At 36.7% G+C, this 72,089-nt stretch overlaps 3 protein-coding genes across 7 annotated transcripts; all 3 read right to left on the reverse strand.

Annotated features, from left to right (window-relative positions):
* Positions 1 to 7,460: 7,460 nt before the first annotated feature.
* LOC149822180 (putative casein kinase II subunit beta-4) lies at positions 7,461 to 27,053 on the reverse strand. 5 transcript variants are annotated; one of them, XM_089981498.1, is made up of 6 exons: positions 26,937 to 27,053; positions 26,307 to 26,707; positions 13,250 to 13,468; positions 8,739 to 8,848; positions 8,485 to 8,650; positions 7,461 to 7,874 (listed from the first exon to the last, which is right to left on the reverse strand). In XM_089981498.1, exons 2-6 carry the CDS (start codon positions 26,578 to 26,580, stop codon positions 7,744 to 7,746), a joined length of 900 nt encoding a protein of 299 aa, XP_089837624.1. In that variant the 5' UTR covers positions 26,581 to 26,707; positions 26,937 to 27,053; the 3' UTR covers positions 7,461 to 7,743. The 5 variants fall into 5 exon arrangements, with proteins under 5 accessions (XP_089837624.1, XP_089837623.1, XP_089837620.1 ...); XM_089981497.1 differs by having other exon boundaries at positions 8,739 to 8,851; positions 26,937 to 27,051; XM_089981494.1 differs by lacking the exon at positions 26,937 to 27,053 and having other exon boundaries at positions 8,739 to 8,851; positions 26,307 to 26,827.
* Positions 27,054 to 39,078: 12,025 nt separating this feature from the next.
* LOC149822181 (pentatricopeptide repeat-containing protein At2g02980, chloroplastic-like) lies at positions 39,079 to 54,221 on the reverse strand. The gene is made up of 4 exons (XM_089980226.1): positions 52,518 to 54,221; positions 41,179 to 41,527; positions 39,472 to 39,631; positions 39,079 to 39,172 (listed from the first exon to the last, which is right to left on the reverse strand). The coding sequence occupies exons 1-4, from the start codon at positions 54,219 to 54,221 to the stop codon at positions 39,079 to 39,081; spliced, it is 2,307 nt and encodes a 768-aa protein (XP_089836352.1).
* A 12,935-nt stretch (positions 54,222 to 67,156) lies between these two features.
* Positions 67,157 to 68,467, reverse strand: LOC149822182 (uncharacterized). The gene has a single exon (XM_089980972.1). The coding sequence runs from the start codon at positions 67,847 to 67,849 to the stop codon at positions 67,226 to 67,228; it is 624 nt and encodes a 207-aa protein (XP_089837098.1). The 5' UTR covers positions 67,850 to 68,467; the 3' UTR covers positions 67,157 to 67,225.
* Positions 68,468 to 72,089: the final 3,622 nt, after the last annotated feature.

The following is a 72,089-nucleotide window of genomic DNA, read 5'->3' on the forward strand; positions in this document are numbered from 1 at the left end:
CCCACTCCAAGCATCCATTCGGTCTCCTCCGCCGGCCGGCCTATGGAGAACCCGTTTCTGGTATATTTCTCTTTCTTTCATGTTTTGTTTTAAAGAGTTTCATGTTTTACATGCAGTTTCTCAAGAAACGTGCTTCTCACATGTAAGTGGCACTTGTGATAACTTTGAGATAAACAACTTAATGCATCCTAATAACACTAGGATGAATTCACTATTACCCGGTGATATTTGACTTAGTTAGGTGACTCAAATCGAGATATCACATTAAGAACTCAACAAGTAGCTAGGCCACCTCATTGTTGGGTCAAATACTTTATAAGTGTTCGGCCCTGGATCGGCTTCGCAAGCCTAAGCAAGCACATGCCTTGGGGGTAGGAGTCTTGCCCATGGAGTTTCACGCACCTAGGCACACAACCATAAATTTGACAGGTTAACCCAGCAGGGTTAGGTAACTGACCAGCTGTAGTTTCTTGGCATAGAATATTAAAAAAAAACAATGAGGTGGTCTAGCTACTTGTCAAGTTCTTAATACGATATCTCGATTTGAGTCACCTAACTAAGTCAAATATCACCCGGTTTTAACCCGCTTCCTAAATATGAAAAACTTGATTCTCTTTAGTAGGAAACCTGATTCTTCTTTGTTTCTCAAATCGATTCCTTTTATTTTTTAAATGTTTTCTCTCGCTTCTTTTCGCTTCCTATTTGCTTTTTCTCTATTTCTTATGTTTTTCGTATTAAAATTTATAACTTTATATAACAAGCTTGCATGTTGTATTCATGTCATTCATTATTTACTTTTGTGTCAGCTTCATGTTGCTGTTTGTGTGTGCGTGTTTTCATTTTTTATGCACTTGCATAATTACTAACAATCGCTTTTGCTTCATGCATTGTTTCTCATATCCATTTCATTTTGTGGTAGCTATGGATCCAATTATTTGGCTTCTCCCTTTATTAAAAAGGGTGAATACTTTATAAGTATTGACCTGAACCATAGTTATCGGAGGCTTCTTACTACGTGGGGAAGCTCGTTTCTCCGAAAGCAAGAAACTCCTTGCTTCCCCGAAAAGAAGAGAAAGCATTGAGAAACTCGCTTCTAAAATATGAAAAACTTGATTTGCTTTAGTTGGAAACCCAATTCCCTTTCATTTCTCAAATCATTTCTCTTTTGGTTGTCATTTTTCACTTGTTTTCCCCTTACTTTCTACTTTTTTCATATTAAAAAATTATAAACTTTTTTTTTTACAATAAGTTTGCATGTTGGTTCTATATTGTTTTACATTTGTGTTTACATCAATTCTTATTTGCTTCCACCATGCTTCATATTAATTTTTATTTGTTTTTTTTTATTTTATTTTTCATGCACTTACATAATTACTTCATAACTGCACTCTGCTTCATACTGCTTTCTAACGCTCGCTTCCGCTTCACATCGTTTCTTGTTTCTGTTTTGTTTCCTGGTAACTATGCCCCCAACACTGAACCTCTTAGACTTGTGCACAAGAATCACCTTCCTGGATTCAGGATTCAGCTTGTTCTAATTTGCAATATATATATATATATATATATATATATATATATATATATATATATATATATATATATATATATATATATATATATATTGCAAATTAAAAACATCCCATAAGTAGTAGTACCTTGGTTTATGAGCATGTATCTTCTAGTCTTCTTGTCATCTGCAGTGATAAGATAAAGACCTAGAACATCATTATTGCAAGTATTAAATTTCATGATTTGAGACTCCATAGGATTGGACCCCACAAAACCCGTCTTAATGAGGTCTGGACAAATGGATCTTATTCATATTGAGATGCTTTGGGATATCCCACAGATAGGACATGATTAGGAGTGTTACGGGATCGGGTATGACCTGATTCTAACACGTACCGGAACCTATAGAGTCAGGGTTTGGTTACAAAGAAAGGTGTCTGACTAACTTTCTGAAGTGGTCTGATTATTAAATGGGTCGGGTCAATTTTATACCAAACCCAGGTCCAACTCGAGTTTCGATTAAGATCTGTAAATTTTCAATATAAAATCTTTAAAAATATTATTTTTGTCAGGTATGGACCTGGTCTGGTTTATGTAATTCTTATAGGAACCAGGTATGATTTTCTTATGAAAGTTCCAGTCAGACTCGAATCCAGATACGATATCCGCATCACCTAGTCAGATCCGAGTTTGAAACCGAGGATCCGACCCCTTGACATCCCTAGACATGATTGAAACTCTTTGGAGTCAAGTCACTTTAAGGACGTTGGTGAAATGCCAAGAAAATGTGGCATGCTGATCTAAAAGCACCATAAATCATAGCTGATGACAAAGCATCCAGTCATAGGGTAGGTGAGGCGGCCAACATCTTATAGCAACTCATGGCTGAGCCTATCTTTATTTGCCCATGTGGGCCAAGCTTAGGGGGTCCAACCATTTATGGCCCAACTTAGACCAATTGGTGTGCCAAATTCAAGACTGGGTGAAACTTTCCATGGTGTTAAACTATCGTTGCAACTGCCTGCAGAAAGGCAGGGTGGTCGTGGGGCTCCACCCAGGGTTTTCCTCGCTTGTCTGGTAGAAGCAGTTAGTGCGTCACCTTGTGTTGGGACGTTGCAGGTTCAAAACTCAATGGTATAGTTGTATAATTGGTCGGGGTCTGCCTAACCCCAGCGTGCCTTTCAAAAAAAAAAAAAAAAATCAATCATAGCCATGTCGATTATCGAGTAGATTTGGACTATGAGAGCTTACAATTTTTATATTTTCTTCTTGTAAAGAAAATGCAGTGAGACGTTGAAGCACCTGATTAGTTAATTAAAAAAAGACCATAGCTTGTAAACGTGTTTTGACGACCTTAATGAGTTAAATACTACTAGCATTCACATAACTAGTTTAAAGTTTTACATATATGGTTAATATTGGCTACTAATGGAGGTAAATAAGTAGAAATCATTATTTTCTTGTAAAATTTCTATTTTTTTAGATCAAATGTTATGGATGTGATCTACATGGTTTGTTTATTAGGAAACTTGTTTTGAATCATCTGATTATGATAAGTAATTAGGTTTTTAAAAGGGGGTCAAAAAATCAGCGGCCCACAATGTGCCAAAATTGCATAACTCAAAAGATCACATTTTTATATCAGAAAAGCATGATCCAAGGCAAACAAACCATTCTAGCTCATTAGTTTCATACCTTCGTTAATAGCCAATATTTACCCTTATATTAGTAATGGTAAGATGCTCCAAAAGCTGTTAGTGGACGTTGTTGTTTAGGTTCAAAACCCAAGACCATGTTGTGTAACCGGTGGGGATCTGCCTTTCAAAAACAAAACAAGATGCTCCAAGAGCACTTGTGCCCATTTACAAGAGATCAGAGTTTTCACAGTTTTTTTTTTCTTATCAAACCCTATAGATATGATCTAAATGCACTTGTTAAGTAACAAGTGTTGAATCATGTCATTGTACTATATATATATATATATATATATATATATATATATATATATATATATATATATATATATATATATATATATATATATATATATATATATATACACACACACACGTTTTTTAAGATCTTTGAAAACCAATGATCCATAATATGTTAAAATTTCATAGCTTAAAAAGTCATATTTTCACACCCGAAAAACATGGTCTAAAGCATTATTTTTATCAAATAAGCTATGTTGGATGCATCTATGAGGTCTAATTGAGAAGATGCAACCTATACACATGGTTTCTTGTAGGTGGATTTAGGTGAACATAGTATTGCTCTCTCTCTATATATATATATATGTGTACGAAACTAATGAGCTAGAAATCATAGGTGCAAGTGTTTTATTGACTCAGTCTAACTACATAGATGTGTTCAACATGGTTTGTTTGCTAAGGATCAAGCCTTGGATCATACCTTTTTGATGTAAAAATGTAATATTTTGAATTATGAAAATTTGACACACTGTGGACCGATGATTTTTGGACCCCTTTAAAAACCTAATTACTTGTCATAATCACATGATTCAAAATACGTTTCCTACTAAACAAATCATGTGGATCACATCTGTAACATTTGATCTACAAAAAGTTAAAATTTTTTGAAGAAAAGAGTGATTTCTACTCTTTAGTTTTGTACCTTTATTAGTAGCCAATATTAACCCATATATATATATATATATATATATATATATATATATATATATATATATATATATATATATATATATATATATATATATATATATATATATATATAATCATTGCAACATGAGGTGTAAATACTTTATGTTTTAGATTTTTGTTGTTTTTCGTAAAACTAACCTTACATACATGTTTTGCTTAGTTGGAATCAGCTCTTAAAACATTCACTTGTGACTTGTAGGCGTGTTTTTAGAGGGTCTCAAAACTCAATAACCTACGTTGTGGGATACTTTTTTCATGAACTCATGAATGATTTATTTTCACGCAAATTTTTTACAAGAAAAAAGAAAAGTAAAAAAAATTATGTTATATATGGTCTTGATGTAAGGTTGTGAACATAAGAGGACCATTGGGAAGTCACACTAATGGTCACTCTCTCCCAAAGGGTACAGCTGGTTTACATGTAACAATTAGATAATAAAACTAATTAAACTAAGTTAACAGATAATAATCTACTCTAATACCCAGTTACATGTAACCATCAAGAGATGTGTCTCTTGGGTTGAAGGGATTTCTCCCAAGAATGTATCTCAATATTCAACCCCTGACTAATATTGAAACTCAAATTAAATTTCATTTTGAGTTCAGCTTAAATCTAGGTTAAATCCCATTAAAAATCAAAACCTTAATTCAGAATAAATTTTCAACTTGAAAGTTATTCTGATTCCTAGTTAATGCTCAAATTATAATTTAATTTTTATCTTAAATTTTAAATAATATTTTAGCCTTAAATTTATTGTTATTTCTCGTAAAATATAAAAAATTATAGGTTTTACAATAATTATCATGCTCTCCGTTGTCTAGAGAATCACTGCTACCACTAATTGGTTGTTTGGAGGTACAAACTAAACTATAAGGCATCATATTTATCTTTTCATTTGCTTGCATGGATGCATCATTCATGCATTTTCAAATTTTAAGATTAACCATAAAAATAACATCTACATTTCAATCATAGATTCCACTGTCCAACAAATTGTACCTCATTATCTATGAATCCATAGCTAAATCATTAACTATCTTTGAAGACTGAATGCTATTTGCATGACTGTATTAAACATCGATAACAATGTTTTGTTGATATACTTGCACATTCTCTGCATGTATCCTCTGATCATCATGTACAACATTAATTATTTGTATAAGTCGAACATTGCATGCACATATAACTATTATATCCTTAATTGTTTGAGACAACTGCATGCACTCTGTGTTTATGCTACGAACATCCATATTGTCAATTGTTTTAGAGAGTTGGATGTTCACCGCATGTACATTAAATTGCTTGTGATAAATGCATATTCTTCACATGAATCTCATCATCTTTTGAAGCACTGCTTCTTCGATGGTTATTTTGTTCAATTGCTTCTTGAAAATCACTTTCAACTACTTGTCTAATTTTGTCATATAGTAAGATGAAAACAATTAAGTAAACTATCATTATTATATAACATAGAATTTACATCGTCATCATTCAGAACGAGTATCAATCTTTTATGTCTTTCTATATCTTCAAAATCATTATACTGAAAGCTCAGATACTCTTCAACATATCCAGTTTTACTAGACATTAAGGTCATAAATTTCTTAAAGCTATTATTTTTTTACACTATTATAGATTTCAAATAAGGGCCATCAATATAGTACACTTTAACCATTTCTAAGGTTATCATTGACTGCCTAAATCAACCACATGACATATCATGCATCAAAGGAAAATAAAATGCAACAAAAGTTCATTAAGATAACCTTTATACATTCAAGCCTATACCAACCATGGTTATTGTCTAACAATGAAAACCAGTCAATTAAACCTAACCTCATTGTCTCAATTGAATGTTTATAGACAATCAACACTAACCTCATTACTCAAAAACAAATTAACCATAAACGTACAATCTTATATGAAATATTAAATAAAACACAAGCAAACAACCATAAATCATTCATGACAACAAAATATAAATAATAAGGCCAATAAATAAATGTATATATATATAACTTAAAACCTTAAGAATGCAAACTAATATATGAAACTCATTTTTTGTCTTAAGTTTTGAGGGCCAAAAGACGAAAAAGGTTGACCAAAAATTGTCGCAACATCATTGAAATACTGAAAGATAAACTGCCTAGGAATCACCGCAAGAAGAGAGAAAAATGGTTTGGGTTCTAAACAGGTATATAAAACAAAACAAAAAACCTCCAAAATAAAATAATTTTATGTGAATAAGAAAGCATGTGAAGATAAAAACATTTGCAAGTTAAAATTATGACATTCACATATTAAAATAGATTGGCATTGCATTAACAAAAAGTTTGCAAAAAGTATTTGTTAAAGCCAAGTTTGCAAAAAGTATTTGTTAAAGCCATGACATACATTTGCGATCATCCTGACTTTATGCAATTTTTAGTTAATGCAGAAAGGTCAGAATTACTGCAAATATGCAAACCTACTGAGCTCGAATCAGAAAATATGTGAAAGTAAAGACATTCACAATATACATTTGTGAAAATCAGACATACATATGAAGGCATCCTAACTTTGTAAGTTTTTAGTTAAAGAAGGTTCATATGATTGCTTAAAGGTTAAGACGTCCACAATTGTATGGCACAAATCTACACAGCTTCAACTTTTAAATTTTAAAAAATTTGCACCAAGCTTTCAAATATCAAAAGATTCACACATTTCATATGCAAATTTCCTATGTTAAGCTCATATTCACAATTTTTTTATACAAATGTTGTCAAGTCTGCAAATCTAATAGTTATTGAGGTGTTACAACCATAGAACGACATACACATCTATCATGCAAACATCAATAAGTTGGCTTGTGCGAAAGCTAAAATTGTCCTAAAAAGTAAAAAAAACAGCAATTTTGGAGATGAAAAGATGTTTAGAAATTAGTAGGGATTTATGAAAACACACCATTTTGAAGGACAATACAATCATTTTCCGTTTATAATATTTTAGCATATAAATAGCTTGATTTATTCTACGCATGAAGAAATAGCACGTGGCCCATCAAATGCCAATTCCATCCACTTGGAATTGTACCAAATATAGATAAATGAGACCTAAGAATTCACCATAACCCATCAGATTCAATTCCTCATAATATAAAAGGAAAAAGGCCAACATAAATAAATAAATAGTCCCACACAAGGAGAACCAACATAACCTACAAAAGCTACCAAAACACGAAAGGAAGAAAAAGAAAAGAGCCTGAGCCATCAACACACTAGAATAGATTTTCATCAAACACTGAACTTTTAAAAACAGCTTACAGCTTAAATAGGCTCTCTGAATACAACTTAAAAATAAACAAAAGCCTGACAGGTCAATTGCTTTTAGACATTTTGATAGGAATATATATAGAGAAGGAACAGGAGGCTGGACTTGCATTCTTTCCACTTTTTTGTAAAGTTGTCTAGCAGAACCTTTTCTAACAAGGGAAGCAACTTTCTCATTGTTTCTCCATGAAAAGTTCGCTGTTGCCACGAAACTTGGCAGAATGTGGATAGTGCACCACCATCATGGCTTGTGGATCTTGAAACCAAATATTCTTGGAACATAGCTCTGTGATGCCTTCTGTGGCTTGAGATTTCCATATGTCATCAGAAAAAGATGCGGGAAAGTTGTTCCGAAATAAGCTCCATCTATGTCTGGATTTGGTTAAGAAAATTTCACTAATAAAAAGGAATGCTAGGATAAACAGATAAGACAGTTCTGAGAATATGTTGAAAAGTACAAAAGTTTCTCCCCCTTTGCTATCTTAGCCAAGTACGATTCAAGAAGCAGAGGGACGAGAGATCAAGGATTGCAAAACCAAATGACTAGAGGTTTAACAGATAATAAAGACAATGAGAATAAACACAACTGCAGAAGCTTCTCCCCCTTGGCCATCTTAGCCAAGGGTGCTTCAAGGAGCAGAAGTAGAAAAGGTCGAGCAGAAGTAGAAAAGATCAAGGATTGCAGTAGGCAAAACATTCATAAAAAGAAGTGTTTCCTCCTTTACACTGGATAAAGACATGAAGCCCTACAAATGAATGAGCGGAAGCGTGGAAGCTATACCTGCTTTCAGTAGGAAATTCCAACAATGTTATATAGGATCCATAATATGGGATATGAATATGGCCTTTGTGCATTATGCATTTTCTAATAAGTGGATTTTTCTGCATGATGTATGTGTTCATAAATGTGGGGGCAAACACAAGCAAGTGGGCTGATGGACCCTTGGAAAAAGGCACTAGAAAGAGAACAAAAAAAGGATACTTCCCTGGTATTTGGACCTGGGGTAATATATATCCTCGCATTTTGGGCAATAGATCTTCACTGTGCTTGATCGAGGAATGTCTGATTGACCAAAAGGAAGACAGGCTTGGCCACAACAGTAAACTCTTGGGCATCTTCCAAAATCACAGTTCTTGTATTTTTCCAGCTGTTGAGGATTTCCCATTTCAAAAGAAAAGTTAAATAAATTTAACATTGTAGCTAGTTTATTAAAACAAAAAAAATGGGAGACTCACCATGGCAGACATTCCTTTGCTAGTCAAAATATATCGGACATGGATCAGACCATAAAGCATCTCCGCTGCTGATTCCACCAACTCATTTTGTTCTTCGGTAAAAATATCCCCTGCTTCGTAAGCACCAAAGTTGTTAGTCATTCCCATTGTCCTTGTCTACAATAGTTTACACAGAAAAAAATAGTTACCGCTCTTAATTCTTGGGTTTAGGATTCCTCTATAAATTACGTGACATATTGTTGATTGGAACCATTCCAAATCAAGATTTCATTCTAGGTCGTGTTGAAAAATACTGCAGATGGGGGACCAGAACTAGGGATGCACAACAAGCCGAGAGGCTCGACCCGCTTAAGCTCGGCTCAAACTCGTTTGAAAAAATAAATGAGCCAAGCTTGAACAAGGGTTCAGGCTCGGTATACGTAAATGAGCCAAGCTTGAACAAGTAGTCCAGCTCGGTAAGCCCGATTAAGCTTGGCTCACATAGTTATATAAAAAAAAGTAGATTTTAGATATGTATATATTTTTTTTCATAATGTGGTCACAAAGAAAGGTCTTACCTCAATGGATAAGTCATTAGTCATATTTGGAAGAGGCATGGGTTCAAATCAAGGTTGCCAGGCTAGGAGGCGAAAATGGGAAACGATACAGCAAGCGAAAGCGAGAAGTGATGCATTTTAAAATGTATAGGAAGTGGGAAGCGAGGAATAAAAAAACAATATAAGAATTGAATGGCAATAGAAATGGAACGCAAATAAAAACTAAAATAAAAGTGACTATTCTTAAATTTCATGATTTTTTAGTGTAAGAATTGAATTTTTAACAAAATCTAAAAATAATGATTACCAATTTAGAGAAAGCACATGAAAGTGAGAGAGAAGAGAGAGGAAACTTATAAAAAACATGAAAAGTAGAGTGAAAAAACATAGAAGAAGAATAGATGAAGCATGTGAAAAGCATATGAGAAGCGTGGGAGAATCGAGATTCCCATCAAGTTTAAGAAGAGAGTTTCCGAGAAGCGGGCTTCCCACCTATCTAAGAAGTTTCCAGTAACTCTGGTTCAAATCCCATTGCTTCCCACTCTTTTAAAGAAGGATTTTACACAAATTTTAAAAATTAAAATAGGTTTTTATATTAAAGGTGTTCAGCTCAAGCCGATCCTGGGCAAAGGTTGTTCAAGCTCGGCTCGAGCTTGAACAACCATATTTTAATCTCGAGCCGATCCAGCGCAAGCTCGGTTGGAACCCGGCTTGTGTGCATCCCTAACCAGAACTGTTACATTAGAATCATGATTTTCAAGTAATCTTAATTTTTTGCTATGTCAAATGGGTGCGGGTGCGGGTGCGACACGGGTGCGGCGCAATTTTAAAAATTTTGGACACGGGGACTCGGCTATATATATATATATATATATATATATATAATAATAATAATAATAATAATAATAATATATCCTGTGTGCATATATGTGGATATTGTCCTCTAAAGTTTGGCACCAGCATGAGTGTTTTTATAAACTTTGCAAATTATACTTTTGCCCTTGCAAAAAGGAAGGACCCGAAATTTTTTTTTCTGGGGCTTATGTTTGAGACTCATGCTATATATATTTTTTAAAAAAATATATAAAAAGCATTTTTTTGTTTTTTACCCTAAAATGGACATTTTTGGACTCAGTCAACTTTGACCAAGTCCAAAACAAGGACGGACTCGACTCGTTGACCGAGTCCGACTCGGCGTTGATCGAGTCTGGGCCGTGTCTGAAGCCGCACCCGTGTCGGGGCGTGTCGACTCGGGTGCGGCGCCTCCCTAGCCGAGTCCGTGTGACATAGATTTTTTGCTATTCCAAGGAGGAATTTATGTTTCGAGTACATAATTCAATCTAGGCAATGTGATGGCCTGAGATCCATGTTTGAAGTTATGGCTTAAAGATATGTTTGAAATGACCTTTTGTGTCATTTAGGTGCTTAAAGAGGAGAATTGGAAGTTTGAAGGAGTTGCCATTAGGCTGGTTTACTCTAGAGCATTGGTTTGACCATGCTTCACAGTCATGCTCAAACCAATGCTCTAGAGTAAACTAGCCTAATGGTAACTCCTTCAAGCTCCCAATTCTCCTCTTTAAACACCTAAATGACACAAAAGGCCATCTCAAACATCTCTTTAAGCCATAACTTCAAACATAGATCTCAGGACATCACATAAACCATTCCACAGCTAAATGACACATAAACCAGCCAATGGAACACAAACTAGACTTGGGATAAGGTACATCTACTTGGATCATAACTTTAAACCTAGATCTCATGATGCCAGAAAATACAAGTGCCCTTACATGAGCTACAGGGGGTGTTAAATAATCCCCATAGAGATAAAAACTTGAAACTGTTGTTCTACTGTTTATGATAACTGCATTCCTATCTCTTCCTGACTCGCAGAGCTAAATTTTTGGTGAACTTAAACTGACAAACCAAACCTCATACTATACTATATCTTGCCAGCTGTCACTCGGGCATGGGGTTACATTTGTTACCATGACATGTAGCTGAAGTAAACAAAAACTAGAGTCCATTGCCAACTCTAACCACATCGTTGAAGCACATATTCATCAACCAAGCAGCCCCAAATAAAAGAAAGCTAAAAAACAATTTGATTCTTTACTTGCAATGGAAATGTACAAGAAATTCTACCAAAACTGCATCACCCTATTATTTCTTGTCTATAAATTATGGCTGTCGCTACTTAGGACCAGCATGATGCCACTTTAAACAGAGGATGGACTTCGACCATCGGACCAACCTTTTTTTTTCACTGATGCCAATTGCCACACTAAAAGATTGGACTATCAAAAAGCATAAAAAGGTTCAACAGAACCGCTCCATATTGAACTCGGAAGCTCCATTTTTCGGAAAAAATAAGATCAAGTAGTACAATTTGTAGACTAAGAGAAAAGAAAAATCAAAAGAACAATACAAAAACGAAAACATTCTGAAGGAATTCAAACTTTACATTTAAGGACAATGGTCAGAATACTTGAGAGAATAATCCCCAAAGTAGCTTTGTCATAATAGGAAAAAAACAAAGCAAAAACCAAACTCAAAGAGACATAAGAATAATAAATAGGGTTTTTTCCAAATCCATCCCTGCCTTATAGGCTAATCCCACATTCATCCTTCCCTTATACCTAATCCCAAAAGAGTCCCTCACCTTTCAAACCGTTAGGAAAAAGTCACCCTTCTGTTAAAAACCATGATGGTAACTCTAGTTAACAGTCTACCATGGTCAAATGGACTTCTCAAATTACTAAAAAGTCATTTTTGAGCCTGTGTTTTACATGATACCCTTCTTTTTCATGAGACCATATGGGCCTCTACCTGTCTCCATTGCACATTGTCTGTTCTTCTTCCTGCACCATATTTTGGCATTGACGAGGGCTTCTAACGAGTGTACGAGGTTCTGTAGATTTGTTCCCTAACAATGGAGGTTTTGTTCAGGAACAGCTTTAGTCCTATGCAGTGAGGTGCCTGCGTGTCCAGGCTTCTCTTTCAATATGGGGAAGTTCTCACTCAATCCAACTGTGTGAAAGGGGCTTTTCGACATATGCGACGTTATCTTCGGGTCGTGCAAGGTTATTTCCAGCCTTTTGATTTTATCTGGGGTTCTTCATGGAGGATCTTGAATCTTGATGGGGCTTCGATTTTTTTTATTTGGGTAGGTTAGATGGGTCTGGTAAATTGGGGAGGCCCCATTCACGATGGGAAGCTCTTGATTCAAGGCTGGTTTGCAGAACAAGATCTTGATGTGGTGGTAACAATAATGGAAATTGCAGCAAGAACAAACGAGGATAGCTAATAGGGTTAGGTTCAAGGCAAGGAATATTAGGATGACAGGACCAAGTTAAAGCAGACAATGGATATTAGGGTGATAGGATGGTAGTTCGGTCTTGTAGCAGCTGATCTGAATAGGGTAGCCAAGATATGATGGCTTCACATTTACCAACGATTATGCACCCATGAAGGTCACCCTGCTATATATTGAAAGGGTTCATGCCATACAATACAACAAGCCTCGGTCAAAAACATACCACCACTACGTTTGTCCATTGTTCAGTAAATAGGTAAAAATGGTGATTTGCCCAAAACATGTAATGGTCATAAAAGTGAGATTTAGTTGTCTCATTTTCTGAAGTTTACAATCAAGAAGGCATATTTATTTTTTTAAAACCAAAAATCTATTTTTTAATGTGTTTTCCAAAATAGTCCTTACCATATTATATTTTTCCTAAATCATCCCTCTTTTATGGGCAAAGGCATCATTTCATTGGGCCTAAACAGTTTCCTGTCACTTACTTTGATGGGAGTTGACCTCAAGGATCAATCTGGCATAGTTCTGCAAAAGGCAGGGATTATTCTGAGATTAGGGATAGGGTAGGGATTAATATGAGATTAGCCTATAAGGCAAGGATGGATTTGGAAAAAACCCTAATAAATAACCTGCCTAACAGCAATAACAAAGCTTACCATGAGAGGACTCCACATCCAAGATTAGATCAAGGGCATAATCATAATAAGGAACTTGGCTGCTTAATCCACAAAGGTTGAAATCATCCTGGATGTACTCATCATCAACTTCACAAAAGAACTCATTGCCTCGAAGACTACAGAACCATGAGATCCAAGATGTATCATCCCCATCTGAGCCACTAACATCAGACTCTTCACTATCTGTTTCTGACTCTTCTGCAAACAAGAGGAAAAGATACCAGAACCATATCATTCAAGACTGTCCAACATTCAAATGCCAGAGAGAGAGAGAGAGGGAGAGATAACCGACATGCAAGATTATTCACATCATAAGAAAACCCAGGAGCACCATAGAAAGCAATATGGCAATTAAATGTGCATTTAACTATTTAATGATTTTTTTTCATTGTGCACATTTTGGAAGAGAGCATAGAATTTGACTATGGACAGGATGGAAGGCCAGAATCACTGCATGAAATATTCCGTGCAACACAAAAGCACAAAATTAAGTCAGACCAGGTCGTACATCATTGTTATTTCCATACCACAATAAACATCTCCATGCCTGAGATTTTGCAGACAAACACTTTGTTTTCATGGCCTGAGAATATTAAATGGAATTTCCTTCTTTTCAAAGTTCACTTGTGTAGTTGGCCAAATAACGTAAATAAGCACTTCACTGGAACTCAAGGAACATTAACCATGCTGTCTGGTTTGGATCTTATGGACATAAGTGGCATAATAGTGGCATGTTTGACCTGGTGGCAGTTAGAATAGCGTTGCACAACAAATCAAGCTGTTTGCATAAAACTCAGGCTCAAGCTCAGTTCCTTTGTTAAATAACCTGAGTTTGAGCCTCATTTAGTAAAAGAAAAGTTCTTTTTTTAATTAATAGACAGTCTTCATAATTCAAGGTTATATGAATTATGTGATGCATCAAAAAAGGTTGCACTTTAATGCGCAGTATGTTGCCCTTTGCTGTCAAAGGTGGCGGATTCATGTCCCACCTCTCTTAAGTCAAAACTTTAAGGTCCTTAATTCGGCTCAAGCCAAGCTTGTGTGAAGAACCAAATAGCCTTCAATCACGAACTAAAGTATTCTCAAATATCAAGTGAACAACACACAAGTGTTCTCTAAGGAACACACTCACAAATCCAACAAAGGAGTACGCACAAGAAGGTTCATAATATAAAGAATAATATTTTATTGAACATCATAAGTATGCAAAAGACATACTTTTACAAGAGGGATAGACCCCTTTTATATAAACAAGGAGAGAAGAGGGGTTAAGAGAGTGAGAGAGAAGGACCTCCCCAATGGCTAGATTTCTATAGGTTGGGTCCTAGTCAACTTAGGTTGACTAAGTCAAAAAGAAAGAAAGAAAAATAAATACAACAACAACAACAACAACTACGCCTTCATCCCAAAACAATTGGGGTCAGCGATATGAACCAAAAAAGAAATTCATTTTGGGTCTTCCACATGAATCCTTTTCCTCCAATCATTTCTATCCAACGCCATGTCCTCGGTGAGGTTCAAAGCATTCATATCCTTTCCTATCATCTCCATCCAAGTCTTCCTAGGCCTACCCCGACCTCTTTTAACTAATATATTTTCCCATTTCTCCAACCTTCTAACTGGAGCATCATTAGGCCTTCGCCGAATATGTCCAAACCACCGTAAACGATTCTCTCGCATCTTATTTTCAATGGGTGCAACACCTACCTTCTTACGTATCTCTTCGTTCTGAATCTTATCTTTTATTGTATTTCCACACATCCATCTAAGCATCCGCATCTCAGCTACACTCATTTTTTGAATATGATGTCTCTTGGCAGCCCAACATTCCGTACCATATAGTAAAGCGGGTCTAATAGTCGTCCTATAAAACTTTCCCTTCAACCGCAATGGCATTCTACGATCGCACAACACTCCAGTAGCACTTTTCCATTTCATCCACCCAACCTTTATCCTATGATTTACATCTCCATCAATTTCTCCATACTTTTGAATGATGGATCCCAAATATTTGAAATAATCATTCACCGGTATATCTTGCTCACCAAGCTTCACTACACTCCCATCACTACTTCGTTGCTTACTAAACCGACATTCCATATATTCAGTCTTACTCTTACTCAACTTAAAACCTCTAGCTTCTAATGTCTGTCTCCATAATTCTAACTTAGCATTAACCCCAGCTCTAGACTCATCAATCAAAACAATATCATCAGCAAACAACATACACCACGGTACATTTTCTTGAATTGATCTCGTAAGCTCATCCATCACTATCGCAAATAGGAAAGGGCTTAAAGCAGATCCTTGATGTAACCCAACCGTTATCGGAAAATTGGTTGTCACCCCTCCACAAGTGCGGACATTGGTTACTACTCCTTCATACATATCTTTAATTATACTAATGTACTTGAGAGAAACACCTTTCTTCATCATTGTCCACCAGAGAACGTCCCTAGGTACTCTATCGTATGCCTTCTCTAAATCAATAAAAACCATATGCAAATCTTTGTTCCTCTCTCTATATCTTTCAATAAGTTGTCTAAGAAGATGTATAGCTTCCATAGTTGATCTTCCAGGCATAAAACCAAATTGATTCTCCGATATCATGACAACCTTCCTCAACCTAGACTCAATCACCCTCTCCCAAAGTTTCATAGTATGACTCATGAGTTTTATACCACGATATAAAAATATATATAAATATAAAAATATACATATATGTGTACATAAATACATATATGTATACTATATTGTATATATATACAATTTAACACCTCCCCTCAAACATACGGTAGAATGACCGAAAGTTTGCCTAGAATGAAGTGAAACTTAGAAACAGAGAGAGGTTTAGTGAAAAAATCTGTCAACTGGTACTCTGATGTGACATAAGGCAGAGCAATGATCCCTTGAAGCTATTTCTCTTGTACATAATGGCAATCCATCTCGAAGTGCTTTGTTCTTTTGTGAAAAATGTGGTTGTTGACAATTTAGATAGCACTCTTATTGTCGCAGCACATCTTTGAAGCTCATAGAATTTGGATTTTCATATCAGCCAACAATTTTCTCAGTCAAACCACCTCCAATGTGGTTGTGGTGATAGTTCGGTACTCAACTTCAGTTGAGGAAAGAGAGATCTTCTGTTGCTTTTTGCACCTCCATGAGATTAACGATTCATCGAAGAAAACACATAAACTCGTGGTTGAGTGGCTATTGTTGGGATCACCTCCTCGATTTGCATTAATATATGCAAGTAAATCCAATGCAGATGTAGAAGACATCAAAATGTCTCTAAAGATAGAATTCTTAAGATATCTAATAATACACAAAACAACTCTCATGTGAATAAATGTGGGAGCATGTTGAAACTAACTAGCTGTATGTACATCGTGTGCTATATCAGGTCTAATAATTGACAAGTAAGAAAGGGCCCCAATAAGGAGTTAGGTCATCCAGAGGCTCCCCATCATCAATTTTCATATTGACATTTGTCACTTTTGGATTGTCAACCTTCTTGTCATCCGTGATTTCAGACCTAACAATATCAAAAGCAAATTTAGATTAAGATAATAAATACCCTTTAGGGGAATAAGCAACCTCTATACCTAGAAAGTATTGTAAAAAATCTAAGTCAATCATTTCTAAATTAGTTTTAAGAATCTTTTTAATATTTTAAACTCCCTGTTTATTGCCTCCAGTGATTATCATATCATCAACATAGATGAGCAAAATGACAATACAGGTATCAGAATTTTTAACAAACAAAGCGATGTTAGTCAAACATGATTTAAAGTCAATTTCAAGCATAACTTTACTAAATCTATCATGCCAAGCTTTGGGTGTTTGTTTTAACCCATATAGTGCCTTTTGTATGCGAAAAGTCTTCTTTTGAGAAATGCTCATACCAGGGGTACCTCCAATGTAAACTTCTTCCATAAGATTTTCATTTAAAAATGCATTTTTAACATCCATTTGAAATATATACCAGTTTTTAATTGAAGCAACTGCAATAAGGGTTCTAACTGTGGTCATGCGTGCAACAGGTGCAAAGGTTTCTTCATAATCTATGGCATATTCTTGCGAATATTCTTTGCCAACTAGCCTAACTTTATATCTCTCAAGGCTCCCATCACTCTTGATTTTTATCTTTTATACCCACCTTCAACCTATGAGTTTTTTTTCCCTATGGAAGATTTGAACAAACCAAGTTTGAGCCTTTTCCAAAGCTTCTAGTTTTACCCTCATAACTTTAACCCATACAAAGTGCTCTTTGGCCTGAGCATAAGATAAGGGGATGTACATATGAATGAATTAGAGCCATGCATGCTTGGTATTTTGAAGAAAAAGAGTCATACGATGCAAATTTTGATGGGGTTTTTGATAATCTAGATGATTTCCTAATTTGCATTTCATTTTCACTAAAGTTAGAAAAAATTTCAAGTGCACATGAAGGATTTTGATTTCCCTGTCTAGAATATTGTATACAAGTTTGATCATCATGAGGCAATTTATCAAGAGATTCAATAACGTTCTCAAAATCATACTCACAATCACAATCATTAATATCTTGTTTTGAAACAAAATCAAACAAAAACAAATACTCAATTACTTCCTTAGGTTTATCCTTATCAAAGAAAATTTTCTTTTCCAAAAAAGTGACATTTCTTGAGATATATAAATTTTCATTCTTAGAATCATAGCACTCATATCCCTTTTTGTTATCGGCGTAGCCAAAGAAGGCACAAGGGATAGCTTTAGGAGAAAATTTGTCATTCTTGTTGGTTAAAATAAAACATTTGCAACAAAGAACTCGTAATCTGGAATAATCAAAGGTGAGTTTAAAAAGTTTTTCAATAGGTGAAATATTTTGTAAAGAAGAAGGTGACATTTTGTTTATAAGATAAACAATAGTCAAGACAACTTGCCCAGAAAACCTTAGGCACATGGCTTGCAATAAGCAAAGTTTTTGAAGTTTCAACAATGTACCTATGTTTTCTTTTAGCTAAGTCATTTTGTTGTGGTATGTGTGGACAAGATCTTTGATGTGTGATACCATATGAGTTGAGATAATTTTAAATTCATTTAACAAAATTTCTCTGTCTGAATCAGTATGAAATATGAAAATTTTATTTTCAAACCTATTTTTAATCAACTTATGAAAGTTTTGAAAGTGAGAAAAAACTTTAGATTTATGCTTAAGAAAGTAAATCCAAGTATATCTAGTAAAGTCATCGACAAAAATAACGTAATATGCATATCCACCTTTAGACAAAATAGGTGTTGAACACCAAACATCTGAATGAACCAACTCAAGAGGTCTAGATAAAGTAAAAGTTCTATCATTCAAAGGTAATCTTTTCATTTTTCCAAGAACACGGTTTTCACAAGTAAAATAATTAATATTACAAAAAAATTCCAAACTTAGAAAATATTGGATTTTAGATACATTTGGATGTCCTATTCTTCTATGCCACAAATTTAAATCCATTTTTTGAACATTACAACAAAAAGTATCTTTCAGTATCTAAAAAATATCCATATAATAGAGATCTCCTATGGCCTTCCCTAATCAATTTTCCTATCTGATGATCTTGCACCAAACATCCATTTGAAAAGGAGATATTACAACAATAATCAGATATTTGAAAGACGAACAAAACGTTTAAATTTAATTTATGAATGTATCTAATTTTTGAAATAAGAAACCTTTTGGAGTTTGAAAGATCTTTTTTAAAATTTCCCATTCCTTCAATTTCTAAAAACTTTTGACACACTTGAGTTACTATAACATTCGGATAAAATACCTTTATTTGGGGTCATGTGAAAAGATACACTGGAATCAAGTAGTTAAATTTTTTTACCTTGTTTGGAGTAAGATGATACCACGACTCAAGTTGAAGAAGACGATCCTCTAAAAAGAGGTTGGAGAAAATCAACTAATTGAGATAAGGATTTAGCTATTTCCATGGATGAGTCTTGAGAGTTGTCAACCAAAGTCGTCTCCTTATTCTCTTGAGGCGTTTCAACTGTAGTCGCCTTCTTTTTCATGTAGTTCTTGCCCTCCTTCTTAGCTTAGGGCACATAGGTTTAATATGCCCCGGTTCATGACACCAATGACAAATGACTTTTCTTTTATCATATTTATTTCCTTGTCTCCTAAAGTGATGGATTTTTTTGTACGAGATTAGGATCCCAACCTTGAGATGGCCAAAACAGAATCATCTTCATTATTGGAGATACGTTTCTTTAGACGATTTTATTCTATACTTAATTCCTCAATGGTATCTACAATAAAAGAAACTTTTCCCAGAGTTACCGGAAATGTCTATGGACTAGGGGAAGCGCGCTTCCCCAAGACGCACTTTGGAAGCGGGAAACGCGTGGGGGAAGCGCACGTTCAATTTAGGAAGTGTGTCCCCCTTTAAAGGGGTATGTGTTTCCCTTTAAAGGGGGACGCGCCCCCCATTCCCCTTTAAAGGGGGACGCGTTTCGGACGCTTAACACATGAAAGACGAGTTTGCCCTTTTAAAAAAAATAACACGTGTAAAACAAAAAATTTAAAGGAAACATTTTCTTAATAAGGGCAAAATGGACATTGTACAAAACCCGTGAAAACACAAAACCGAAAGGGGCTTAGGGTTTTGTTTTTCACCTATCATTTGACTCCTCTCTCTCTCTCTCTCTCTCTCTCTCTCTCTCTCTCTCTCTCTCGAGTTTTCGGCCACCGACTTCCGAGTTCCGACGACCTCCTCCACCGACGTCCAACAATGAATCTGTTCAGGTACACTCTCCTCTCACTCTCTCTCTATCTTGATTCTCTCCATCTCTTCTCTCACGCTCTCTCGCACGACTACAACCCCTTTACACAAGCCAAGCATGGCGACTCTCAGAGGTGAGAAAGTTCAAAGTTTTATTTTTTTTCTTTTGTTTTTTTAAGGCAAGATGGGGTTAGGCAGACCCTAACCATCTCCTAAGCCCCACGAGGCAGAGGGATTCCAGCTTTCAACTTGGCACAGGACCTGCTTACCACATGGGATACCACCTCGGTGGTAAGCCCTTAGAGTTTTATGCTGCCAGGGTAGTGACTGCAAAACCGCTGCGTCACATGCCATTTTTGTGAAATTTTCTATTAAGAATAGAATACAAGGGGACATGACATGGGATTAAGTTGGAGTATCCCTGTGACATGTTGTAGCAGCAGGTACTGCAGATGGGTATCACGCCATCAGCACATAATCAGGTTCTTGTTGTATTATGAAAATCGTGCTATGTTACATCTCCATCATTCTAATATAGCATGGAAAGAACAAGCACATTGAAATTGTCTGTATTTAATTCTTGAAGAGTGAAAGGTGTGCATCAGTAAATGAATAGTATGGCTAAATTACATGGTGTTAGCATGGTAAAGTAAACATTTGTTCATGGTAATATCCTTAGTCAGGATTCCTGCATATTTCATGTCATATGTGGAATAGCCATCTTTAATCAACCTTTTGCTTCTTAATTTTCCTCAAATTGACATATTCATGTAGAGTATTGGTGTAATTATGTATTAGGAACAAGGGTTAATGCAGTATTTTTTATCATTCTAGTAGGTTTTAAGTCATTTTGATGAGTGCCTGATCAGATTGAATGGATCACTTTTATTATTCTTTCACTCTTGGATATATATGGATTATTGTTTTCAATTTCAAAGTCAATGAAAAACAAGTTCTGCCTCCACAAGCTGTCTTATGGTTTCACTATGGTGTCTGATCTTGCAGACTTCCATTCTCTCCTTGATCTCTTGAAGTGACTTTGCTTTATGTGAATTCTGAACTTAGATGTTGATCAAGTGTATACCGAGCATGATAAAAGAAACAAAAGAGATACTTATAAGTATAATATATAAAAAATATATTATAGGAAAATTCTTGAATTCATATTATAAAAATATATAAGTTATAATATAAAAACATATTATACAAAATGTATACCAAGCATGATTGAGCTTATCATCCCTATTAAGCATGAATTCTTTGATATACCGAGCCTGGGCACACCCAGGCTCGGCTCATTTACTCTATCAGAAGAGTGGGGCACCTAGTATGCTGCAACTAGTTGTTTAAAATTTTAAATAAATATCATTATTGCTAGAAACAGTCGGCCAATATGAATTTTGTCTTTCTTCGTTGTTATGTTGTCTTTCTTTAACATTTTTTCATAAATGCAAACTTTTGAAAGAACTTCCTTTTTTTCTTTTTTCTTTTAATTTTGTCAGCTTTATCATAGTATATTATAGAATCATAGATCTTTCACCTTCTTGAATGATGTTTATTTTTTTGTTTTAGTAATTGGTAAATTATGAGAATAATGATTTGTTTTCTTCACTCTCCATCCTTTGCTGTTAATAATAGCTTTTTTAAAGTGTTTTAGACTGATTCTTGTACTTTTATGATGCAGGTATATTTGTCTATTCTTTGCTTCACTAATAACCATCACAAACTATGATAACGACAATTATGATGATTCTTTTTGCAATTTAGAGCATTAATTGTCTAGTGTTGTTGGGAATGACAAAGCAAGAAAGGGCAAGGGGTCTTCTGATTGTCCATATCAGTTTGAGGACAGAAAAAGATTTTTTTTTTGATGAAGAAGAATATGACTTGGATGACTACTATGATGAAGATGACCTAGATGACGAACCACCTAGCATGCATAAAACAACAGTGTTATGACGCCATGTATTGAAACAAATGAAGAGTGGGCAAGGAAAGCAAGGTGGAACTCAGGTTTTTATGTGCAGGCACTGCAAAAATATTTATCATGGGTCATATACTCGAGTTTTTGCACATCTCATGGGAGCTCCAAAGGGACAAAGTGTTGGGATTGCCTTTTATCCTGTAGTTGCAAAAAATGCAGAATTGGCAAGAAAAATTAAGAGACAAGTTCGACGAGTAGAAGTTTCATCAAGTGCATTTGAGTTGAAGAGATCAAGAATTGATAAACCGAAGCATATTAGTATGACTACATCATCTAGTGGAAGTCAAAACACAGTTGATATTCACGATACCTTTAAAAAGGTAGAAAGATACAATGTAGATCATAAAATTATCAGGATTTTTTGTGCAAATGGTATACCTTTCAATGTGCTTCGATCACCGTATTGGGAAGAAATGATATCTGCAGTTAGTAAAGTGCTTGGATATAAACCCCCATCATATGAAAAAGCTCAAACAACGTTGCTTGACAGTAAGAAAGAGTGTGTTTACAAGGAGTTAAGTGAATTTCGAGAAAAGTTTGAGGAGTTTGGAGTTTTCATTGTCTCAGACGGTTGGACAAATATAAAGAACAAACACTTGATAAATATACTTGCATCAAATTGTTTTGGCTCAATGTTCTTATATGCGAGCGACTTTTCTAATGTGCAACAGTCAGCTGCAAATATTGCCGAGTTTTTAAAGACGGGATTTAAACTTGTGGAGCCTTCTAATGTAGTGCAAGTGATTACAGACAATGCAACAAATTGCAAGTTAGCTGGTGAAGAATTGAAACAAGCGCATAAGTATATTTTTTTGTCACCTTGTGTTGTGCACACACTTAATTTGATCTTCAAGGATTTGACACATGAGTTTCATTGGTTGGGAGAGTCATATTTGCAAAGTAAAGAAATTGTGAAGTATATCACCAATCATTCGAAAGCATTAGCGATTTTTAGAAGTAATAAAAAATTAGAGCTAATAAAGATTACAAAAACAAGGTTTGCTTCACATTATACTACTTTGAAGTGCTTGCTTGATGTGAGGGAGAGCTTGAGGCTTACAGTCATATCAGATAGATGGAACGAGTGGAAGCAATCATACACTGATGAGACTATGAAAAAAAGAATTGTTACAACATAAAATTTGTTCTTGACGAAAAATATTGAGATTTTGTTCGTTTAGCATTATTGATTACAAAACCCATCTATAAGATGATTAAATTTTGTGATCAGGAAGGCCCTATAATTGGTTAAGTGTATGAAGGCATGGACAACATGTTGGGAGAAATCAAAGACAATCTAGAAGGACAACCAGATTTGTATGAAAAGATTCATAAGATTGTCTCAAATGGATGGGATAGAATGAATGTGCCTCTCCATAGTCTAGCCCACATACTTACTCCAAAATATTATGAGTCAGAGTATCTCAAGATCCCAGCACCAAGAGGGGTCAAACGAGTTTCTCCCGATAAAAATTTTATTTTATCTATTTAATAAAGTTTAAAGTTTAATGATTTAATTATTTTATTATTTCATTTGCATTTTCTTGTTATATTTAAATAAATTTTTTTGCAGAAAAGGATAATGATATCTTAGATGGTGCAATGCTCACGCTTAAAGTCATATCTACTGGAAATGAAGAGCTCTCTACACTTTATAGGTCACAACTTGTGGCTTTTGCATCAAGAAGTGGAATATTTAGCCGAAATGCAACAAGAATAGATGCATTGAATCCTACAATGACGGTCCTCAATTTGTGGCATTTTTATGGTGATGATACACCCAAGTTTAGAGCATTAGCCATTAAGGTTTTATCTCAACCTATTAGCACATCTTCTGTAGAAAGTGTGTGGAACACCTATAGCTATATTCATAATGTTAAAAGAAATAGGCTCAATGAAGATCGTGTTGATACCTTGGTGTATATTCATTCAAATCTTCGATTGATTGACAGGTATAGTTAAAGTGTTGAAGTTTTTTTTTGCTATATTATAAAATATTTATCTATCATTGATTATTTGTTAGCATTTATATTTTGCATTCTTGTTATAAAAAGGTGCAGCAATCGCTACAAAGGACCTAGTCGAAAATGAGATATCAATCTGAAACTTCTTATTGTAAAAAAATATACGTTGAGATTAGAGGACATGCGTTGTAGAGATTTGGATGATAGTGCACAACAATCAAGCAGTATTTCTAAATCAAAAACCAAAGATGCACAACCAGGAGCTCTATTGTCTCCGACAATCATACGTACAAATAAGGTTGAAGAGAATACAAATCAATCCAACAAAGCTAGTACAACTAGTGTAGATAAGCGACCATCAGTTTCGCTGGATTGATCGTTTCTTGAGCAGGAGACCTAGGCAAGGTATATGTTATGCATTTTATGTTTTTTATTTTACTTTATTCTATATATGTATGTTTTATATTTTAGATTAATGTGTTTGAACATTTTAATTTTTTAGCATATTCATTATAGGAAATGAAAGAAGGAACAAAAGGCATGGTCGTGGAAGGCAAGGACGACGTGATGATGCAGAAAGTTCTCGATCTATTGCTGACCTGAAGGGGAAGAGAAAGATGACAGGTTATTGATTGTTGACAATGAAATGAACTCTTGAATTCTTAATTATTCTTTTGATGATGTAGTTGGAGTAGTCCAACTTAGAAACTTTTATGTTACTTTTTTTTTGTCGTGGTCTTGTAATATTTTGTTGGTTTAATATGTACTTTTGTTTTGAAGTTTGTATGATGAAGTAAAGTAGTGGATTATGTTAATTTTAAGTTTACAGTTTAGAACTTTATAGCTTATAGTTTACAATTTAGAACTTTACAGTTTAAAAATTTAACTATATCTCTATGTAATCTTTGAGTTTATTGATTTCTCATTTTCTATGTTGCAGCGATCACAAGATTCACAAGAATCATAACATCAAATAACAAGTCATTTGATTCTTTCGTTGAAAAAAGTATGTTTTTTAATCAAATTTATTAGTTTTCTTAATGCGTTATTTACTAAATGCTTGCATGCATTTGTTAAATGGTTGCAATAGGAATGTGAATTATGATTTTTTCTTGATGTATTATTTTTTAAATGCTTGAAAGTTGCAACATAATGCATTTGTTAGATAATTGCAACATGTATTATTTATTGTCTTAGATATTCATATTTTATTTTGTCAATGATAACATAAATATTATTTTTTGATAAATTAAAAATATATAATTACATTTTCGCTTCCTTTTCGATTCTTATTCGCTTCCCACTCGAATCCTAGGTCGCTTCCTTCTCTGCTTCCTAGGTCGCTTCCGGTTCGCTTTCGAGATGCTTCTAAGTCATCCCGCGCTTCCCGCTTCTTAAAATTTTAGAAGTGCCTCGCTTTCCATATCGTTTCCCGCTCCCGCTTCCTCGACTAGCAACTCTGATTACAATCAAGAAATGGTAGAGCAACATAGAAATCACAATGCCTTTCAAGCCCAAAAACACAAAGTTTCATCTCTTTCTAAGCTAATATTCTGCAAGCTTAATCCAAATACAACTTATGAGCTGACATAAGCCTGCTCTACCATTCACTCTGTAACCCAAGGACCACATTCAAAACTCTCCGTGAACAAAATCTCTTTAAAATTGAAAGGTCAACCCTCTCGCTGTATAAAATGGATATCACAATTCCATAATTACTTAATAAAATAATAACCAATAATATTCCCAAGCATTTTTCCCTAAAGAATATGGATTATTTTAACCAGTGTTACAATTTTCAGCATTTTTTGAAGCCCGTGAGAAAAAAAAATCACAAACTAGTGCCTTGCGAACTAAATTTTGATAAAAAAAAAACTAATAGCCTAAATTCCATAACATCTGATTCCTAGATCTTTACTAACGCACACAAGAACAAAGACATAGAAAAGTCAAAAGAGCACCGGCAGATACAATACTGATAAAAATTTCAAATCTAAAACCCGCACTCTCTGGATTCTGTTGCAACATCTGAACAATCAAGGAGCTCGTTGTCATTATGTAGTTTCAATGGTTTTTCAACTCTGTTTCAGTAAAAATTGAATTACAGCAAATTAAGCACAAACTTCCAATTGTGGAAAAGGGGCATGGAACAATTTAGATCTTGAGATACAATTAAACGTAATAAATAAAACAGAAAATTAATGTAACAATTATTGTAATATGAAAAGTAAAAACATTGACTGAGTCAAGATTATGTATAACAAAAATTATATATATATATATGCCAAATGGGGAAGATAATAGAAGAAAAAAAAATCAGAAGGGCACACCATCAGAGCACTTGTTCTTTGAGAGGGAGCCCGACCGACCGTCCTTGTGATCACGGCCGTCCCCAGCGTTCATCTTCCCACCGGATGTCGAGGGGATCGAAATCCGATCCTTATTCCCATTCACCCCTCCCTTGGAGGTCGAGGGCGATGACTTCTCAAGATGCTTGTCCAGCACATCGCTGATCCGTTTCCGATCAAGCGGGTCACGCAGAGTGAGGTCGGACTTCAACGTCCCCGTTCTCGCTTCCGATCCAACACTCCGCTCTTTGTACATGACCTCCTCTTTCTTGCCCTCGCTCTCCCTCCCTTCCTCTAATCCGCAATCCCCAAAACCTCCACCTCCATCAACACCACCCCAAAAAACGAAAACCCCTCCCCGAAACGACACCGAATCGGCCCACCTACAAAAGACGCCACACGAAACCAACAAATTCACACGTAGAACGCTAAAACCACGAAAATAAACGCGAACCACATGAATAAAACGCAACAAAATTCGAGATTTCGTGAGTCTGTGATAGCTCATACAATGGAGGAAACCCTAGGCCAAAAAGGAACGGGAAAAAGAGGAGAAAATCGAGTTTTTTTTTCCACTTTCTTCCGTTCGATTCCAATTGTTAGGAAGCGTACCTTTTTCCTGCGATGATTGGGGATGGAAGAAGGAGAAGAGGAGAGGAAGAAGAGAGGATTTGCAGGGACCAGGGGCGAAAGCGCACCCCTCAAACAAACACCCATTACCCTTTCCTCTTTTTCTTTTTTCTTTTTTTTTCTTTTTTCACATATTTTTCATTTTTTATAATTTGTAAAAAGCAGCCTAAGTTATCTATATTTTATATAAAAGCGCTTATTATTTCAGTTATTACATTCAAGCTCCTGCTTTATCTGATATTGAATTCAATACCCGCCTGAGAGTGCAAATGGATCGGCACAATCGGGTCGTAGATCCAAATTATTCACGATAATAATATTAGGGATGTAAACTGGTTGGATTCAGCTGTAACACAAAGATACAGGTACGACCTAACACAAGCTCGAAGTGTTTTTGCAAAATAGGATTCGAGGACATGGGGTTCTTTATTTTTTTTCCAAGAAAATTAATTATATTTTTTTATTAAATGTAATTAAAATATAATAAATATTAAATAGCATAAAAATAGTAGTTTCTGTTGGTGTTAACGTGTCATAACGCGTCCATGTCCATGTTACAAGGAAAATGCAGCTAAAATGGATTTGGATGCAGCTGCTACCAAATCCAACCTAATAAAAACTACTCTAATTGGATTCGGATTTTGATTTAGAGTTAGATTTTAAAACGTATTACTGAATTCTAGAGTTCCAAGTCACCCGCCCGTTAATCCACCGGCTAAATGGTATCCAACCTTAGTCCCCCCAATAAAAATAGGCAGGAAACATATGACTTTTGGCAAATCTGACTTTATCAATGTGATTTTTATGGTTGACCTTATCAATGTGACTTTTTTGATTTATTCAAATTTATTAAGCTTTCTACATTATAAAATCTTACGTAGAAAAACTTTGATCCAATAGTCAAATATATGTTTTTTTGATAGATTTGTCAAAAAAACATATCTAACATGCAAAGGGAAAAACAAATGATAGATCATTGAGTTGGGTGGGTCATCCTCTTCTCTTTGAGTGGTAGCGGGTTTGGGAGAGGTGCCAACCCCTTCGTCCTAGGTCGGACTCTCACCAATTGTGTGGGTGTCTTTCACTGAAGCAGTTTAGGTCATGCTGAACATGAGCTTTTTTGGTTCGTGCCAACATGATGGTCGTCTGCTCGCATTTTTTATGAATGCCACGTAGCATATAACTGTTCGGTTGACTTTTTAACTTTTCAAAATACAAAAGGAACGGCCACGATCTGCTTTCGATCTTTCACCGGTGGGGCTCCATAGGAGCTTGGAGTGGCCCGACCTGGAGCCTACCAGTTTTAGGAGGAAACCTCTGAATAAAAAAACATGTAAACTTTTCCAACATTAAGCATATTTTTGGTAGTGAATACAAAGTAATTAGTAATAAAATGCTATTGTTTTTTATCAAATGTGACTAAATGAATTCGGATAACCCAAAACCCATCTGATGACTTTTCTATTAGACAAACAAATAATGATGACGTTCTACTAAATTTGTTTGACTAAATAAAGGTCAACTAGGGAGTGTTTGAATACCTAGGATCCCATATCCAAATATCTGATATAGCATGAGGCCCACTGGCTGCTTTTTCAACCATGGATCTCAAATCCGGGTCTATGAGTTCTTGAAAATTCCCTATGCCAAGGAGATCCAGGGACACGCTTTCAAGGCGTGCCCCCACATGCTTCTCTCTCTCTCTCTCTCTGGATCTAATATCCGATCTGAGATATTTGTTTTCCGCATTTTTTTCCCCCAAGTCCACAATTTCAAGTCGGATGGGGAGGGGTCAAACTAGAGAACCTCAGATCTCAAAGCCGCTGATTTTCAAGTTGAACTCCCTCGTATCTCGAACCCAAGGGATTTAAATGCACCCTAAATTCACAAATCTTTTGCCAAGAGAGGGGGAGAGGATCACCATAAGATCCATGAATCAAGTATTTACATTCTAATGTAGTAATCTCTCTCTCTCTCTCTCTCTCTCTCTCATGGAATTTGAGATTTCATAAATTTTTGAGGCTTCAAATACTATTTTTTTCATCCAAAATGAATGATCCAAGTGTCCATTTCTAGTAAATCAATCATGATGAACACATTTGTAAGGTCAGAATTTCAAAAAAACACTGAAAATATTATAAATATTTTTTATTGTATAGGTTGGGAGCTTTTCTATTGGTTAGGTTTTCATTTTCCATATATATATATATATATATATATATATATATATATATATATATATATAGAGAGAGAGAGAGAGAGAGAGAGACTATAATATGAAAACTACGGTATGAATCATGGTTCTCATGGATTTTTTGTTCTTTTTTCTTAAATCTAACCATGCAGATGTGATCTACATGTTTGGTTTTACAAGGACGAGCTCTTGAATCATAGATTATGATGCATAAATAAGATTTTTTAATGTTTTAAAATCAATGGCTCATAGTCTTCATAAATATTCAAGCATTCAAAAATCATATTTTAATCAAAAATACAATATCAAACCATTGATTTCGGACAAATTTATCATGTCAAACACATCTACATAGTTGAATTTGCAAAAAAAATATTAAAAATGCCCATATTTATAGTTCTCATATTCTATTGAATATATATAGAAAAGCGGTATCGGCTTGACCACTTTTGAACATGACCGAATGGACGTGCTTTGATCGCCCATCAGGCTCGCGTGATGGACACTCAGTATGTTGTAGCGTCAAAAATGACCTTTAGCAACGCTTTTGAAACATTGTTAAAGGTCTAGTTTTTGCCCAAACCTTTAATTGCACTTCAAAAGTCCTTTACACAACAAAAAAAACATTCATTTGGGCATTGAAGTGCAATAAGTGTAATACTCATGAATTTTATCAGATAAATAAACTCAAAATTTATATCCTTAAGTTGGTACAAGGATGTTTTGCTATTGTAGTTGTTTATGCGTATTCGGATCTCGGATATTGTGTTTGGATCTTTAATATCAGAACCATAATATCATGTTCAGATCTTCGATATTATGTTTAGATCTTCAATATCATGTTCGGACCTTATATATCGAATCACAAACATTTTTTATTGGATAACCAATAATGAATTTTAGGCAAATGGATCGGATCTCTAATATTGAATCTTCAATATCATGGTTATATTGGATATTGGATCCAGGATGAATTCAATGGGTCCGCAAAGTTTAAATCAAATGTTAATGAGAAAATTTCTATATTGGACCTATAACACTTTATTGGAGATCCGTAATAGCCTATGCGATGTTTGGATCCACATTACTTTATTTGGATCTTGGATATCAGATCCTTAATTTCCAATATCAATTTTACATCAGTAATACTCGGGTCCAGTTAAAACTCTACTTGGATCCAAAATAAGATTACTTGTGATCCATGATAATGTATTTGGATCCATAGTAATTTAACTTGGGTCCATATTTAAAGTTTTAAAATATTAGTACTTTAAAAACTTAAAGGAATCGGATTCAGATAGTCGGGTTTGGACCCAAAATGGGTCGCGGGTCACAATATGGAGGACCCAAGATGAAAAAAAATGGATCACGTTGAAAATAACGTGTTAAAAAAAAAGAGTATGCAAACCCTAAAAAGGGTTGCTTTTGAGTTAAGTGGAGAGGGGTTGCGTGCTTTCACGCAGCCGCTGGAGCGAGTGGGGTAACCAACCCCCACTCTCCCACGATCTCTTCCGTTTTCCCCTCTCGCCTCTCTTAAACCCTCTTCCTCACTCCTTCTTGCGGTATATATCTCTCCCTCGTTATCTCTTTATCTCTCTCTATTGGAGAAGGGGCACACGGTGATAGGAAACTCAACAAAAAGGGAGAAAAGCTTCGAAAAGGTAGGGTTTTACTATGTTTTTGCGAGAGTACTACGCTGCAAGCATGTAATGTAGGTTTTCACGGTGATTTTAACATATGTAATGATTTCCATGCATGCAGTGGGTTGCCGTGAATCCCAAATAAAAAAAAATTATGGGATTTAGGGTTGCCGTGAATAGCAAAACGAAAAAAAATTGGGGAATCTCAATCGGCCAGGGTAGGGCTTGAGGTTATCTGACAGACCTTATTTGTAGTTACATTTTTGGGTTGCCGTTAATCCCAAATAAAAAAAATATAATAAAAGGGTCTGGTTGTTCTGTATAGACACATGTTGTAGGCATTTTTGTTTAAGCATGTACATGTGAAATTTTAACTCTCGAAAATGTCGATGCTCCATATTGCTAAATTTTGCACCCATTCATTTAGCCACAGTGTTAGTGAGCATCAAAAGATGGATCGTGGATGACACTTTTCTGTTTTATTATGAGAGTTTGAACATCTTGTTTCAATCAGTCCTGTCAGTTGACATTGAAGGTCGAACGATAATTGTTCATTGTTCCCTGTCAATCATGATTTGTGTGTTCTTGACAATATTTGTTATGACTAGAAGTCAAAATGCCTAATAAGTTTGTTAACTTGATTTCAGATTGATGAAATAAGCACCTATATATATGGCGTTATATTTCTGTATCAGTCTTTGTATTTGACTTACTCTCATAAATCTGCCTTTTTCTATAAAGATTCAGATCTTATATTCGATATTAAAACTAACCTGCTGTTGTGGGCAGTTGTATTACCATGGGTTGTGGAAAATTTTCATTTCAGAATAACACTTGAGTCCTTTGCATGACCCGAATAGGTCCCTGTGTTTATGTGTTTCAATACACAGCTGAATGGGATATGTACAATGGATGTATATTGTAAAAAAAAATATATTTTCATACGAATTCTTGTTGTTTGTTTGTCTTTGAAAATCTCTGAAATTACATACTCTGAGTTATGCCCTGTATGCATTTATGAAATATTCAACTACCGATATGTCTTGAAAATAATGATGTTCAAATGTATACTAAGCTGCATATTTTCGGATGTTCAAAGGTATATCAAGTTGCACATTTTCTGATGATAAATACCTATTAAGCTGCATATTTGTTGAGGTCCAAGTGCATATTAAACTGCGTTATTTCTGATATTCAAATGTCTGATAAGATGCATACGTTAAGAAATGATCAAATGCCTATTAAGCTACATGTTCAAATACATAACTATTTGCATATTAAACTGATATTCAAATGCATATTAAACTGCAGATTTTCTGATGCTCAAAGGCAGGTTAAGTTGTATATCTTCTGAAAGTAATTGAAACACCTAACATAGCTTAAATTTTGTTTATAATTTGAAGTGCATCAATAATGTTCGGAATTCTGTCATAAAGGTATTGAAAAGAGTCCAAGGGTGGTTCATTTTTATAATAGGTAAATCTGAATTCTTGTTGTTGACATAAACAATTGGTGATTTTTGCACACTACTGCATTACAACACCCACTCAGTTCATGTCTTGTTGCACCTTCTAGTGTTAGATGAATACCTTTCATATAAAGTGTTAGGCCCGAGATTGGGTGATACTAATATGGTGCTCAATGAAATGATTATTGGCATAAAACTTTATAGTTACTCTTTTGTGATTGAATTGAAAGGGTTACCTGAAATTTTTGAATAAAGAGCTTCAGTCCGAGCTTGCGGGTCGGATGTTGTTGGCTCTGAGAGGCCAAGCAGGGGACTCGGGAGTCCCGATTGGGGCCCTGAGCTTCTAATATTAATATATAAGAAAATAAAAAGTTAATATTCATGTGTGACTAGTTTAAAGGTACTAGGGCACTCGTGCTTGACGGTTTAAAGGTATCAGAGCACTCTGAGGGGGTCTGCATAATTAAATGGATAAAGTTTGGTTAATATACCTTTTGAAGGTATGAATGGTTGAGGGTCTACTACACCGATAGTAGGAATCAAATTTTGAGGAACTCCAGTGTCTTTAAGTGACTGGGTTCAGTTCAGGAAAAAACCCGGATACATTGGGAAATACAAATTAATAAGAAGAGCAACCCACTCAGATTCGGGCTTACCTTAGAGAGGGTATGTGGTACACAACTCCGGGGACATGTGTTTCTTGCTTTGAGCGGCAATGACTTGTTGGTCCCCAGTTCTTGGAGTTAGGGGACTGAGACTACCAATTTTGTCCTACGTGGTAGCTCCAAGTTTTTCTGCAGAAGTTAGAGATGCATCCTATTGTTTAGGCCTTTGGAACGTTCTCTATTATTCAACCTCTCCCTTAGGATTTCAGTTTCAGTTAGAACGTTCGGTTTAATAAAACACCATTGCATAATAAACCCTCAAATGTTCTCTTCTGTTACGGTTGCCTTGGTCTGCGAGTACCCGCGGGATAATTCAAGAGAAACATTAATTTGAACCTGTTACTAGTTATTTACAACATGTGATTAGTTAAAAGAGCATGAGTTGAATTATTTAAACTTGTTATTAGTTATTTACAACATATGATTAGTTAATAGGGCATGAATCAAACTTGTTAACTTGTAATTAGATAATTGAGCATGTAATTAAGTATTTAAATCAGTGTTTACCTATCTCATTAGATGTTAATTCATGTTATGTTTTTGTGAGTTAGAATTGTGCTATTCAATAAATTAGTTGCATGTTATTTATTTTTTTATGCCATGCTCAATGTCATACTTTATTGTCGGTAGTTAATAAAAAACATTGCATACTTGTTACATAGTACTTCTGCAAAATCATAGTATCCCCTACGCAGACTGGTTGTAGTCTAACACAAATTACTTTATTATTTTTCAAAAGAAGAGTAAAAGATGAGGAGTGGTTGCGGGATGATGTGCGGACCAAGATATATGATCTATTGAGTTCGCGGGGTGCTTAGATTTAGTTACTTAAATTCAATTTTGTTATTAAGATGTCCATAACATTGAGATTATCTTTAAACTTTTAATTGAAATGGAATAGTGGTATTTGCTTTAATTATACACTGTGGTGTACTCGAAATGTTGAACCTGAATAGTTTCGCTATTTTTTTTTTAAATTTTCTCAAAATTTGGGTTAAATTTTGGGGTGTTATAATAAGCGTCCACCACACACACATGATGAATGCTCAACATGCATCCATTTTGGTCAAGCACTTATGTGGTCAGGCAGCTACCGCTTACTATATATATATATATATAGTCACTAGAATATGAGAACTAGAAATATGGGCATTTTGAACACTTTTTTTGCAAATCCAATAATGTGGATGGGATTGGCATAGTGAATTTGCTTGGATTCAACCATTGGATAGTATATTTTTATAATAAAATGTGAGTTTTGAATGATTGGATTTTTATGAAGATTATGAGCCACTAATGATTTTAAAGCCTTAAAAAATATTGTTTATATATGCATAAAAATCAGATGATTCAAGAGCGAGTTCTTATAAAACCAAGCATGTAGATCACATTCATACATTTAAATTCACAAAAAAATAACAAAAAATCCATGAAAATCATAGTTCACACATTAGTTCTTATATTTTCAGTTCTCATATTCTAGTGACTGTGTCACTGGAATATGAGAACTAGAAACATAGGCATTTCCAACACCTTTTGCAATTCCAACCATATGGGTGTGCTTGGCTTGGTGAATTTGCTAGGAATCAACCATTGGATATTTTCGATGAAAAATATGATTTTTGAATATTTGAATATTTATGAAGATTACGAGTCATTGATTTTAAAGCCTTAAAAAATCATGTTTATGCATAAAAAATCTGATTATTCTAGAGCAGGTTCTTGTAAATCCAAGCATGTAGATTACATCTGTATGGTTAGATTCAAGAGAAAAAAATAAAAAATCCATGAAAATTGAGGTTCACACATTAGTTCTCATATTTTCAGTTCTCATATTCTAGTGACATATATAGTAACATGTATCTTCAAACACATAAAGTGTTTGAATATACATTGGATGAAGCGTTGTTGTTGATCGCGCATGATCAAATGGCAATGCTTCTTCATTTTTTTTTACGCTAAAGAGATTTAGTGACAACACACTAAATCTTGTTTCTTTAAAAAAAAGAGCTTTACACCAGTGGTGGAGCCATAAGTTTTTCCTTGGGTGGGCAGATTTCGGGTCTCGGGGACAATGCTGTGGTCTTGAAGGATGATCCATTTATTCAGACCAGTGGCAGAGCCAAAAAAGTTTTGCTGGAGAAACAATCATTCGTGGAGAGATAAAACTTAAATAAGTCTTTGAATTAAAATAACAATTGTTACAAACACAAACAACTAAATTTATGAACATAATAAGATAAAGCCTTAAATTGTACTTTTAAACTAAAATAAAGATTGTTCACTTAAGAAATATAAACAACTAAATTCATGAAAATTTTACAATTGACATCTTCTATTTTTCATATTTTGAAAACAATTCATAATTGCATCATCACTGATGGTATCAAATGTCTCCTTCTCTATGTAAGTAATCAAAGCATCAATGATTCATTCATCTCACATTCTATTACGTAGATGACTTTTGATATTTTTCATAGCTGAAAATGCTCTTTCAACCATTGTTGTTGCAACTGGCAAAGTTAATGCCAACTTAATCAATAGATACACATGAGAAAATACAATGTTCTTTTGAGTTGCTACCATCATCTCTGCTAGCTCTGCTAAAGATTTTAAACTTGAAAACTGATTACTGTTTCGCATGTATGCAATATATATATCCAATTGGTTTTCAAGTTTAATTATGTTTACTTTAGAAAAGTCCTTATGGTAAAGCTCAGCAAGACGAATCAACTTATTTTTATCAAAAGCAGAAAAAGAATTCTTTGGACTCAAACATGCCATTGAAAGGAGGAGCTCTGTATTTGCTTCAGTGAAACGATCATTCAACTCTTGAAGTTGCAAATCAATAATAGCATAAAACACATCAATACTATAATGATGCAATGTGGTGATCTTTTCAACCTTATGTCTTGGTTGTCCTTGAGGTGTATATGAGTCTCCTAGATCAGGAATCAAAATATCAAATCTCTTACAAAATATGAACACTTTGTTTATGAGAGAGTCCCATCCATTGTCTCTCAAACCTTGAAGGCACTGTTTTGATATAATGACTAAACTCATAGCATTCACAATGTCTTGATATTTTCACTGAAGTGCTTGTGAAAGATCATCAGTTATTCCTAAAACTTTACACATAAAATGTAAGCAAAAAACAAATTTAAAATCTTGCAACTGATGATATATAATAATTGCATCTGAACTTTTTCCTGAATATGTATCTTCTGCAATGAAATCTAACACTTGAATAACAGAAGAATACATACTGAGTAAATTAACCAAAGCATCGTAATGAGAACCCCACCGAATATCACCAGGTCGTTTGGAACTTATTTCTTGATTTAATCCTCGTCCTATTTCAAGTTCACCCAAATGCAAGTGCTTCAGCAATTCAGATAAATTCTGCTTCTCGAATAAGCTCAGATCTCTTGCATGAAGTGGAGAAAAAGTTGACAATCTACCTAATATATTGAAAAACACATCAAACAATGATTTTTTTTTAGCAACACCAACTAATGCCAATTGAAGTTAATGTGCAAAACAATGAATATAATATGCAAATACATTTTCATGTAATATAAGACTTTTCAATCCATTAAACTCCCCTTTCATATTACTTGCTTCATCATAACCCTATCCACACAAACTTGATATGCTTAAGTTATTCTTACAGAATGTTTCTTCAACTGCTTGTTTGAGTGACATAGAACTTGTTTCAAGAACATACACAAGAGTAAAAAATCGCTCAACCACTCGACCTTTTTCATTAACAAACCGTAAAACAATAGTCATTTGTTCTTTAGTTGATACATCACAAGAATCATCAAGTAAAATAGAAAAAAAAGTATCTCCAAGTTTCATGATAATAGCATTTGTGGTTTGTATAGAAGCAGCCTTGACAATATCCTTTTGTATATCAGGAGATATCAATTTGTTATTTTCTGGAGCAATTTTCAATACAACTTTATTTATGTCATCATTGATCTTTGCAAATATCTTCAACAACTCAATAAAATTTCCTTTATTAAGAGATTCTTCAGCTTCATCATGCCCTCAAAATGCCAATCCTTGACTTAACAAGTATTTGATTGCATTAACAGTTGCCCAAAGGCGAATTCTATATTCATCTTTCTATTGAACACTTTGTTGATAAAGTATAGCATCAATATGTTGTTTTTGTTGCATCAAATTTTAACACTTCATTCGTGCTGAATTGTGAAAACTGCCAGAGCTTGCAACATGTTTATCAAACCTCTTCTTGTCTTTCCAGTTATCAAATCCTTCAGATACGAATGCCTCTACACTAATCTTCTGTGTGCTTTTTGGCCTGAAAAGCTAATACTGCAAACAATATGCTTTATGCTTACTTGTACTATACTCCAACCAATCCTTATACTCATCATACCAAGCTAGAATAAACCTTCATTTTTGGTGGTTTAGTTGAAAGGTACAATCTCGAGGTTGACAAAGACCTCAGATCATATATGCTCTACGAACATTATCTTGGATATTAGGATGATAACTAGAAATAGAAGGACGAAGTGCAAGGTCTGCAGTTAACTCTGATTCATCATTTTCTGTTTTGCATATTTTGTGACTTGGTTCTCCTTCTCGAGTTACAGAAGATTTATCAAAGATTAACCTTTTCATTATAAACTTATCCATTCCTACGCAACGAAAAAAAATATGATAATGTTATATAAGCCAAATCTCATTGCAAAAAAGGATCGAGCAAAATGAAATGACAACAAAAACAAGAAGAAGAATAAGGCAGGAGGCGAAGCCCCCTGTTGGTAATCAGAGGAGGCAGTGGAAACAAAGCCCCAATCAATAATCGAGGGACAGGGGGCAAAGCCCTCTGTCGGGAAGGGCTCGCAGAGGCAAGAGGGGTGAAGCCCCCTGCCGAAAACACAAGTTGGTGAAAGTAAAAGGAAAAACCCTTCTTCTAATAAGACGCTTCCAACACCCACAGTAACAAGCATCTTGTTCACCTATTGATAGGGTGGAATGTGATTGTGCTTCCATGGAAGGGAAAACAAAGACAAAAAACTTAATGGCTAAATGAAGATCTAATGAAATATTTGATTCAATTGAAAACTTTCAACCATTTCTAGGTTCATTAATCTATAATTATGGGCAATCAAACATAAGTATACGTGGTGAAAATAAGAGAAAGATGATTGATGGCTTCTTACTAAAATATGTGAGGGAACTGCTTTCTAATGTTTTCTGAAAATATTATAATGAAAGACCAGAAGGTAAAAACTCCAAAAATTGTAGTTTGAACTTTGATGTATCAAATTTGTTAATGAAAAAAGAATGTGAAGTAACAAAGCTAAATGACCCTACAAATAATGTTATAAAGAAGTCATTGAAGCTTGCAAATGATGTGGTGCATCATAACAATGAAACAAAATTATAAATTAACAGAAATAACTCCTTGAGGCTGCTGTCACTGAACTGCTTGAGAATATGCATTGGCACAAGAAGATGTCAACAAAACAAATGAATTCATCTCAAAAAAGGAAAAAAAGAAGAGGAATGACCCAAAGGAAATTTTTTTGCTATTCTCAAATTATTGTTGTTCAGAGTGCAAAGTCTCTCAATTATGCTCCTTTACAGTGTCATACCCTAAAATATGAGCAACCCCTATCTAAAGGTGTCACACATGTTGTTCAGAGGGAAGGGGGGCCTCCCCCCCTCTCCGTCGGGAAATAAGGGGTCAGGGGGCTGAGCCGACGGGGGGAGTGGTTAGTCTTTTATCTGATCCCTTCTACAGAGATACTAGAAGGTCCCATCCATACGGTGGTCAGGCTCTTTCTTGCTACCGACACTATCGTCTGGTCGCCAACATCCCTGTCGACAAATAAAAAAAATGTGTTTTTGTCGAGAGGGCGACGACTCTGTTTTACATCAGCAGGGTTTTCCCCTTTTTGCTTCCATCGATGAGGGTCAGCTACCTCGGTCAGTGACCGATAGCCATGATCAGATGCCAGTTTTCTAATTATCTGTTGATGCTCGCCGAGGAGTTGAGGGGCTTCGATCACCAACGACCTCTCTGTTGCCACCGACATCCCTGTTTCATCGCCGACATCACAGCCATCACCGGACCACCGACTTGGCCGGAATCCTGAAACCATCATTGGATGAGTTTCTTTCAAAGGGATTCTGGCCATAGATCGTCGTCGGGGAGCCAACAATGGTTTCTATCACCGGGCGTCGCCGTTTTCACCAGAGATTTAACAGATTCTCTGTAAGCTCAAGGGGTTTTTAACTTTTAAGCTCAGATCGACCATCCAGCTGCCATCGCCAAAAAGTATAGGGGATCAGATGTTGCCGAAGTTCGCTGGGCGTCGTGTTGGCAGTCATCGCCGGCAGGTCTTTCGGTCGGTGACATGGGTTGTCTGATGCTTTGCGGTTTCTGAGAAACCGAAGGCTTTGGTTTCTCAGAAACCACAAACAGGGTTATCGTGTTTTTATAAGCAGAGTTATCGTGTTTGCCGATCGACTAGAAAAGCAAGAGAGAGGGGGTAGGGACTAGGGAGGTTACCTGCGACGGTCGGCGGCGAAAGGAATATGGCGAAGGAGGAGGAAGGTCCGACTGCGACACTGGTGCCTCACGTCGTCGGAGCTTGCAGCAGAGAGGGAGAAGCTCAGAGGGGGATACCGCGGGTTCACCGAAGGGAGGCCGGAGGCACAGTCGTCGGTGGCTGCAAAGCACAGGGGAGGAGAGTCAACGAATGGGGTTGTCGGTGACAGATGGGGAACACCGGAATGGAGGGGTAGAGCACAAAGGAGAGAGGAAAAGTGACGAGGATTTTACCCCTCGCCCCTTTCGGCAGGCTCTAGACTCATCGAGAGCCCGAGTCACGAGTCGACTCGGTTTCACGGGTCCCGAGTTGACTCTATTTTACGAGTCCCGAGTCGACTCGATTTCCCGAGTCACGAGTCGACTCGGTTTCAAATTCTAGGGTGGGCGACCGCCCACCCCTGGCTCCGCCACTGCTTTACACCATGTGTTCAAGCGAGTTTGATGGAAAACTTGTTTGAAGATATGGGTTTTCCTATATATATATATATATATATATATATATATATATATATATATATATATGAAAAGTGGTAGTTACCTAGCGCCAGCCTACCACCAACGAATAGGTGTTTTTTGTTTTTCATAAATTTGACTCCGCAGATATATTCAACATGGTGGATTTGCTAAAAAATGACACTTGGATCATGTTTTTTTTTATAAAAATAATTATTTTTTAAGCATTAAATATTTTTGAAAATTATATACCATTGATTTTTAAATCTTATAAAAACCTAATTGTGTGTTGGAATCGGACAATCCAATAGTCAATTCCTATAAAATCAAGCACCTAAGTCATATTTGTATGGTCAGATTTTAGAAAAAAATAAAAAAATCCTTTCAAAATGCAGTGGGCTAGAAAAGTGTAGGCATCTACCCCTGCCCCCCCCCCCCACACACATATATATATATATATATATATATATATATATATATGAAAAATTTCAACAACGCACCTAAGCTTTTGACAATAATAAACAATACACCTAAGTTTATGCTCCGTTAATTAAAAACACAATTCTGTCCATTTAACTTGAGTTATCATTAACTCAACTTGAGTTAAGAGGTTAAAACTACCAACTTACACCCTACAACAATGATTTTTTCTGTATTAGAGGTTTTCATGTTTTTCTCGCCTGTGGCAGCACCGTCACAGTTGCATTACTGCTTGCTCACTGTTGTCTGCCCACTACCTGAGGAATCTAGCCCTCTCCAAGTCCATATTTCCTTTCACCACAACCCCACAAACCCTACCAATCAATTTCTTCCTTATTCAACAATGCAGGCAAGCACTCATCAAGTGCCTGGAGAGCTTGATGACAAATAAAAAAGAAATGCATACAAGCTTCCTCTTTCGTGGATAAGATTAATTTGGGAGCCAATAGAATTACTAAACTTATCTGTAGAAATAGCATTTTTCATGGATTGGAGGACTTATGTGTTTTGTTGGTTCTTTTGATAATTATGCAGAGAAAGGAGCTAGCTTGCTGCTATACTATACTTTGATTTGGTTATTTCTGATTGGTGATAAGAACTATAGGATTAATTTGTTGATCTTTAAAAAAAAAAATTACAAGGTTTATTAATACTCATGTCCCTACACACTGAACGCTTTCATCTAATATAAGCAAACTGCATAGAAAGAGTTCAATATTAAGATCTCCCTACAGCCTTCTTCCAACTTCCAGTGACCTGCTTCTATAAATATTTCAGGCCTGAATTTTTTCTTGACAGATGGAATAATGGGAACTCTCGATTCATGACGCATATTCATGTCTACCAAACCACAATTTCCTTTCATCAATGCCTTAAATCCACAAAAGCTTCCTGTCCTCCCAGAATAGCCTTCACCTGCTTGGAATGCCTTCCTGTCCTCCCAGAATGGCCTTCGCCTGCCTGAAATGCTTGGCTGCTGCCATAGACGAGTTGGTTTGCCAAGAAAAAAGGGTTTCGGTAGTTCTTTTAGAACACTTGTAAGAGGGTAAATAATAACTTTCAGCACACATTTGACTGTAACCTGAACGGAAGGAAACCAAAGAGCTTTTTACACTAATAACAATATGCAAACTTTAGGTGTGTTTTTTGTTATCGCCAAAACTTTAGGTGTTATATATATATATATATATATATATATATATATATATATATATATATATATATATATATATATATATATATATATATATATATATATATATATATATATATATGGATTGGGGACCGACCCAACCAAAGGAAGGTCCAAATTTTATAACTGATGACCATTGGACAGCTTTCCTTCTTCAATGTTTGAGTGTTTCATGAATTGGACGGCTTTCCTTCTTCAATGAGTGTTTTTCAATACTTAAAAAATCAATGGCTCGTGTTTAAAACTTTACAATACAAAAATGTTGTGGGTCATTGATTTTCAGTGCTTTATAAAACACATCTAAATATCCAAAAATTCATAATATAAAATCTGTTGCTTAATTACTAAATAAATGATAAAAAATCCAACATGTAAAGTCCGACCATAAAAAAAACTCAATCATCAGAGAAGAAACGCCATCAATCATTACTTTGTAGATTTTGGTATATATATATATATATATATATATATATAGAGAGAGAGAGAGAGAGAGAGAGAGAGAGAGAGAGAGAGAGATAACATGTAACTGATCTTTGAAGTGTTTGACTTGCAATAAAATCTTATTGCTTACAATTTTGAAACAATATATTTATTTTGTAGTGAGTAAGTTTGAGCTTATTTCGGTGGGTTAAGAGTTTAAATTCTATTAATTTTAACTTTGAAAAATGTAACTCTTTTGTGAATAAGCCTGATAAAACTTGGCTCGCCATGCGCTTGAGCTTGGCTCAGCCCACCACAACGAGTCAATTAAGCTTGAACTCCCTCTGTTCAATTTATTTGGTTCGTTTACCAACTTCACTAAGAATGACAGATCGCCTCAAGTGTGAGATATGAGGCAATCAAACACCCCCTCATGATCAAGGCTCAAGGCATCTTGAAAATATAAATAAAAGTGCAGCTGCTGAACGTAATAAAGAAACGTTGGGAGCTTCTTATAAATGGCCGATAATGCATGAAGGCAGTTTTGTAGATTACTTTTTTTAGCGACGGTAAGTATGGCAGGCAGAGCCAGCGCGGCTAGATCTTTGATCCTGCAGGTGGTTTCTCCGTGTAAATATAAAAAAAAAATCTCCCTATGCTCTCTTTGCTGATATCAAATGTACCATTTGAATGGGATATAGGGTCCAAACTAATCTATTTGCTCATATTTGAAAAACCACATCACAAAGATACTCCAATTCACTCTCGTGTCGTGTCCTCTTATATATTATTCTTAATGGAAAAATTGGCGAAAAATGGCACACATCTATTTTGTCATGTCTTTGTGACATGGGATAAAAGGTTAGGTCATTGATCCTACATGTTCCGATTGATATAGCGGGACTCAGAGTCGATTTAAAGATCTCTTTACTCCACTTGGATCCAGTTAGCCATTTGCTTCAATTGAGTAGAATTTGCATGTAGTTGGTTTCCGATGACAACTAGATTTAGAGTGGCATGTTTGGTTTAAGTCTTGTGCAATTTGGATTCTCATGCAAATGAAAGAATAAATATCATTGGCATTGGCTAAACCAACATCAGAAAATGAGTAGTTAGAAATAAACTCTCATTTGCCTTTACAAATTAGAGTTGCCTTCTCATTTAAATAAGAATCTGGATCACAAGGAACCTTACATGATTCTGATTCATATGACTCCAAATCAAATTTGATTTGGAATCACATGTAGCACATCAAACTAAACTTATCCTTGTTAAAAAAATTAAGCCAAAAAACCAGATCCGTCCATTTAACCAATTGGAGCTGAAGCCATTAGGATTGCAAGCAATTCAGGTATGGTTCAGTCATGCTAGATCCAAATCGAATTTTGAGCAACAAGCCCAATTTTAAATCAAAATCCCAGCTTTGTATAATTACAAATCTGGATCAGATTATTATATGATACTAGATCCAGTAAAAATGAGTGGACACAGGCATTCGATTCCTCTCCTGATCATAAGATCCTTTTAATTGGCTAGAATATCCATTACTTGAACAAAAATAGATCATGTGGAATCATATTGAATATTTGACGATACATTCCGTACCTTGATAAAAAAAAATGATCCTTGTCTATAAACCACATAGTGTCTAACCAAATCAAATTATCTCTCCATACGGTCCTCAAAATATCCGATTGGTGATGATTCTTCCCCCAACTAATGAAGAGATATACATACAAAATTGTAAATGAATCATATCTAATGCAGATCCAATAGAAAATATTGATTTGGATCTGAATCTGAATCCAAAAAATTCTATCCATGTAAGTCCAATGCCACTCCAATTACGCATTCAGATCTTATTTTAATACCTATGCTATATAAAATATATCTGATCTAGACTTGATATATGAAACGCATCCAATCCCTTTGGAGCCAATACTATCAAAACATGTGAACAACTTTGAGACTACCAATCATTTGTCTAGTAATTGAAATATAGGCGCTTGGCTTGACATATTGCAATCTTATGTTTAATTTTATCACATTGGTTTCAAATATTTAAGATAGACACCTAACCTTTCAAGAAATGGCTCGTATGATTGTCTCTGCTTTTTATCTCTAAATTTAATTATTTACCCCTCAGTATATATAGTTGCAAAATTAAAGGCTTACCAAGGTGACATTCAATGATTTAGAGGAAAAAAATAATAAAATTATCTTTTACAAATGAAAAAAGGTTAAAATTATCTTTTTTTGGAATGAAAAAAAGGTTAAAATTATCGTTTTCAAAAGTTGGCTAGAGTTGGGTAAATAAAAATGCAACTCTGTCAGTCACTCGAAGAATCTTTTAAAAAGTTAGGCATTTATTATCCCGAGGCTGCAGACATAAATTTAATTATATGTTAGCGGCCTATATATAACTTACCCTATATGTAACTTTAAAAAAAAAAAAATCAGTATAGCTAAATTTGCTTTTAGTTTTGCCATCTATATTGTTTTTTTTTCACTATTTTTATTTACCAATTTTACCTGATAAAGGCCAGAAAAGAATAACAGATATTATTACGTGTGGGTGAAAACATGTCACATGGCTGTGATATCAAGTGCTTGAATATGGATCTTCTTCAAGTCATCCTTGATTGGCAACTCAGACAAGCTACATCTAGGCATAGTGACAAACGTTTAAAATGGCAATGATTCGGCCATGAATTTCTCGTGAGATTTTAAAAAAATTTAATTTTATTAAGGAAGTTCTTGGCAAAATACAAGAAAAGGAGGCAAAACAAAAATTGTGAAAAAAAATTTATTCTTTAGATGTTACCGATAAAAACACAATTTCACTATAAAATCTCACTATTTTTCATTTAAATATAAATTATGAGATATCTTCATGTTGCAGGACATACAACATAATTTTACTATAAAATCTCGCTATTTTCATGTAAATTGAAATAACAGGACATTTTCCATGTTACACAGGCGGCGTGAATATCAATAAAGTGTTGAAGGCAAGGGGTAAGTAGGGATGGCAGTGGACCGGGGGACAACGGGCGCCCCACCTCGCCCCGTTTGGACCGGGGATGAAGGGCATGAAACGGGGATGGAGGTGGGGATGAAGGTTAAAATCTATCCCCGTGCCGGGATGGACTTACGCTTTTCCCCGCCCCGCCTCGCCCCATGATCCCCAATCCTTCAAGGGATTACTATAAACTAAGGGGAAACGGGGCCCCGCCCCGCCTCACCGTTTGGACCGGGGATGGAGGACATGAAACGGGGATGGAGGCGGGGGTGGAGGTTAAAATCCATCCCCATGCGGGGATGGAGGCGGGAGTGGAGGTTTGGATTTTGAAACAGGGCGGGGGTGGAGCCCCCGCCCCGGTCCACTGCCATCCCTAGGGGTAAGCCCACTGAGTTTTACGTTGTCAAGACAGTGATCGTAAGCAGAGCCTGCACGACTAGGTCTCTGATCCTAGCAGAGCCGTACCTGTGTTTTATGGGGCCTGAGGCGGAGGAAAAAAATGGGCCTCCTATTAATATTAGGAGTTCAGGGCCAGGGCCTCCAATTTTTTTTTAAAGAATCAAAATAACAATAAAATTTGCATTCACATTAAACAAATATAATATTTCAAATATTTATATTATATTAAATAAAAATATATAAAATATTTATATAAACTACCTAAACAATACTCATTGGCCTTAAAAATGGGCCCCTAAAATTTTTTTGGGCCCAGGGGCCCTGAGGCCCAAGCCTCATTGGCCTCTTTACAGGTCCGGCTCTGGATCCTAGGGCAGTTTCACGGTGTAAATATAAAAAAAAACTAGCAAGAAAGTTAAGGAAAATTTGGATTAAGACGAAAAAAAAATATGTTTGGCAACTTAATCGGTGGCATCAAGCCACTGGCAGTCCTTGTTTATTGAACTTACCATGGGGTAAACATGACAGTTCTTCCCTTGGACAGTGAAAATGTGAATGGTTCGGATTCCGATTCCTCAGCTGGATTTAACCCAAATTCAATTGCATAGGCACTGCAATGGATTCCATAAGCCCAATCAAAGTCCAACAGAAATACCACATTGGGGTTCTCATATAAAAAGCCGGGTTTAGGTTCGGTATGGTTCACAACCGCAGTGACACTTAATCCTTTTTAGATGTGTAAAAAATAAATCGTTGACCCGTATCCAATCAGCTTAATGGATTCAAATTATATTTATTTAAATGATTGGCCAGGTTTGGATAGTGGGTTTGGACCTCAATCTGGCGAATGTTTGATGCTTATTTCCAACCTCAAACGGATAGGAGGGGGGTATTTTTTTTTGAGAAGACGAGAATTATTTATAATAATGTCTTTGTTTGCAGTACAAGTGGCAGCATGATGTTACGGGCTTGACTTTTATATTCTCTAACCAATCTGATCCGACTTTTGATTGCATCGTATTGATCTTGACCCGGACACTGATCCACATCCATAGTTCCAACTTGAACATAGATCCGACTGTTATGCTTGGAAGGATTTTATACTGTAGGTTTCAAATGTATAACCAGCATTCTTGCCTCAAATTTAGGGCTGGCAACAGGTTGGATTTGTCTTAAACATCCAACCCAACCAGAACCCAGATATCCAGGTATGGGCATAGAAGATGCTGATCCAAATGTTTACGGGTTGGGTTTGGGCTATGATTTTTCGGGATATCTGACCTAAAATGGCTGACACGAGTGTGTTATTGTATATTTCTATGTAAAAGAATATATTCTAAATACTGTGGATCGGGGCTTCAATTTCTTCACCCAACAAAACTCAAACCCGAAACCAAACTTGACTACTTGTGAATTGGATGGGTGTGGGTGCACCCTGATGGATCAGAAATCCGACCCGTTGACGGATGTTAGGCAGATAATGCGACTGTATAAAGAGGGGAAATTCATTAAAGAAGAAATGCTTTTACAATCAGTATGATTATTTCTTCCAGTTGCAAACATAGTGGAAACCAGTAGGCTTCATCAAGTGACCAAGACCCATGCCCAATGCATAGAATCTTTAACTGGATCCAGATCCAAATGTAGACGTGAAGGAAACTGATCCAATAAATACAGGCTGCATCCATGAAACTATATATACCATCTTTAATGTTTTTACAATGGCAAGTAGGTTCTGTATCATACACTGCCAATTGTTCGAGTATCTGACCCATCAAGATGTACCCAAATAACAAGTCAGATTTGGGTTCAGGTTTTCTGAGTCAAGAAAAATGAAATGCCAAACCCATATCCGTATAATTTCAGGAGATTATTTTCACTAAAGATAAATGTAGAACATACTAGCTAGGATCAAGCTGTGCTTGCTCTAATATCTAGCAAAAATCATAACCCAAACTCGGCCTGCATATTACTCAGGTTGGGTTTGGGTCAACCCAAGTAACATTTGGGATATCGAGATTTTTTATGCCTATACACAGAAATTTGGGTTCGGATCAGGATGAGTACATGGTACAATCCTGATCCATTGACAGCCTTACAAGCATTGCCTCTTTCTTGCAGGATTCGGAAAGCCTATGCATTGCATATTCTTTATATTTGGATCCTAGGTCCATTAATGATTGCCCTAATATTGCAATTTGGCTAATAATCACCTTCTTTAAAATTTATGCACCCACAATTTCTCTTGTTTTCTCCATAAAGCATATGAAAATAGGTGCATATACATACACAAGTCGCACACATAGAAGAGTGCCTTCAATTTTTTTTACGTTTGGAAGAATTTTTTTTCTTAGAAAATATGAATATTTATATAATTTGAAAAGCATGGGATGCACGTATATAAAAAAATTCACCATTATTTTTCCACCTCATTGGATAGAAATTTTTTCATTTTCTTTTATACATAATGGTAAAATTGTACAAAAATCTGATTTTTTTTTCTTGTTTGGAAGCACATACAAAAAACTCTTTCCCATTCCCCAAAGAATTTTCACTTTTTCTCCACTTCCAAACATTTTTATGTCATTAGTTGAATTACTACTCTATACGGTACATTACAAAAAGCTGCCAAATTTTATCAATCATTTACAAAAAAGCTCCAAACATTTGAGTTATTACATTCAACCTCCTACTTTATTAGAATGCATTTAAAACACCTGGCTAAAATATAAAATAACATCTTTGAAGTTTTTTTTTAGAACAGTCCATTTTATGTCATTCTCACGTTTTTCCTTTTTAAATAAATCAAGAATGAGGGATTTTGTTTGCTTAGTTTGGCTAAACAAAAGCTAATTGAATGATTTTAGGACCAAGCATGTCTTTGAAACATTATTATAGAAGCAAATCACCAAAATGCTAGGCATCGTATCATCAAGCCTTACCCAACTACATGGGTTTGGCTTTACGAGTCTCCTTTTTCTTTTTCTTTTTAAAACTTCAGTCACTTTACAATATTTTGTGTCAACTCTAATTGCCTCCTTCCAAGTCTTCATCAGTTTTCCTCTTTTCTCTTTTCTTAACTCTTTCTACTTGTGTGCTGCAAGAGGTTTTCGTGCAACATGCTCAAACCATCTTAAATAACATGTACTTATTTTATCCTTTATTGGTCCGACTCCTATATAGGCACATTATAATATATTTATTTCTAATTTGATCATTTCTTGTAACTTCAGACATTCATCTCAAAACACACACACACACACATATATATATATATATATATATATATATATATATATATATATATATATATATATATATATATAACATGCACTCTATCATCTTGTCATTTTTTAATCGTCCAACATTCAACTCTTATATCAGTCTTGTATAAACGTTCTTTCAGCCATAAAGTTACTCTTTTATCACATAGCAAACTCAACTAATATTGATCATATTAGTGATATCTTCAAATCCCTCATTATGTTGTAATATAAACCCTAAATACCAAAACTTATGGCATTGTTGAATAAATATCTCTTGTGTTCAAAAGATATTGTTATCACTAGCTTCTATACTAAACTTGCACTCCATATATTCAGTTTTTGTTCTACTAATTAATTAGTAAATTATTTTTCTCCAACATACTACTCCAAAGTTCTAGGTACTTCTATATATTGTTTCTATCTTGACTAAGTACTATATCATTTACAAAGAGCATACACCAAAGAACTTTTACCAAGATACAAGATGTTATTGCATCCATAACTAAGGTAAAAAGATATGACTTAATGAAAATTTCTTGATGTAACCCAACCCTAATTGAAAATAACCTTATCTTGTCATATGTAATTCTAACAATCGTAACTACCCCTGCATACATATATTAAATTATTTTAATATAAGAAATTCATTTTGTCTTTAACATACCAAATTAAATTCTTAGGGACTCTATCATAAGCTTTCTCTAAATCTATGAAAACAACATGTTGATTTTTATCATTATCTCTAAATCTTTACATAGGTTGTCTAAATAAGAAAATAACTTTTATTATTGACCTACATGGCATAAAGTAAAATTGATTATCGGATACACTTGATTCTCTTCACAAGCATTGCTCTATTAATCTCTCCCACAATTTCATTGTGTGGCTTGTAAGTTTAATAACTCTAATTAGAACATTTTTTTAATCACCTTCATTGGCATTTTTCTTGTAGACAAAATATTACTGAGCGGTTTAATTAACCATGTTGTTTCAATATTACCCATTGACATCCAAAATTCAATAGGTATATCATCTGGCCCGAGCACTTTGTTTTTTTCATTTTCTTTATAGTCGTTTTCACTTCTTTATCATAAATTCTACCCACCGGTCCCTAGATAAAATCTCCGTCTTGCTCTACCTCATTATTCAATGTTTTATTTAATAATTAACAAAAATATCTTTCTCATCTTTTTTAAAATTGATCATCCTTAACTAGAATTTTCCCATCGTCATCTTTAATATACTTTGCTTGTATTAAATCTCTCATTTTTCTCTAACAACTTTTAGCAAGCTTATATATATATATATATATATATATATATATATATATATATATATATATATATATATATATATATATATATATATATATATATATATATATCCTTTCTACCTTTTTTGTATCCAACTTAGTATACATGTCATCGGCAACATATACTTCTTATCTTTTGTTATACTTTAAATGATACTTTCTTCTCCTTGACTTCTTCATTCTACTACCAAGTTTCCTTATGCATATTACATGTGACCTTAGTCTCACCAAGTACCTCCATGGCAACCAACTTGATTCTACCTGTCATTTGTTGCCAAAGGTGGTCAGCATTCACCATCCAATTCTACTCTTCTTGTTCAAGTAATATTTCTTTAACTTTTTCTACATTATCACCTTTGAGATCTTGGATTTCTCTAATTATCTTACTCTTTATATATAAATCCAAAACCAATAGTCCATGTTGAGTAATAATACATTCTCCAAAAATTACTTTGCAATTTCTACACATTTTTAGTTCTCTTTGTCTAAAAAAAAGATCAAAAGCAGCAAAATCCACTCTCTCAAATTCATTATTTATGTTTCTTACAAGTCCATTCAAATCTCCACCTACAAATATGCTTTAAATATCTGGTATATGTTTAAGTGTTTTCTCTATCAAGTCTCAAAAATCTTGTTTAATACTTTTACTTAGGTGAGTAGATGCTAAAAACATTAAAGATCTCTATCTAAAATAATCTTAAGCCTAATGATCCAATCGCTTATCTGTTGTACCACAACTACTGGTGGGCATCTCCAATCCAAGATATATCTAAATTGGGCCAATATGTTACCCTTATTTCTGCCTCCTTCATGGTAATTAGGCCTGGTAAACGAACCGAGCAGCTCGTGACTCGGCTCGGTTTGACGCATCATGAAGTGATCGGTTTGTATAGCTGGCGAGTCAAGACACAAGTAGCTTGTTTAGCTTAAACGAGTTGAGCCCGAACACCCTGTGTTTGACTCAATTCATTTTGGGAAAGCTTGTATAGATAAAATATATATTTTTTATATAATATATATTTTAAGTATAATATATAAAAATAATAATATATAAAATATATATAGAAAGAAAATAATGAATGAAAATATATACATAAAATATTAACTATTAAGTGTAATATATAAAATAAATATTTTAAGTATAATATATATTTAATGTATAAATAACATGGAATATTTTTACATGAACCAGCTTGCGTTGGGCTTGTCTCGTTCAGGGATGAGCCGAGCTCAAGCTTGGCTAGGCTGAAAATGAACATGAGCTCAATCCACTGGTAAAGGAGCCGAGCCCCAACAAGCCCTGTTTCGTCGGTACTTTTGAGTACTTTACCAATCTAGGCCATTAGATAAATTATTTTATTGGAATTTTCTCAGGATTGAAAGGACATTTATATTTCTCAATTTCACTCATAAAAACACTCTTGACCAGTGCCACACAATCCCATGCCGTTGTACGTGGAACCATAACTGCGGATGTTTATTCTAATCTTACCTTTTGCATTGAGGGGTAATTTTTTACTAGTAATATTGTAGATATTTTGAATATTAATATATTATCTATAATAAAATGCAAAAGGAAATGCACAGAATTTATTGGGTATGGGATGCAGATCACGTTAGGCATAAAGGACTTGTAATTCAGGGTGGACAATGTGATTTGGAATGACCCAAATGTGATTTCAAATCTTACTGCCCCATTTTCTCATGTTTGCTAGAATATGAGAAATGGGGCAAATGAGAATCCTTCCACAACTGTGAAAGAAGAATTCTCATTTGGGGCCAAGCAAACATGCTCCTAGTCTGTCCTGATGTGTCCTGACAGTGACATGGCTTAATTCCAGCCTGAGTTTTCTTAGAGCCATCCAGGCTTCATCAGATCATGTATGTGTTTATTTCTCTGGCTTACTGTTGGTAAACAAGGGGTGGAATGAGATAGCTGGTTGCTTAGGACGTACTATCAAAACCAAGGGGTCTCAGGTTCGAGTCAGACAGGGGGGCATCCCCAAGCTTGCTTACACGCAACCCACAAATTAAGCACTTTGATGTTTGATCTGTTATTAAGCTACTTTTTGTGCTTGTAACTTTCAACAAGCTGTGCAATGAACAAGCATCACTTGGTCTGGTTCAATTTGAGAAGGCATGTTAACTTACACACACGCACACACATAAAGGTTGACAAAACATCAATCCAGTTAGTTTGCTGTTAGACTCTTAGTAATGTTAAAGGGATGAAGTTAATGACTTTTAAAATATGCAGTTCTGTGGATTCAAATGAGTAAATGACAGTGACACTGAGTATAAATGATTCAGTATTTATTTCTGTTAAGAATTTTACCAGTAGCCACAACAGGAACAAATCCCATCCTTAAAATGGTGAAAACGGCTGCGATCCCTGACGATTATAAGTCGACCATATATCTTTGAGATCAACTCTGTTGCAGAGTGGCAATCTGCACATACTCTAAGGTTCTTCACAATAAGAAGAGTAGTCCCTGGTCTAGTGCTAATCAAACCAAAAGCAATTGCAAGTTTCTCACTATGTTGCGCAACAGCATGTTCCTTTTCCTCTTCTTCTATATCAAAGAACACCCCTTTGGTAGTATGCACATAACCTTTAAGGCTTAACAGCCTGGCAATCTCATCCAGCATCATCTTAATCTTTTCTGTCTGGGGATGAGATGTAGCTCCAGATACAAATTCATGAACCACACCATCAACTTCTATGAAACTACAACCAGGAGGTTTCTTGATCCCTTGATCCTTCATCAAGTTCCTCACTTCTTGAACTCCATCCCACTTGGAGGAAGAGGCATAAATATTTGACAAGAAAACGTAGGCACCACCATGGTAGGGGTCCAGCTCCAGGATCCTTTTTGCAACCAATTCACCTATTTCAGCGTTTCCCCGAGCCTTGCAGGCAACAAAAAGAGACCCCCAAAGAACAACATCAGGTTTCAAAGGAATTGTCTCAATGAAATGCAATGCCTCCTGCAGACGCCCCGCCCGACCAAAAAGATCAACCATGCAACCATAGTGCTCAATTGTAGGCGTGATACGGTACTTGCTACTCATAGAACTGAGATGGATCAGACCTTCTTCCAGTAGACCTCCATGGCTGCAAGCACATAAAACCCCAGTGAACGTTACCGAGTCCGGGTCCACCCCAGCCTTTTGCATCTTATAGAACATATCAAGAGCCTCTTCAGCTAGACCATGCATGGCAAGCCCACCAATGATCACACTCCAAGAGCATACATCCCTCACAGGCATCTCATCAAACATTCGGATCGCAACATCTATTCTGCCACATTTTGCGTACATGTCCACAAGTGCTGTCCTAAGGTTAACATTGCATCTAATATGGTTCTTGTCTATATACATATGTAACCATCTACCTAAATCTAGTGCACCCAGCTGACCACAAGCCGAAAGCAGACTAAGCATTGTGATCTCATCAGGCCTCACCCTACCCACATGCTGCATTCTTCTAAACACCTGAATCGCATCACGATAGCGACAAGCCTTAACAAGCCCACTGATCATGGCATTCCAACAAGTAACATCTCTTTGAGGACTTTCATCAAACACTTGGCATGCTACCTCAACACGGCCACATGCAGCATAAAAACTCACCAGAGAGGTGAGCACAAAGGCATCGGATCCATGCAACCCCAATTTTAAGACCACCCCATGGATCTTTTTCCCAAAACTGAGTTCCATAACCATGGTGCAAGCCTTGAGAACAAAAGGAAAGGTGTAGTTGTTGGGGACACAGTCTCTGTGCAGCATCTGGCCATACAGAGCAAGACCCTCATGTGGGCAATGGCTCTGTGCGTAGCCTCTTATCATGGTGTTCCAAATGAAGATGTTTGGGCGCTTTATTTGATCAAACACCGATCTAGCATAACCCATGTTCCCAAAATCTGAGATAGCACAGTGGGCAATGAGCTTGCTCACCGTTAGAACGTCTTCAACCTCAGAGTTTCTGATCATTCTTGCGTGGATTTCCATCAAATGGTTGGTGGTCGAGGCCTTCTCGAGCAGCATAGAAACGCTTGAACTCGTATGAAGTCTATGGAGGAAACCTGGAACAGGAGAATGAGCAATGGATGTACGTCGGAGGCATGAAACGTTGGTGATGATGGTGGATCTCAATGGTATCATTCATGACCAAGTGTATATGATCTGCTTGGATGCAGCAATGCCAAATTTCATGCGTTTATTCACGTAGTATGAAACCAAATAGCAAAAAACGATACCATTGGGATTTGAACTTGCAACGTCCCAACACAAGGCACCACCTTTTCTTAAACCCCCTGATATAGATCCAACTTTTCCCGACAATGGTCAAACAGGGACCTTGAGTTAACCTCCCTCAATGCAAACAGTGGGGAACCGAACGTATGAAAGTTTCATAATTTCCTATATTGCCCTTATATGGGCCGCTAAAAGCATTTATTGCCTTTTTGAAATACTGAAATGGCTTTTCAAAACCAGAAACTTTGCATTTTGGAAACTTGTGGGAAACTTCTACAAATGCACGAGTAACCCATTTTCCATAGAGTGATGAGAAACCTACTTATTTTATATAAAAAATTCATTTATCTTATTTAGGAAATATATTTTGGTACAAGTCTTACAAATTTCTCTTAAATAAGAAATTTCTTTTTCAATGAAAATTTGAGGCATATGTGTTATTCTAAATTTCAATTACATATTTTACTTGTAATCAATGTAATCATAAATTTTACAAAAAAAATGTTAATTCTTACTGCTTATTATAATATTAGAAAAAAAGTAATTTAAACTTATAATATTCTTCATGCATATTGTCGACATTCGTACTTTTTCTCCACAAACACTCACGCCCACACACACACACACTATATTATATATAGAGTAATGTGTTGGTGTAGCCCCTTTTCTCGTTTTGCCCCCATTAGGCCCCTTCAAAAATAAAAGTTTTTATGTTTTTTCTGACATCTAACACCATAGATGTGATCTATAAGTTTTGTTTAGTGGGAACTGGCTTTTGGATCACCTCATGTATATAGGGTTTTTCAGTGATCCAAAATCAATGGCTATGAAGGCATCAATTTTTCTCGGTTCATAAAAATACATTTATGTCAAAAAAAATGATCCAAAAGGCGATTACCACTAAATCAAGGGCCTAAAGGGGCAAAATGAAAAAAAGGAGCTTAATATGTCCAACTCTCATGTATATAGTAATGGGTCTGCTAAACCCATTTGGTACTAAACCTTGTGCTAAATGGGTTTTTCAGCTTCTTCGGTGTTTTTATGATATTCATGCCCTATAAAATTATAAATGTGTTGGGCATGGTCAATTTACTAAGAATCCTCCACACCTGGATCATGTATTTTCGTTGAAAAAATTGATGTTGGGAGACTCAAAATTTATAAAGATTTTGGACCGTTGATTTTTTGAACTTTATAAAAACCCACCCATGTGTTGGAATCAAACACTTCAAGAGCTGAACCCTATAAAATCAAGTAAATAGATCACATATGTATGGTCAGAATTTAAAAATAAAATGAAAAAGCCCAAAAAACCTATAGCACGTGATTTAACACTAAATGAGTTGAACACTATATATAATTACATTTCCTGTTTGACATGGATTTTACAAATACATGTTTCTGGTTTCTCTTTCCCTTCCTGGCAACCTTGGTACTAACCCACCCTTTGGCGTTTTAAGTTTATGAATGGGACAAAGTTGAGTTCCGACTCAAGTCTGAAATGGATCAAAACCATATCATGTCTATGGATAGCACAAATCCAAATTTAGGGTAGATACAAAACAAATATATTTAGGTTTACTTGGACTGAGATTGGGACCCAGTAAGCCTTACATTTGGGTTTATGTTATAATAAGCTAACTTGACACACCTTCTCATCCTCCTCCTTTTGTTTGTCTCGTATCCTTTCAAGAAATATGACAAGGTATTCATTTGACAACTTTGAATACTTATATTTATATTATAAAACATCAAAAATTTTACGTGTTTATGTCTTCAACTCGATTAATGTTGTATATCTTAATTTCTATGGGGCAACTAACACTAGGTTCTTTGAAAAATGAATATAAATGCAAGGGAGTTCAAGATGTATAACTTTACATACTCCACTACTCATGCAAATAAGAACATCAAATATCTAGTATGATAACATTACTTATTCAATAATCCATATTTTTCTATCAGTAGATTTAAAGTTGGGTCGCAAGTATAATTTTTTACAAAGTGGTTTGGCTATGATACTTACATTGATTGGATGACATGTCCATAGATGATCGTATTCCACAATAAAAAAATGAGTAATTACTTTGCATATGTTTATTAACTTAATTCATACATGTACATGTTCTTGACTTGATATATGATTATTGCAGATTTAATTATGATTATGATATATTTATACTACTATACATGCAATACTTGGGTATAAACACAAAAATTAAATTCACACAAATACATATTTATATGCCATTTTTTGTTGTGTTTTTATAATGTAAGCTCGAGTTAGTTATTTTCCAATAACCTTTTTTTTAAGATGACGAAACATACTACATGAATCGTATGGTCAAATTTTATAAATGCAAGAGAAAATAGAAAGAAAAGGAGGCTACCCAAAAGAAGATTAATGAGGAAAAAAAGAATAAAAAATGATTGCTGCAGAAAACAAAAAAATCCAAAGGCCAATCAAAGACAAAGAAAGAATTAGTTGATAAGGTGTCAGAATTGTCCATATTTCAGGAAGCTAAGTTGTGGACAATTTTTTGTCGTCATTGTTAATTACTATTGATTTATTAGTAAATATTTTATTTTGTTTTTGGGATATTTAATTTTGATACAATGAATATAAATTTAATAGAATTTTTGATGTTTAACTTCAGTTCAAATTAGATGTTCTTTAAATCTTCGATGTTCTATAAATTTTGGATGTATTGTAAATTTTAGTTATTTAATTTCAGTTCATGTTGGATGTTTTATAAAATTTGTAAATTTTATAAGTTTTGGATGTTATGTAAATTGCCTATAGTAACACGGTTGTATTTCGCAAAAAAACAAAATTCACATATTTAAGAGAAAATTCTTAAGTACATGTGACAATTCACATCTGTATCACGTAAGAACTTAAGTACAAAAATAACATCCACAAATAATAGAGTACATTCACATATACATGATGTGAATGTCCTTAAGTTCACAAATAATGAAGTACATGTATATAAACAACAAGCAAAAGTACCAACATTTGCATAGGATGTTGAGATGCACATTCACATTTGGGAATTGCGAACTTGATGACCTCTACGTGTAAGATGCATGTTGATATCACTTAAGTATATAATAACTTTAGATGAAAAAACACATCTCCAAATAATCATGTGAATGCACTCAAGTTCATAAATAATAAAATATATTCACATAAACATCATGTAGACCTTCCTATCCTTGTATCACAATATATGAATGCCCTCCAATTCGCAAATAATAGAATACATTTACATCACTATATGTGAACTTTCCTATGCTTGCATCATAGTGTGTGAATATCCTCAAATTCGCACGCTATGATGTGTGAATGTCATTTAGAGTCACTGTATATATAACATTCATAACATCACCTATTATATATTCAAATCATATACATTCAAAATTTTGTAGCCTAAGAAATTCACTTCTTGTAATTTAAATCATATACATTAAAAAAATGATAGAATTAAAAATTCACTTGCTATATATAATTTAAATTCAAACATTTACTTGTTGTATATTCATTCAAATTTATAAAAGTATTCAATTACAAAAATTATAGATATGCAAATGCATAAGTATTCAAATTTAAAAATATACATTGAAACTGTAACATTCATAAAAACAAAAATTCAATTACAAAAGTAACATGTCTTAATTATATGCATTTAAAACTCAATTATAATTATTTAAAAACTATTGTTTACTAAATTACAACAAAATAGAAGTCACTGATGTGGATGTGTTAGGCTTGCTCTTAGCTCCTTAATAACCTGATCCTTCTTTGTGATCAAGTTTACTTAAGTTCGTATAATGGACTCTTTGGCTTGAAGCAAATCCTTCAATATACAAATTTTAGTCAATGCAAAAGTCAAATATGCATGTGCTTCACTTGCTGTTCTTCTGTGCTTTGTACTCCTTGCCTCAAGTTCTTCTTCCTCCTCAATGACCCTCTTTGCAAATGTACTGCTTGCAAACTACAGGTTGTCAGTAGCTACATCCTCATTCTTGTGGACACGTACCATGGATGACAAGCTGATATTATTGTTGCCTTTGTGCCAATCTACAACTTCATAGAAGAACATCATAGGGTAGCCTTTGGTTCGATCTTTCATACAAAAATAGACATTTTTGCTAATTGTGTGAAGGCGACATAGTGGTTGCTGAACAAACCCAAACTGTCGGACTACTCGACGGACCATTTTGATACTCAACTTCATTCATGTTGTGCAACTAAATGTCCCTCCTCGTGATGTCCATGGCTTGCACAACTACATTCTCATACTCTTCCTTCTCATCCATATTTTTCTATCGGCACCATGTTACCTAAAGAACGCAATTTCATTCATGGTTAGTCATATATCGCATTATTGATAACAATATAGAAAATTATTTTTTATGCATAGTTACATATGCCCTGGTCAGCTCGCATACGACCCTTCCCATCTAAGGATCCAACACTCTTTGATCATTCCTCTACTCTTCGTTAAGTAACCGACTCTACATTACAACACTCGAAGACATGATTATGTTTTAAGGGCATTTCAATGGATATGTGCTCCCATGTCCAAACTTGCAATGATCAATACATGGATTAATACACAATATAGTACATTAACAATGTTAAATAATATTTGAATATAAAGCAAGAGTTAAAGTACAATAAAGGAATAAATACCCCCAACACTACCAACATGATGATAATGTTTTTTTTGCAACTCCTCACGTTACTCAAACTTGGATATAGGTGTGCAAGTAAGGTTCTTCACCATGCGTATTTATCATTCCAATCTAGGTCTTACAACAATTGTATATACGGTTTATGGATCGACTTTTTACCAGTATTGATGAATACACGTGTGCCAAAGAAGAGCAAACATGCTCTCACCTCCCTTTCATCCAAGACATGATAGCTTCTTCTTCATTCTCCATGTTCTGTTGGGGTCATAATGGCTCTTCAACCATGATAACTTTAGCCTTTCACCTTCGAGTGTATCTTCTTTCACACACAAATTAAGATCACACATGTGCTTGAAATCTTTCCACCGATATGTACTAATTGGCTTCTCATGACACTTAAATCTAGTGATTCGTCCATCTTAAATCAAATCAATGATTAATCTCACTTGGATTCAATCCAAACCCACACCGTTAACACCCGTAACCATTGCTCTCAAATATTTTAAACTGCCTAACTATTCTTCTACGTTTTTTTACTCATTCATTCAACATGTTTGACCTTAAATGTATCCATGTGCATCTACACCCTTATTTGACTTTGTGATCAGGATGCTGGACTCGGATTCATCCAGACCTATCATAAGAAAAACTACAGTAAAGTCCCATAAGGTTTACATAAATCAGATCTTATCCATAACAAGTAAAATAATATTTATATGTTTTTCACATTGAAAATTTTAGATCTTAATTAGGACTCATGTTGGACCGATCCTAGTATGAAATTTTATAAATGTCAACTTTGTATGTTAATCAGGCCCTTTGGTTCAACCTGAATTCTTAATTGGGCCTCCTTTATTACTAACCCAGATCTCATTGGGTCATACCCAACCTTTGACGTCCTTAGATCTTACCCACACACGTGTGTATATATATGAAGGTGCCTATGGTTAAGGGGTTAGCCCTCGGGTGGTAACATGACAATGATTTAAGTACAAAATAGATCTAAGCTCTATGTCACGAGCCTATTTCCTTCAATGGGCCAGCGCGGCGCGACGGTCCTTCCTCACCGCCGCAAGCCTACTTGTCAGCTCGCTTGCCGATTGCGAAAGCTTGTAATCAGAGAGCAAGAGAGAATAGAGGGAGAGAAATTGCAATCACAAGAAGCAATCACAACGAGGGTGAACAAAAGAAAGCTCAACGCATTTACTTCATTCACAATTTTGCCAGCAGGCTATTACAGTTCAAGTATACGGGCTGCCCCTTCGGGGTATTGATTCACCTGAACCGGGCAGCTTACATCAGACTCAACAAAAGCAAAACAGACTCTAAGCGCAACTGTACACTGTAAGTCGCAAGGGAACATGCTCCCCCCTTCAAATCATGCGCCGTCCTTGGCGCCATCTGTTTCGTGGTAAGTTCTGACTTCAGCCAGGTAGCGGTTGTTCATTCGAAATGCAGACACCCACGTTGGTTCCGCTGTTTCCTCCCACTGCACCAAGTATTTCTTCGCTTGTCCCAAGTAGTTGACCTTGTGGCGAAGGATCTGACTGAGGTGCTTCTCAGCCCGTTGTGCTGCCGGGGCCCTCTGCATGATGGGAGCGCGTTGTGGCACACTGCGTTCCGGGTCTCCATCATCTGGATGGAACTGTTTGAGGTTGCACACGTGGAACACCGGGTGCACCTTGAAGTCTGGGGGCAACTCCAGCTTGTATGCCAGCTTGCCCACCTTCTTTGTGATGGTGAAGGGTCCCTCATACTTTCTGAGTAGTCCGCGGTGCCGCCCACGGAAGATGCCTGTGCGACCAGGATATAACTTCACCAACACTTGGTCCCCAACTTGGAACCCTGCGGGCCGACGGTGTTTGTCTGCCCACTTCTTCATTCTCTTTGCCGCTTTGTGTAAGAATGTCTTCACCAACTCATTTTGCTCGTGTCAGTCGCGAACAAACTGATAGGCGAATGATGGCCTTCCCTTTTCTTATGTGGCAAGAGTGTGTGGGGTCAGTGGCTGCAGCCCCGTGGCTATCTCGAATGGACTGTGGCCTGAAGACTCACTCTTTTGCAGATTATAACAAAACTGTGCCACATCAAGGAGCTTCACCCAATTTTTCTGATTGACACTAACAAAGTGCCTAAGGTACTGCTCCAATATCCCGTTGATAGACTATGTCTGCCCATCTGTCTGCGGATGGAAGCTTGTTGAAAACAGCAACTCAGAGCCAAGTAGCCGAAATACTTTACGCCAGAACTTGCCCGTGAAGCAAGCATCGCGATCACTCACAATTCTCTTTGGTATGCCTCAGTGCTTCACCACATGCTTTACGAACAACTCTGCAGGGCACTCCTTGGAAGCTGGGATGAAGGTGGCATACTTTGAGAAACGATCCACCACAACCAAAATAGAACTGAGGCCCTCTACCTTCGGCAGACTAACAATAAAGTCCATGAAGATGCTATCCCAAGGACGTTCTGGAATTGGTAGAGGCTCAAGGAGACCGGCAGCCTTCTGGTTTGTCCCCTTATCTTGCTGGTAGATGAGGCATGCCCGCACATACCCCTCAACGTCGTCTCTCATCTGCGGCCAATAGTAGCCGCGCTCAAAGAGTGCTAAGGTCCGCTTCTGACCAGGATGGCTGGCCCATAGTGTATCATGGCACTCCTTGAGTAGCTCTCGGTGAAGACTTCCCCACCGTGGTACAAAGTTGCATCCCCCTTTTGTTACGAGGAGGCCATCCTGTAGCCAAAATCACCGAGTCTTCCCTGCCTGCGCCAGAGAAACAATGTGTTGTGCGGTCGGATCCTACTGCGTACCCTCGCGGATGCGGCTCAGCAATGCACCCTCCAAATGCACTTCAGAAGACTCCGCGCGCAGCTGCCAGTTCAGCTCTACGGCTCAGGGCATCCGCCACAACATTGGTCTTTCCAACCTTGTACTCCAAGGCAAAGTCGAACTCAGCCAAAAACATCTGCCATCGAGCTTGTTTAGGCGTCAACTTCTTTTGTGTCTGAAAATAGCTCGTGGCCACACTGTCCATCTTGACGACGAACTCGGCACCCAAAAGGTAGTGCCGCCAGGTCCTGAGGCAATACACAATGGCGGTCATCTCACGTTCGTGCACTGTGTAACGCCTCTCTGCATCCTTCAACTTGCGACTCTCATATGCGATCAGATGACCATCTTGCATAATAACTCCACCAATGGCAAAGTCTGAGGCATCAGTGTGGACTTCAAAGGGTCTCGAATGATCAGGCAATCGCAGCACTGGATCCCTCACTAAGGCTTTCTTCAAGCCATCAAAGACATCTTGGCACGCTCCTATCCAGAGACATACCCGATTCTTCTTTAACAAATCTGTGAGGGGCGCAGCAATGAGGGAATAACCTTCGATGAAACGCCGATAATAGTTTGCCAAACTGAGGAATGACCGCAATTCTGGCACTTTGCTTGGCGGAACCCATTCCTGGATGACCCTTATCTTCTGCCCATCCATACGCAGCACACTACGCCCCACAACGTGGCCAAGGAAGCTGATCTCCTCCTACCCGAAGAGACACTTCTCTCGTTTGACACAGAGGTCATTCTCCTTCAGCACCTGAAACACTGTTCGCAAGTGCTCAACATGTTCCTCCATGTTGCTGCTGTAGATCACGATATCATCCAGGTAGACTACCACAAACTTGTCTAAGTAAGGGTAGAAGATCTGGTTCATTAAAGTCGTGAACGTGGCTGGAGCATTTGTCAACCCAAATGGCATTACTAGAAATTCGTAAGCACCATAGCGGGTGACGCAAGTTATTTTCGGCTCATCACCTTCGGCAATCCTCAACTGCCAGTAACCCAATCGCAGATCTAGCTTGGAAAAGATACGGGCACTGCCTAGTTGATCGAACAAGTCCGCTATCAATGGCAATGGGTACTTGTTCTTCACCGTGACCTTGTTCAAGGCACGGTAATCCACACATAACCGTTTAGAGCCATCATGTTTCATCTGGAAAAGGACCGGGGCACCAAATGGGGCTTTTGATGGACGAACAATGCCTGCGTCCAATATCTCGTCTAGCTGCCTCCGCAGCTCCTTCAACTCAGCTGGCCCCATACGGTATGGAACCATTGCAGGAGGCTTCGCTCCCGGGGTCAACTCAATCTTGTGGTCGACCTCGTGTCTTGGCGGAAGATGCTTTGGCAATTCCGAGGGCATCACCCCCCGAAACTCCTCCAATAGTGGGGCTAGGGTCGGCGACACTCTTGCTTCTACCTTCCCTTCATCTGCATGCACTGCAACTAAGAATGTCTGCTCCCCATGCTTGACACCCTTCTTCAGTTGCATTGTCAATAACACGAAAGACTTGCCTTTCTGCGTAATGCACTGCACTGTGTGTGATAGGTCTGACCCCATGATCGTCAACGTGTTAAACTTTGGCAGCATCATAACATTCTGGCTTCGCAGAAACTCCATACCCAGAATCACCTTGAAATCGTTCAGGGGCACCACAGAGAAGTTGGCTTTGCCGACCCAACTCCCTACTTGAGTAGCCACATCTCTTGCTTCACCAAGGATGGGCTTGGCCTCAGAGTTTACTGTTTTGATAGTCCTCTGCTTTGGCCCAGTTTTCAAGCCCAACCGCTCTGCCTCTTCCCGCGAGACAAAGTTGTGTGTGGCCCCTGAGTCTACCATTGCTAAAGTAGACTTTCCATTCATAATGACTTCTACGTACATAAGTTCCTTACTGACCTGCATGTTCTTAGCTGCGCAACTTCTAGCTGCGTTAATCGATCACATCGCCCCCATCCTTGGTTGCATGGTCTCAGTGTCACTGCATTCAGTATCGCTGCATTCTTCCCGTGCAGCATTGGCTTGCCCGTCGTCCTTTACAAGGCGCTTTGGGCACTGCCTGACGATATGTCTATCGCCGCAGAACCAACATGTCACAACCGCACCCTTGTTGTTGTTGTTATGCTTTGTGAAGTTCTTTTTCTTTTCGGATTGATGGCGTGTCGATGCCTCACCTTTATCATTGTGTTGCTCATCTTTCTTGCCTCCGTGGTCAGGCTTCTTTCCAACTTTGGTTGATGGGGTGAAAGGCTTGCGCTGAGTGTTAACTAAGCGCTCAGTCGCCACATATGCATCTTCCAAAATACGGGGGTTGCTCCTTTCCACTTAAGACTATGCCCATGGCTGAAGTCCCACAATGAACCAGTTGAGCATGTCGTCTTCTGGCATGTTAGGTATCTCCAGCATAAGCTTCTGGAACATTCTGACATAGTCTTGCAACGAACCAGTATGTTTGAGCTCACGAACCATCCGGTAGGCCTGTCTCTGCACATTTCTTAGCATGGAGTAGTTGCGCAACTCTACTTTGAAGTCATCAAAGGTGTCTATCACACATTGACCCCTCTCCATGTCATTGCGCTTCCACCTCCACCAAGCGATAGCATCACCATCAAGTAACGCCGCTGCAGCCTTAATCCTTAGATCTTCAAGAGTCACATTCTGGATATCCAAGTAGTCTTCTACTTGGAACAAGAAGTTCTCAATGGCCTTGCTGTCACGAGAACCATTGAATTTTGTGGGTCTTGGCACATCAATCCTTGATGGCCTCTCACCATTTCCGCCATTTAGGGTCACCGTCCGCTGCAACGTACGGTTCTTCAACTGAAGCTCCCCTATTTCAGTCTGCAAGTCGGCCACTGTAGTCGTCAACGAAGTGACCTGCCCCATTAATAAGGTTACCTGCTCTTGCAGGCTCGCCACCACACCATTCAGTCCATTGAATGATTCACATGCGCGTGAAATCACTTTATCATGCGAAGTCACCTCTTCCACCAGCTTGTTAACAGTTGCAGCCAACTCTTCTTGGCCCCGAGGTGAACCCATCTCCTCAGCTTCAACAACTGCCTTGCCTTTGGTGTTGCGCAAGTTTTGATAAGGCACCACGATGTCTTGCTCACAAATCGCAGTCTGTCGGCGTGTCTGTCGACACCGACTCCGGAGTCCCTTCCCCAGCACAAGAATGGGCTCTAGTACCACTTGTCACAGACCTATTTCCTTCAATGGCCCAGCGCGGCGCGACGGTCCTTCCTCACCGCCGCAAGCCTACTTGTCAGCTCGCTTGCCGATCGCGGAAGCTTATAATCAGAGTGCAAGAGAGTAAGAGAGAATAAAGAGAGAGAAATTGCAATCACAAGAAGCAATCACAACGAGGGTGAACAAAAGAAAACTCAAAGCATTTACTTCATTCACAATTTTGCCCGTAGGCTATTACAGTTCAAGTATACGGGCTGCCCCTTCAGGGTATTGATTCACCTGAACCGGGCAGCTTACATCAGATTCAACAAAAGCAAAACAGACTCTAAGCGCAACTATACACTGTAAGTCGCAAGGGAACACTCTAAATGCAAAATCTAACTCTTGGATCATGTTTAACATGTTCTAGGTTCAAATCCCATGGGCGTCACCCCTTGCTTAAGCTAAAGCTTGGCGACTCCCTAGGGTTGAGGGGTTAGCCCTTGAGCGCTAACATGACAATGATCGTAAGTATGAAAGGCTGAGCTAGCACCACAAAGTATTTGCGTCTGAGGCAATTTCTCTTAGTAAAAAAAAATGCGTACCACTGTATGGTATTATGGTACATACCTATCTTATATTTTCTCATATATATATATATATATATATATATATATATATATATATATATGAAAAGTGGTAGTTGTCTATCACTTTTCTAGCCTACCACCAGCATGCCGTGAGGGGCCATGTGTTTTCGTATTGTTTTTCACAAATTTGACCTAAAAGTTGTGTTTGCTACGGTGGATTTGTTAAAAAATGATACTTTGATCATAATTTTTTTTATAGAAAACATAGTTTTTTAAACCTTGAATATTTATAAAAAGTCTTAGACCATTGATTTTTAAATCTTATAAAAACCTACCTGTGTCAAAATCAGATGATCCAAGAGTCGATTCTTATAAAATAAAGCATAAAAAACACATCTATATGGCCACGTTTAAGAAAAATAAACTTCAAAAATCTGCTAGACTGATGACAGGGTAGAAAAATGGTAGGCAACTATCACCTACTACACTCCATTACCGGAAATATAAGTCAGATCTGGTTTTGAATGACTATTAAATTTTTAGTTCTCGTTTTAGATCTGAATCCAACTCAAAATTCATAATAGAAAGATTAATTTCAAGTGAAAATGGGTTTTTTAGACCTAATTTTGATCCCAGCTTTAATATTTATTCAATTCTAATGTGCCTCTAATAAGCCCAAATATATTGGTTAACTATCTAACCCCACATATGGGTTAGAGTGTGGGTTCGGTTTTTATATATTTGTCTCGAGTTTAGGTTTATGTCCTACAAAAGTCTCAAAATGAAGTTTTGAATTCCGTTAGAAAAACCTATAACGTGGGACTCACTAAAGAAGAGTTATACTATTGATTTTCATGTGAAAAAGGAGTCAGGTTACTATTATACTTATCCTTGATCTGACTCATATTTGACCAAATCTTATGCAAAACTAAAAATTAGGGTAAATTCATTTTGAATCTAAGTTTGATATGTTTCAATTACTTGTAAGTTCCTAAAATGTAAGGGTAAGTGGAGATATATGGGGGTAATCACATATTTTCAACAAAATAAGGGTTTTCAGGAAAGTTTAAAAAAGATGATAGTTAACATGAAATTTCAGGCAAACGGCATGACCGTATCAGCAAATTACCCTTTTTTTTTTTTTCTTTTCCTGGTCGACGGACGGACAAGTACAACCACGCAACGTTATATTATGAAAGACGCGCGATCATTTATTTTTATTTTCCTAATATACCGTTCAAGCGTTTACAAAAGGCCATCAACATCTTCCCAGGAACTTCGGAACCATTGTTGAGGATAGGGGCAAAATTGTCACCAACTACATAGGCTGATCCGTGGAGCTTTAATCAGCTTATCTTCAATCAAATGACACATTTGTCCGGAAGTAATTCATAAATGACGAAGCCATAATGAAGTAATCAGCAGCTACGTAAAAAAAAACCCTCCGAAAAAAAAGGTCAGTTCTAAGATGATTGAGGGTATTATGGACAATTTATCCAACAACTGGCTAACGTAAGTCACGGGCCCAGAAGCCGGATCCACTCCAGTGTTCCAGTTTTACCACCACCGTAGGTTTCTTTTTTCCGTCGCCCGGATTCCCTCCGGCCGGCGGCGCTCACGCCACGATCGTCGTCGTCTTCTTCACCTTCTCATCCTCCTCCTCCTCCTTCCGTTCGTCTCGGCCCTCCGACCTCCGGCATATCCGATCGATCGCCTCCAGGACGTCGTTGAACTCGCCGGAGTCCGTCGGCCACCCGTCCCGCGACCGAGACGCCCTGATCCGGCCGATTCCCGACCGGATCTCGTCGAACCCTGAAACCCTAGCCAGGAGCGCCGCGTTGGCCTCCTGGGCCTCCTTGAGCTTCCGCTTCAGCGACCGGTATCCCTCGATCGATCTCAGCAGCTGCTCCGACAGCACCTTGTTGCGCTCCTGGAGCGCGGCCGTCCGTCCGGCGCCGGCGGATTCTCCGGCAGAGGGGGGCGGCCTCTGATCGGGGGAGGCTAGGGCTTGCACCCTGGAGAGGAGCTTCTCGTTCTGGGCCTTGACATCGGCGATGTGCTCCTCCATCTCCTCGAGCTCGTGGGCCTTCCGCGCCAGCTCCCCCGTCATGATCTCCTTCTCCTTGCCGAGGCTCGAGAACATCCTCTCCAGGCTCTTCCTCGCCGTGTGGCTCGCCGAGAGCTCCTTCCGGAGCCTCTGGTTCTCGTCCCGACCCGGCGCCACCGCCCAGGCCTCCATCCGCCCCTTGATCTCGTCCAGCAGGGTTTGGATGGCCGCCACCCGACCGGACCTCCGCCTGCCACCGGCGTTCCGATCGCCGGATTCCGTGAGCTTTTCGACCTGGAGGAGCAACGCCTTCGCGCTCGCCGCTATCGCTGAAGATTCAGGGAAGAGGAGGGCTCAGATCCAGCGAGGTGAACGAAGATTGAGATGAAATGAAAAAAAAAGTTTGTTTTTCTTCGGATTAATTGCAGAGTTGCAGAAAGACGAAAGAAAATTAAATGTTTTTTATGCCTTTTTTTTCCGACTTTAGATTCTAAAATTTTCTTTTTCTTTTCCTCCAGATTTTAGAAAAATCACAAGAAATCAAAAGAGAAGAAGAGTTTTTCCTTTTTCTTTTCTTCGATAATCAGGTTTTCACTGGAAATTAAAAAAAAAAATCTTTTTCAAATTAATAAAAATTAGGAAAAGAACCGTCTTTTCTTCCACTTTTTCGAATGACTAGAAGAATTAGGAAAAGAAGCATCTTTTCTTCTAAATTAATTCTAAATAATTACCTTAAAACTAAATACATAAATGACACATTTTTTTGCTTTTTCTTTCTTGAATTTAAGAGATTAAGAGCGCCTGAGATGACGAAAAGGAAACAATTTCCGTATATGATTTAATTAATTTTGTTGCAAAATCTAAGATCATAATTCTAAAAAAAAAAGACAGAATTTCTCGTTTTTGATTCATAACATGCACTGGCTACCGGAAAAGAAAGTTCCGTCAGACGGAAAGAGGAAGAAGAAAAAAAAAATCTCCTCCTGATCCTTCTCATGAATGCGATGCATTTACCTTCTAGGGCTTCGTCGTGTTGAGCTTGGAGTCGGGGGGAGGAGACATGAAGCAACTCCGGAGAAGAAATCGTGCGGAGTGAAGCCATGTTCAGACCGTTCGGTTTCCGTCGGATGGAGGGCTTTCCCGGCGGGATTCCGGCCATGAGTACGGTGATGAGGAAAAGAAAAACAAGGCCGGTAAAAAGTTTTCCGGCAAGGCGCAGTAAAAAGATGGGAAGAGTAAAAAGGGCAACCGGTAGTTGAAATCCCCGTTTCTTAAACTGCAGCACTTTTATGGAAATACCCATAGTCTTGCAAAAATATAACGAAAGTACCACCCTTACGGTAATGGTGGGGAACGAAGAAGATCTTGAACTTTTAAAATCCAATTTTAATCACCGTTTTTTTTTTTTCAAAAGACAAGAACAAACTTTTACATTATTTTTTCCTCAGGGGTGTGTTTGAAATTGAATAATTTTGAGATCTATAGTCCACTAAGATTTCGAGAAGAAATGGGATTTGGAGATCCTCTGTTCGAATATGCTGAGATTTTTTAAACCTTGAGCATGCATTTTTTCAACCATCATATGAGCCTTTTTTTAGGAAAAAAGGAAACCTAATTTGATTTAAAAATAAGTTCAGAGCAAAGCTTAGGTGATGAGGTATCGACCCGTAGCTTTAAAAGATCATAAGAGCCTTTAGTTATGAGAAGATGAAAGGCCATTTTAGTGAATGTTCACAATTTAGGATGGATCCTTGCTAACCGATAGCTAGAAATGTCAATGGTATGGGTTTGGGGTGGTTATCCAGAAGATCAAAATCCATTCATCCAGATCCGGCAAGCCCCTCAAGATTGAAGTATTGGTCCTTTACCAAGGGATCTTGAAGAACCCAAATCCCATAAGTCCAACTACAAAATGCAGAATATGCTTTGCATGTAATGCATCAAAGCTACACAGATATCTGGTAAGAATGAATCGTGATACGTCTGTACCCGATCCAAACCGTTTACATGGGGCTTCAGTGTTTGGGGTTTTCATTGAAACAAACACAAGTTTGTGAATTCAAAAGAGGGAGGGTGCCTTTGTGGTTAAGAAATATAGCTAGGGTTATTATGGGGATTCAGCTTAGCACCTATTTGCCCAAACGGTTTTGGCCTGGTTGGACTTCTTCAGGAGTTATGGTTATGACTTTTTAACGGTTTTGCCTTGAACAAACTAACCACCCACCTCAAACGGATAAGCCCCAATGTCTCGGCACCAACTACTGGACCTAAATTTAGCCAACCTTAATAGTATTAGCCAGTGTTGTGAGAGGCGTACGCCCCTGAAGCTTAAGCCTCAAAGGCGAGGCGCACGCTCAAGGTACTGAAGCGTTGCTGTGATGTGCTTAAAGTAAATATAAAAAGTTTCTAACCCAAATCTGGGATTTCTGGGTTAGAAAAAGCCATGTTCACCATAATAATGATGAAATGAAATGTTTCACTAGTGCGAGTCGTTGAGTGTGATGCCACATATTTTTACGATATTTTAGATAATACCACGGATACTTGAGAGTCTCATGTTGTGAGAGGCATATGCGAAGCGCAGGCTCAACGCCTCGCTTCGCCTCATCGCATTTAACAACCTTGGTATTAGCACCACTCGGCTTTTACTTTTTCTTTCTTTTCTGGTTTGAAGCTCTAATCCTTGACCATCTTTCTGGTTTGTTGTGGGCAGTTGATTTATCAGTAGGAGGGTTAAAAATAAATGTACTTCACACAATGTGGTGTTAGCACTATTACAATGAGCACAATGTGTTGTTAGCGAGCCATTTTGCCTCATTTTGTTCATATTCACATGTAAAATGAAGATAAAAACTCTCTATTTTTTCCTAAAAAACCTTAACACCTAAGGTAACTTTGGTCCATCAGAATTTGACATCAAACCTCACCAATAGGATTGTGCCATGCCATAAGTCTCAAAAAACTGGATCTTGATCTTTGGACCTGAAATCCATAAGATTATAATCCAAACCTACTTAAAAAGCTATAAAATAGACATAGGCTTTCTCTACCATCATCAATATCATGAGTGCAAAAGTGTTGTTATCATAAGAGCCTAACCTAACCTAAGTACCCTCCCTCACCATGCAGAACCTATCTGCCAAATATATGTCCTTGAGCCCATGTTCTTTGGAGGTAGTCTCAAATTCTGTCAATGTCATAGGAAATGGCTGCTTAAGTCCAATATAATATTCAGTTTTTTTTGCACTTTTATTGTATTTATTTATTATAAAAATATGGATTCTTCTAACATATTTCATATTTGCTGGTTTTTTTGTGCCTTTTGATCAATGATGGCGGTGTACATCATCAAGCTTATCTTCTTTTAAGATTCAGCACTTGCAAGATAAAACTCAACCATTGGAGATTCTAAAGTTTATAGTCATTGATCCTCCCTGCTCATCAGATGAGAAAATGCACATGCTTTGAAGAGCGAACCCCACATTCATTTGTATTTCAAACTCGGATCCGTTTTAAAATTTAAAAATCTTTTCCGAACCTACCCACATTTTTCTTTCAAAATTTAGAAAATCAAAACATAAAGACCCCTTATCAAGGCAGACATTTTTAAAGCCTATGATATGGTTGGAGGTTTTTAGAACAAACACCATTGCTTTTGGGTTTTCACAGTCAGTCGGTTCAAACATGTTACTTTGTGTTAAAATTGTATATCTCTAAAGATTTTTTTTGGTACTTATTTATTTATTTATTGTGGTGATGAAATGTCTAACTAAACTCATTCAATTTAGCTTGCGGGAACAGACTTTGTAGACCCCAAAAAATTTCAAGTTGAGTAACAGCCTCCATAAGTCAATTGAACTATATTCTCAAGAGTTTAAGAGCCATGAAAGCATGCAAATCAATGTATCTGAATTGGTAATTATTAGCTTGAACATATCTCAAGCTCAAGCTGATCTTATTCAAATTGGAATTTGAGTATGTTGCCAATGAAATACTTGGAACTTCCTCTATTCTCGGAAAGCTTAAGGGCGCGTTTGCGTGCCAAGGAAAGATGAGGCTTTCCCCGGAGCCACAGCGGCAATGCAAATGGGAGATTCTTCCGTTCCTGCAGAAAGCCCTCGATGGGAGTGCCGAAAATGCACACCCACCCCTTCTTTCTGCGAAAACGGTTCCAGTCGGGGGTCCGATTTCGTTTCCGCAGAAAAGGAAACCGTGTCTGAGGTGTCGTGGATTCCTCTTCCGCGACACCCAAACACTCACTAAGGCTTTGTGCTCCTATTTTGTGTATGTTTATCTTCTCTATGGTTAGAGGTGGTAAATGAACCGAGCAGCTCGTGAGTCAGCTCAGTTAGGCTCATCATGTCGGTTTGTATAATTGGCAAGCCGAACCATGAGCAGCTCATTTATCTTAAATGAGTTGAGCCCAAATGCA

Source organism: Nuphar pumila, chromosome 11 (genome assembly GCF_984573655.1).
Source record: "Nuphar pumila chromosome 11, dmNupPumi1.hap1.1, whole genome shotgun sequence".
Classification (NCBI taxonomy): Eukaryota; Viridiplantae; Streptophyta; class Magnoliopsida; order Nymphaeales; family Nymphaeaceae; genus Nuphar; species Nuphar pumila.

Excerpts from the sequence above, each read along its gene's own strand:
- LOC149822180 (XM_089981496.1), bottom strand. The coding sequence starts at position 26,832 with ATGAGCTATCACAGACTCACGAAATCTCGAATTTTGTTGCGTTTTATT. Across the intron at positions 8,849-13,249 it reads GGATGTGGAGTCCTCTCATG|GGGATATTTTTACCGAAGAA; the intron begins GTAAGCTTTGTT and ends CTTACGAAGCAG. Across the intron at positions 8,651-8,738 it reads GCAAAGGAATGTCTGCCATG|CTGGAAAAATACAAGAACTG; the intron begins GTGAGTCTCCCA and ends AATCCTCAACAG.
- LOC149822182 (XM_089980972.1), bottom strand. The coding sequence starts at position 67,849 with ATGGAGGCCTGGGCGGTGGCGCCGGGTCGGGACGAGAACCAGAGGCTC.
- LOC149822181 (XM_089980226.1), bottom strand. The coding sequence starts at position 54,221 with ATGATACCATTGAGATCCACCATCATCACCAACGTTTCATGCCTCCGA. Across the intron at positions 41,528-52,517 it reads TTATTGTGAAGAACCTTAGA|GTTACAGTCAAATGTGTGCT; the intron begins GTATGTGCAGAT and ends CCTTCCGTTCAG. Across the intron at positions 39,632-41,178 it reads CTGGAAGTTGGAAGAAGGCT|CCACCGACGACTGTGCCTCC; the intron begins GTAGGGAGATCT and ends TGTGCTTTGCAG.